Consider the following 66,451-nt stretch of genomic DNA (forward strand, 5'->3'; position numbering starts at 1 on the left):
CTGCTTGCATCATCCAACATTAATCCGTCCAGATGCTTTCGTATCGTGCGTCATACCGCCCTTCCAAATTGACTTTTCTTCTCCAAACCAGAGGACAGCGCCAACCTCGAAAAAAATATTCAACAAGAAGAAGAGGAAACAAAAACAAAGGATCAAACAACCTGGCCAATAATACAGCTCCCAGTGAGGGAGAGATCGCCCCGTCGTCGCTCTGGGGTCGGTCCACTCACTCCCTCCCTCCCTCCCTCGACCAAGCCAGATCCCTGTAGTGCGCCCAAGACAAACCAAGACGAAAGCTAGCAGGGCTCTTGAACAAAGGAAAAGAAACAGGAAATAAAAAGAACGAGGATGAAAAAAGAAAGAAAAAGAAAAAGAAAAAGAGGAAACAAGTCGACAGTAATGTACATGTCACAGGATAATAGTACATGGGGCTCGTAAGAAAGTGGCGTGACTGCTGCAACGGCATCCCGTTTACAGCTTGAGTCGACGCTGCTCCTTTCTCTTGCGACGCTCCCGGCGTTCGCGGTATTGTACGATGCGCTTGGCAGCTGTTCAAAAGTCGCCAGTTAGCATATGCCGTTCTCTCGTATCCATGTGCCAGTATGCAGCATCCACGGCCAGTGCAGACTTACCCCAGTCGCGGGATTTGCGCTTGACTTCCGGATCCACCCAACTGTAGTTGATGGCCCGCTCAGGGTACCGTTGAGCCAGACCCAGCGGCTCCATCGGTCGGTCCTGGCTGTCACGCTCCCGGCACTTGATACTGATGTGCTTGGGCTCCAAATCTTCATCATTCTCGAAAATCAGCCAGCCATCCTTGTCCCACAGCGGGATCCGCTGGTTCATTCGGTAATACCACGCCTGGAGGCCCTGCACCGTCCGCTCCGGTGTTCTTCCAAACATGGCCGCAAAGTCCTGCTTGATGCGCTGCCACTTGAGCTTCTTGTCGTGCCATGCGTAGATGATAAAGTCGCCCTCCTCCGTCGAGTACTTTTGGTTAATGTGTCTGTTTTCCCCGTCCGGAGGCGGGCTGGGGTAGCCCGAGTGCCCGTGCATGAAAGAGTCCGAGTGGCTGTACGGAGAGTACGCGTCTTGGGGCGAGTACGCCTGAGGAGAGTACACAGGCGACGAAGAGTAGGCGTGGATAGATGGTAGAACCGGAGGAGCGGCTGCCTGGCAGGCAGCCTTGGGGTGAGGTGAGGTAGCACGAGTCCATGAAGGGGCTTGACCACCGTGGGCTCTCGCGAGAGCCTCTACACCCTGGTCAAATTCATCGAGGCTAGGTAGGCGAATATTGGCAACGCAACGAGTCCCAGGAATGGAAAGTCTAGGAACAGGCGAACAATCCGTCTTGACAGAGAGCGATGATCCTGAGTACACGTTAGTAAACCACCACCATTTACAGTCGCAGTCCACCTCAGCCGACATACTCTCAAGCTTGATTATAGGACTTCCAGAGACAGACTCAGGCGGCGTGTTGGGCTGGACAACGGATCGATAGAGGGGAGAGGGAAGCGCCTCTTCATAGAACCTCCTTGGCGTCGAGTTGTCGATTTGAGTGTTGATGCGAAATTTGCCGATCGAGTAGAGCGGGCTGCACTCTGAGTGTTGCTTCATCAGAGTAGTCATTGTTGACGACGGCTGGAGACCTTCTCCGTGTTGACTGGGCAAAGGGCGTATGGAGATTTGTGCGGAGAATATTGGTTGTCGGCAAGATCCAGACGCAGCGATGCGTACGTAGTTGGGCCGTTGTGGCACTCGTCGAGGCAAGATGGGGCTAATGAGCGTGAGAGGGAGGAATAGTATATTGGCAGTTATGAACGAGGGATGTTGAGCCAGAGGGCTTAAAAGGAAATAAGACCAAAGGGCTTTTAAAGAAGGAGCGGATATGGTTGTGGAGGAAAGAATAGCACGGGAGAGAATGGGTCCAAGATGGAGAGGGAGGTCGACGTGTTTTGTACTCAGCAGTCCAGGATACGGGGGGTTCAGAGGTTGTCGAGGACCCCTGGTGATGCTCAACGTCTGGGTATAATTTTTCTTTCTTTCTTTTATTTCTTTATTTTTTTTGCTTATGCATGGTGGTTTCTTCTGCCGGCGCCGTCCAGACCAGACGAGCAGCGTACCTGAATCACTGTTGATGAAAAAGACCGGGACAAGGCAGGATAAATTGAATGTCTTGGATACGACGAGGGGTCTGTGTGTCACCCTTGCTCCAGTCTGAACAAGAGACCAAGCCAAAGCCAACCAAGCGGCGCAAGCCAACCCAGGCAACAGGCGGCCAGGCTTCCCAGGGCAAAGGAAAACCCGGCCCAGCCAGCCCAAAGCAGCCCCTCTGGGACGAGAGCCTGATGGTTGCCGAGGCGGAGTCGCGGCGGGCTGGGTGGGCGAGATGGTGGGCAAGATGGTGGGCCATTGTGCAGAATCGACATAGTGTATCCAGTACAGACAGAGTACGAATGAATTCGTACCTTGCGCGCCGTCCATCGGCGGGCCAGGGTGTGCCGCAGCAGCTGCAGTTGGCGCGGCACACCTTGCTCACCAGCCGGACTCGTCAGTCTCCTCTTGCTCTCCCTGGGCCAGGCTGTGTGTCTGCCGTTGTTGCTTTTTTGTTTCCGCGCAGAGATGCAGGTCCATGATGATGGACGCGAGGGTGTGTGATATGGCGCGCCGTGTGGCGCCCTTTTTCTCCTGCATCGCACGACGTGGTTAGCTTGGCTTGGTGACTGGCACACCATCGTCATCATCATCACAACAAGCCAAACCAGTCTTGCTGCCTTTGCAAACACCAGTTACAATCCATGAACCTCTGGGGCATTGTCTTGGGGGGGGGTTATTCAGTCATCCAAGACACGGGCCCTTTCGTCGCCTCTGCAGCACGCTTGGAGGCCGCGGGAGCTCTCCACCTAGCCGACTCTAGTAATTATCAGGTAGCTGGCCGGGTGGTGGAGACGACACTGCAGGGCGAACAATGGCTGACCTGCTGCATCAAAACCAAAGACACCAGTTTTGAGGCACTGTTCAAATCGCGTCTCCAAAGTCCGGTGCACGTCTTCACAATGCGATCCCGGTCCATTGCTCGAGGCGAATCGCGGATGCAAGACTGGTCAAGGTTCCCCTCCCGGGATGGTGGCCCGGCATAATCTACATGCCACCATGCTGCCGACGCTCACGGCTCTTGCAGTTCGTGATAAATATGATACCAAGCTATCGGTACTGTGGATTACCGACTGCGTTAGCTTGCCGGTCACTACCAGGGCGCTCACTCCGGTTGCCTAGATGCTCGCCTGTTGCCGTGTCCCAGCCCGATTCGTCTGCCAAGGACAACTGCCACAGTCCCGACGCAATAACACTGAGGATATAGTAATGAGGAGAAATCTTTGCATCCTAACATCGGTGCTCCGCTCTCGGGCGTGTATAATCTATCGTATTATGCGACCAGTTGCCGTCGAAACAATCTGCCGTCGACAGCATGACCTTGGCGCCCAGGTAGGTAGGTACCTGTGCAACGCACGTCACATCACAGCCAGGGCCAAAGCACTCGCACAACGCAATCATTCAATGTCGGCAGGCGAAAGTAGTGGACCGCGGAGTCAAGCCATTATCGTTGATGCCTTGCTGCTATTGTTGATCAAGAGCGATCGGCGCGAGGGATCCTATTGTGCGAGGGGGTGATCTATCACAACACCTAATAGATGCTATTCTAAGTCACGAGCGGCAAAGGGGAAAAGGGCAGTCTGACACGTAACAGCGCCAGGCGACTTGGTAGGCCGAACGGCTCCGCTGGGCGTAACTTGGCTCTGCCTGATTTTCTTTTTCTCCGGAGCTAGGTGTCACAGCTAGTGAGTGTCCTATTTGTCTGAAGTGCCACACAGTCGGGGGCGAAAGGATACACCAAACGATGACGAAGACTAGGGCGAGAGATGGACGAGACGAGAGAATTCGATCAAACACCATCGGTCATTGGCAGAAATCGAGTTCTATCAAGAGCCACTGAGTCAGCATAATCACGCCGTTTCGTTCGCGAGAAGCCTGTGACGAAAGCAAAACATGCCGCTGTCAACACAGGACAAAGGCGTTTTGAGTGCGACGTGGGAACAGCAGCACTACCACCGCCAATTTCTTTTCCATCTCTGTTGGCCATTTCTTTTTCCCGCTGGGGCTCTCATTGACGTTGCACCGCGTTCGTTGGGGGGAAGGGGGGGGGCTCATGGAGCCAAAAAACTGTGATTGCTTTTGCAGCAATTCCATGAGGGCATCAAGGCGGGGAAAAGTCGTACCTGAGGCGGCGTCTTCGCACGGCGAAAAAGGAAATATTTTAGTGGCGCTAGCCTGCATCAGGCCTAGTGCCTGACGGTTCGCTTACGCCAGTTGGAGCCCCCGTTTGCCGCGGGTCGAGGAGCTATGACCATGCCTGCCAGCTCCCCAACTCCCGCCCCCGCCGCCCCGAACTGGCCGGCTGGCAGCCCTGCCAGGGCGATTTTTAGACGGAACCTCGACGACAAGACAAACGGTTCCTCTGGTCCTCCACCACCACCACCATCGCAAACCAGCTGGTGCATCCCGCATTTTCTTTTGCAACACCATACCATTACTTCATCCCCTTTGCTCCTCCTCGATGCCAGTGGCGCCCCTTTCAATGGTTACATGTTTTCTTTTTCCCACTGCCTCCTGTCCGAGTGTTCGTGTTTCAGCTGCACAACAGCCCTTTCCTCCCCCGGCCGCTTCTTGCGTCGAACGTATATCAAACGCCTACTACGCCCCAAAATCATCATCATCCAGGCACCGTTAATCGTCACACGGCTACCGCCGCATCAGGACACGTTGTTGCTTTTTTTTGGCTCTCGTTGGGCAGACTTGCTTTTGCTGCTGTCGTCCCTGAGCTTGGCTAATTATAATCCCATCTTCACAGTCTGCGGGGCGTCTGTGTGTGTGCATAAAATCTCCGTGTAACTGATACGGCGCATGGAGCTACTGCGGCTGCTTATTACTGAGCGCCAGGCTAATGCCGTGGAAATTGTCCTCTTTTCTTTTCCTTTACGCTTCCTCGTCGTGGTGCTACTGCAAGGGCCGAGGCCGCACACACACAAAGTCTGTGTCTCCAGCTGAGAAACTTCGTCTACAAGGACAACGTTTTATGGTGGCGTATTCTTGATTTGCCCCATGCAGATGCGGTCATCTCGATTAATATCCTTCATGCACGCCAGTGGTGGTCTCTTTGTTGCAAACTGATGGCTTCATGCAGCCACGCAAATCACTATCCGTCGAGTGCTAATCAATCGGCTTCTACAGATTAAAGCCCTATATCTGCCTCGTTATATCTGCCACTATGCAAAGTTGTGGTGACGTGTGCGGCGATACCCTCGCCAGGTGCAGTCAAGTACTCGAGCGAATCAGTCTCAACAACCCCGCCTATACGACGCACGTGGGTACCCGGACCTAGAAGTCTTGTGAAAGTGCCAGTAGCATTATTTGATCGCTCGTTACTAGCCCAAGCTCACTGAGCTACGTCGACGTACCTCACCGCATCGCAAATCAAGTCACGAGTTACCTGTTTTGATTCAGTAGTGACGCTATCAAGGTACAGAGGTCCCCTCGTCCCCTCTTCGTTTCCCACATATTCACCCGATCTCTACAGATACCTGATTCCTACAGGAAGTATTCAAGAACCTGGGGTGGCCAATCTCGTTTGCGACGCAAGGGAGCCATTGTCCACCACATATCGCAAGTGGCACAGCCTAGCCCGCCCTCTCCACCGGACACACAAAGCAAGTCATGAAGTGGCTTTTGCCACCACAGGATTATCAGCGTTAGTCGATTATCCACCCGATTCCACAGCGTCCGGTGGCCAAATTTGGTGGTGTTGTCGTGGAACTATTTGCTCCAGCTTCCAATTGCGGCTGCGTGAGGCGTGTGCCACGGTAGCTCTTCTTGGCACATGGCTTCCTGCAGCAACAGATAGGCTCTCCTGCAGCTCTCGCGATGAACAAATATGGCTTTGTCAGCTACACAAATTCATCATTGCCTCAACCGCGACCTCAGTTGATGTTGACAGCTTAGCCGAGTCTCTGGCTTGGCATTGTCTTTGCCACCGAGAGACTATGAAGTGATTGTCGACTCGGCAAATGAGAGACATCTCTTGCGTGAATATTTGTCGAATGATAACACTTCGCATGGACACGAGTTTGTGGGAGCAGGCCTGATGGCAAGCCTGTTTCCGGAAGTGACTTGAACTGTTTTTTATCCCTTGCACAGGTCTCATCTCCGGATAGGACTCACTCCAAAAAAGGGCGGGAGCCTCTGCTGGTCCCGGATCACATGCCCTGGCAAGATCCCCCCTGGGGACTCGAGTCACAGTCCATTAGCTCCGCAAGCAACGGATTTGTTTTCCCTGAGATGCGGAGAGTTTCCGGTCTTGTCTATCAAGGTTTTGTCCGGTAGTTCTGCGTCTCGACAAGGTGTTTGTATTCCGCACTTTGTCATGTGAACGGGATTTGCCGCCAACCTCAGACATTGTCTAGACACTACCAGGCTCGCGTGAGCAATGGCCGAGGCGCCCGCAGCAGATGATCTGACAGTCTCGGAAGCTTCCTTGCATTGTGTGGCTCTCACGGTAGACCCCAGCGAATCGTTGGTTCATGCAAATATATTTTCCTACAGCTTGGAGTCGATGGTATCGTCCCGAGACATGGATCCCGTGTCCGGGAATGATTCATCACCGGAAAACTTCCTAGACAAATGCGACTACTGTCAGCGGTGTGCATCTCTGCATGATATCGGAAACAGGGTTCATCGACAGAGAGGCAAGAGGTGTGATCGCTTCGGGCGGGTAAAGTTATCTCGTCGCAACAAGACAACACCAACCGTGCCGGTCGGACAGAGTGGTTGCGCCCTGCACAAGGATATAAAACAAGGTGGATGAAGAAAGAGTAACATACCATCCGCGCTCTTCTCCCCCGGTCAAGAAGCTACAGTCGCTATTCTTTTCGCATGTCCAATTACCCACTACAACTCGGTGGTCAGCATTGCTCTCATCGCCCGCCACCTTTCCGCGTAGTCTCTGGGTGGGTTATATGTCTTGCGGGTATACTGCCGGGAAAACCGGAAGTAGGCAGTAAAAAGGGAAAAGTTGTGCTCCAAGACTCACCTGTATCCGACTCGCCATCAGACTGTCCCTTGGCTTCTCCCCGCGCATACACGCTCAATCCGCAGGTGAACGCCTTGAAGTCTTCTGTGTCCATCTCGTCGGGGTACTGGCCGGTGAGCACCCTCCCCAGGACAATAATCGTCGCGGCGTGCGAGCAAACGACCACGCTCCGGCGCCCCTCATCATCACACCTCTTGATGAGCGCGCGCATGGCCGCACGCACCCGCTCCACCAGCTGCCCGTACGTCTCCCCGCGCACCCGCGGCCGCACCGGGGACGTGAAGTCCACGTCATAGGCCGGAAACAGGCCGTGCAGCTCCTCGGCCTCGGCCGGCTGCGGGTGCGTAAACGGCGCGGCGCCAAACCACTCGCACACGCCGTGCTCGCCGCGGATGCGCACCGCCGTGTCCGCAGCGCGGGGCGACAGGGTGCCCGCCGCCGCCGCCGCTGCCTGCCGCCGCACAAACGGTTCAATGGTCTGCAGGCAGCGGTAGTACGGGCTCGAGTATACGACCTCGACGGCGGGCGTCAGCGTCGCCAGGTGCGCCGCCAGCTCCTCGGCCTGCGCGAGGCCGTGCGACGTCAGCGGCGGGTCGGCCGCGATGCCCGTCGGCGAGGGAATGTGGGAGTGGTAGTTGCCCTTGTTATCCACCGTCCACGACGTGCGGAACTGGGGCGGGAGTCGGGTCGTATGAGTAACTGTAATTCGATGTGTGGTAAGGGTCATAAACTCACCCCATGGCGAACGATGTAAATCTTTTCCAGCGACATTGTTGTTTCGGGTAGATGTAATACGCAATGCCGCAAATACCCAAGCCGTGTGTAGGTTCGATCTTCTGGCAAGCGCTCGGAGCTGAGCAGTGGTGGTTGGGCGGAATGATGAGATGAGTTGGGATTCCCGAGGCCAGACCGCCCAGCCGAGGGTCGTCGCGGATGGCCCCACTAAGCCGTCATCACCGAAAACGTGGGCGGGCGGGCATTCCAACAGCGCAGGCGGGCAGCTGACGCAGATTTCGGAGAAATTTTAGCATTCCGATGATACTGGAGGGGAAAGATGGGCTGGAATGGAGGTGCGGGCTTACAATACGAATTAATTACCCAAGAGCCGGGGCCCGTATTACAGTTGTGAGGGTACAAGCTCGCTCCGGTGAAAGTTCTCATGTCATGTATACACAGCATGTCCATACAACAGGTGGTAGAGTTGGTGACATTTTGATCAATTTTCCAGGCTCCAAAAGGGTTTCCCATTTAAAAGGATGACAAAATGTCCACATAAGTGTAAAGAGGGAACGTATTAAAAAACGCCGGGTCATCCCATCCAATTCTACCGAATTCCCAAAAAAAACAAGACTAACCTTCCCAAGAACAATCTTGCCCAGCGGCAGAGGAGGGGGTTGCAAGAATGACCCCAAGGATCAAATGTCAAAAACAGGAGCCCGTTCTGTGTCCTAGCGTCGTCGTGTACCGGTATGCCCATCCATGCGAGACAAAAAAAAGAGAGTGAGAGAAAAGACTCCAAAGGAAGGAATACCCAACAATGCAATGCCGTGTTGCTTATACTATTCCAGAAACAAGTAAAAACATGCTAATAAAGTGATGCTATGCGCATATGTGTAAAGGGGTAGGGGAGGAAGAACAAGTTAGAGGAAGAGAAGAGTGTTACATGACGCTGCAGGATCCCATAGTGCGGGCTCGTCGTCTCCCGATGACGCCATCCTCTTCATCGAGATGCAGCGCCTGCGTTTCGCGCGCCCGCCGTCTGCGCCGCCGGTGTCCAGCACCAGCAGCGCCGGCCTCCTCGGTAGCCTGCATGTAGTCTGCCCACTTGCGCTCCAGACGGGCGGCGGCGGCAAAGTCGCCGCTCAAGACGCGTTTTTGGTGCTCGTCGACGGTCATCTGGAAGCCGTAGAAGCACTTGAGGGATATCATCTCGCCCGGGTAGGTGACGCCGACCGACTTGGCCTTGACCTGGGCGTTGCGGAAGAGCACCTCGCGCACGCCGGCCCACGTCACGTGGTGGCAGTCGTAGACGACGAGGGACAGCGTGACAGCCGGTGCCACGGCCTGCGTGGAGCGCTTCGCGCGTTTGGCGACCGCGGCCGCCGCCTCGGCGAGGACGAGGTCGCTAATGCGGGTGTTGTCGAGGTCGCAGCTGCGGAGCTGGGCGCACGTCTGCATGACGGGCAGGACGCCCGTGTCACCAATATTTGCGCAGTAGCTGAGGGAGAGGTGCTGGAGAGAGCCTGCGCAGGGCGCCTTGACGAGGTGCTCGGAGAGGAGAGAGTTGGTGAGCTCACCGAGATCTTCGAGTTCGAGGTGTGTGAGACGAGGCGTAGAGGCGAGGATCGGTTCCAGGGCAGCGTCTGTTAGGGTCTTGCAGCCCGACAGTTGCAGGCCTTCTAGCTCAGGAGTGGCATAGCCAATGGCTTTGACGCCAGCGGGGGTGATCTGCGTGCATCGACTGAGATCTAAATGGCGCAGCTTTCGTGGCGGGACAATGGGACGATCGGTGAGTATATCGATTTCGGGGTCCGCACCGTGCATCATGATTTTCAGTGCTTCATCGGTGAGGTCCACGCAGCCACTCAAGACCAGTCGCTCGAGGGTATTGGTCGTGAATATGGATTCCGCCGTCTCCAAGCTGTCAAATCCCTTGACCTCACCGGCACGTAGGTCTCTTAGATGCTTGCATGAGTCTACCACTAGTTTAATGCCCCTAGCATCAACCTTTTGGCACCAAGAGACATTGAGGCTCTCGAGCTGGGGACAAGATTCCGCCACGATTCGACAGGCAGAATTGGACACGGCATAGAGGCCAGTCAGGTTGAGATGGACCAGCTTGTCATTGGATCGGAGTAGGCTGTGCAATGTCGTCTTTTGAAAGTTGCGGCAGCCTTCGAGTGTAGCGTTGATGAGATTCCTGCAGGCCTTGACGATGGCTTCGGTGCGACGGTAGTGCTCTACCTGAACACAGCCGCGAAGGTTGAGATCTTTGATAAATGGCCCGGCGGCAACAATAATTCGGGCCAGCGAATCGGCAGGGATATTCTGGTAGAACTCGGAAGCATTGAACGAGGTCCAGAGCTGGCCATCAAAGCAAACCTTGTAAAAGGTCTTACTAACGCGTGAGACACGGACCAGCTCCTTGGGCTCGAGGTGGGCGAAAATAGCAATCCGCAGTTCCTGGGGCATCTTGTCCCAGAATGGAAATGGCGGCTTTGAGACAACTTTGGATTGGGCGCGTAGGTCGGCGGGGAGGTGGGCGGTCGAGGGTGCGGACGGGGGGATAACTCGGACGGTCCTAACGCCGGGCTGCTCCTCGACGCAGTCGTGAAAGGGAAACTCGGAGTCTGGCGTGTCGGATCGAACGAGAGGCGAGGGCTGGGGCGTCCCGTAGCGAAGCGGCGACTGAGGGGGCACGCCGGCGAGGCTGACACAGGACAGCGAAGTACGGCTCCCGCCATGGTAAGGGCTGCTGGCGGAGCGGCCGCGTCGGAGGCTGGTGAGGGACGGCGATGAGGAGATGCGCTGGAGTCCTCGCAGGAGTCGCTGGCGGCCTTTGATCTTGGGGGAGGGTGCCTCGGGCGCGGCGGCGGCGACGTCGGCCAGAGGCGGAAACGGCTCGCCACCGGGCGTCTCTTGCATCTCCGCCATGGCTAGAGGGCGAGTAGGCTGTCGAGGCGCCAAAGAGAGTATGTGGTTGGATTCGCGAGAGGGGATCGATTCTTCTTGGACGTCTGTAGTGAGTTCGTTTTGTGACGCGTCGGGGGTCGGGAAGGTGTATCACAGGTCAACGGTCGGGAATAGAATTATAATATGCGCCTCTGTAAGTGGTGGTGTGGGTGCAGCTGGTGCAGTCGGTTGGAGGGGCAGGATGCTCAGCCGGGGACCGGAATGCCCGGTACAGGAGTCTGGCAGCGGAGAGTGATTGTTCAAATCATTTCTGGAAGGGGTGTTTGCTGGTGCGAGGCGGAGGGAGAGAAACGCCGGGTATTGAAAGGAGGAGAGTTGGGAAACAAAAATGTTGAGAGGGGAATGGGTGCGGTATGAGGGGAAATGGGTTGATGATTTAGTAGGTAGGCACATGGAATGGAATGGAGGGGAGCAAACAGAGGCCAGTGGCAGGCAGGTGGGGAAGTTGGGAGGAGGCCAAAGGCTCGGTTTACCTGTATGAGGTAGGTACTACACCCACTGTAAGTTACGCTAGGTCCCGTCTCACAGCAGAGGCCCCAGTAAAAAAGGACCCTGAATTGAGAGACTGGCCTGGATGGCTGCCAAAAATGTTTGGGGTGCCGCCACCTGTGGATCTGCTGCCCACCTAAAAGTGCGGGGCAGTCAAAGGCTTCCGTTAGTGCAGTTTGCTCCGGCTCACCTTATCTACAGCGCCTCGGCCGCCAACATGTATTAGTGCAGCACTGGGCACAGGGCACATCTCCGGTCAGCGGACTCGCTGCACCACACACTATCCCGCCATCTCCCAGGGCACATGTCCTTTTGGAATGTGACCCTACAACACATGCCCGTCCGGTGACAATCTGCGTGAATCGATATATCATTAGGCTGGTATTCCTGGTTTCGCAGCCCTTTTTATTCTATTCTTCTATTCTTCTATACTGATTTACTTGCTGCATCTCACTCCTCATGTTTGACAAAGATACCTCTCAGCGCCCCGCGATCACGGTACCACACACCAACAGCCCCCCCTCCACACCATCGATGCCTCGGGCGCCGGTGGTTAAACCGCCTCTGGTTCCTTCAATCCTCCAATACATCAAGAGGCTCCATTCTCGCCACCTTTTGTCTTTGCTTATTCGCTCCCAGCCCTCTACCACTTCGTCCCCCCAAAGCCTCGTCCCACTCGTCACTCCATTAATAGTACGTACGTATAGTCTGCTGCTTTGCTGACAACCCACCAACACCTGCATGTCACTGGCCACGCCACGTGGAAATGCCTCACATACTGATTCCCATTGTTTTATGTATCCTTGTCAGTGCTGCCGAGTCAGGGATCTATCGGGTACATCTCAGACACTCAACTCTCAAAAGAACAAACTGGTCTAAGTTGCCTTGCTCAGTCTTTGTATTCCTACCAAGTTTCTCGTCCGGCTTCTCGTCTCAGGCATTAGTACCTTTCTAGGGCCTCCAGCAACCTTGTCGGCCGTGAACCCCCGCGAGCCTTGTTCCCAACAGCCAAGAGACGCAGTCTGTATCCGTATTCAAACCAACAAAATCCGGGGCGCAAGTAAGCTCACTCCCCGCCGGCCTTCTAGCGGCAGAGAGGGGAACCCTGCGAAACTCGCCGTGTGCTCCCGTAGACCCTGGTCAGCTGCCAGGATATCAATCACAACACCTCCTTCAAGCCGCGGCTGTCCCGCAACGAGCACAAGACCAAGATGCACATTTGCGAGACGCATAGAGACAATAATAGCACACAGAAAGGTGCTCAGTCAACCACCAACACGTGCTTCAATCGTAACGAGTCCAGCCCACCCGACCGTTTGGTGGCGCACCTCCTCCTCGTAACACAGTTCGGTCCGGCCGCACAGCCCGCCTGACTCGTCTCTAGTCTCTAGACTCTAGCCCAGCCTTCCAACCATGTACGAGTCTCCAATGTGCTCATTATTATCACGGGCATGACACCTGTCTCATAAAACGGGATGTAAACATGGCTTGCATGCTAGCGCCAACTGTGGCCTACAAGGATGCGGCCTCACCAGGACGGGACGATTTGCCAACTTCGCCAGTTCAACCAAATTGTTGGTTTGAAAAAATCCCTCACAACAGCGTAGAAAACTCCAAGTCTAGGTTTATCTTGAAACATCCTCTGTTCATGTTTTGTTCTTCTGAAGACCTACCATCCTGGTGTCAGTCTTGCCTTTTCTTCTCCGCACTAGTGGTTAACCTCCAGTCATGAGCCACGTCGTCGCAGTGGTAGCAACACCTGCCTTCTTGTTGATGAGCCCTACACGTGTGCATCCATCTCGACCATCTTACAATCCCTCGCAAGATCAATGCTACGTCGGTGCAGATCGAGCCGCACCTCCTTCGGGAAGTAGTTGAAACTAAAAAGACAGTGCAGGGTAGGGCGTATGTTTGGCTGCGATCCCTCGCCGCTTGGCAACTGCCGAAGACTATGCCACAATAGGCGGAACATCAATCTGCAGCCCTGTATTTACTCGCATGTCAACTAAGAAGAGGAACGACACATTGCATAACAGAACAGAAAACACGCGACAGTGTGAGCTATGAGCATCGCATCTGCCTAGTAAACGATGCTAGCTCGTAACACGCAACAAGAGCAAAATAAACCATGACAAATGGCTCCATCGACGATTCCGTAGTCGTATCCTCTACCATTAATCATGGTGCCTAGAGTCTAGTGTCCGGCATTGTCAGTCCAAATGAGGATAGAGCCGGCCGATTCAATTCTGTTGCCTGGATTATTCTGCTTTCTATATCAACGGCGTAGTTGAGCCTCATCTTTGATAGAAATGGATTTTCTTCTATAAAAAAGATTGAGTATATAAAAATGTCCGAATTTATTTTCAACCCTCAGACCACCAACTCCGTGGAGCTCACGCTACTGCTCGCCCAAGGCCAAATCACCAGCGTCCAAATTGTACAGACATATCTCACCCACATTGAGCAGCACAACCCCAGCCTCAACGCGCTCATCTCGCAGCCGCCACGCGAAAATGTCCTTCGAGAGGCTGCCAAGCTAGACCAGGAGCGCCAAAATGGGAAACTTCGAGGTCCCTTGCACGGCATCCCCATTATTCTCAAGGTGACTCTACCGGCCTGCACCAGTGGGTAGGCGCAGACTAACGCCTAGAATAGGACTGCTTCACGACGGCTTCAAGCCTGGGCATGAGCACGACATGCGGGTCCCTGGCTCTTGTCGGGGCCAGGGCGCCGAAGAACTCGGCGATTGTGCAAAAGATAATTGATGGCGGCTTGATCATCCTGGCCAAGGCCAACATGACTGAGTTTTGCGGCATGAAGATGACTTACATGATGCCGGGTTGGTCCGCGCACGGTGGCCAGACTCTCTCACCTTATGTCCCAGCTAATCGATTGTCCCTTCGCAGGCCCCCGGCGGCTCGTCCACCGGCTCCGCCGTCTCCCTCGCATCGGGCTTCGCGCCGCTGGCCATGGGCACCGAGACCATTGGCTCCATCATCACGCCGACGAGCCGCAACGCCCTGTACGGGTTGAAGCCGACGGTCAGCGCGCAGGACACGACGGGCATGTTCACCATGACAGAGTTTTACGACAGCCCTGGGCCCATGGCCAAGTCGGCGGCCGACATCCGGGCGCTGGCCGGGCTTTTGCTAGACAGGGACTTTGATGCGCCCGATATGGGATCATGGAAGGGCTTGTCGGTCGGTATTGTCGACCCGCGCCTTTGGACTCTGGACGAGTCCATGTGCCGGCAACATGATGGTACCGCGGAGAATATGGTAATAAGCCATGTGTGAGTTGTACTGTGCAATTGAAAGGAAGCGCTAACGGCAGGTTCAAGGTCGAGGAGTATGAGAACATGGTAGAAACGTTGCGCAGAAGCGGATGTTCTCTGCAGTATCCTCTTGCGTTACCGGATCTTACTGGGTTCCCAGATACCATCTCCCTTGCCCGGAAGTGCCATGGGCGACACATGAATATGTTGAGCACCTGCAGCTTGCTGATGCCAGAGGGACAGACTGGGAATTCAACAACATTTGCCTTCCGAAATTTCTCACGACGTTTGACGATTTTCCAATCCGCAGCGTCAAAGACATTGTCCAGTTCAACCTGGCCAACAAGGAACGAGCCATGCCGGAGCGTGAGTGACCAGTCCTCGCCGATTCCATGTCACGGGTCTTTGTTTTTGGGCAGCACACTGACACTTGCCAGCATACACGGAGCAAAACGACCTTATAAAGGCCATGAACAGCAATGAGCCGGCCGCGGCCGTAGACGCGCTCAAGGCGACGCTCCGCGCCAAGGCCCGGGGCGTCCTCGACACGGCGTTTGACGAGGCCGGGGTGAAGGTCCTGGTGGGCACGTGCGACTCGGCGTTTTGCGTGCACGCGGCAGCGGCAGGCTACCCGGTGTGCGCGGTGCCGCTGGCGACGCTGCGGTACAATGGGCGGCCGTTTGGGCTGTGCGCGGTTGGGCGGGCGGATGGGGAGGAGGCGCTGTTGCGGTTCATGGCGGCGTACGAGGCGGCGATGCCGGCGAGGGCGGTGCCGGAGCTGTGATGGGTGGATGTCCTGTGGGTAGGTAGTTATGCATACATATCAATTGGGGGGCTCTCATGAGTTTAAAAACCTGGAGAATATGCTGACAAAAAAGACCAGGCATGACGTACAGGCCGAGATGAAGGGCTGCTGATGACTATTCGGTGCCAAGCAACGTATACCCGGTTGAAACATGGCTGTAACGTCAGGCTGGCAGAACAAATGCAAGGAGAGTTACCATGTCGGCTCAGAACATGCCGTTGTCACATAGATTTTCAGACTTGGACAGATTGAAATCGCAAACCGTCTCATGGTGATGGAAAGATGCTCCAATCAGCCGGTGCCATGGTCGCATGCGCTCCCCACAGTGAAGCGTTGCGGACCAAGCAATTGGCAGCGGTGCCGGACCGACCTCGCGCAGGTCTAAGTTAGGTACCTAGGTAGTTTAGCAGTGTTGGGCGCTGTTGTTGGGGGAGCTCCAGGCTGCTGGGGCGCCAACAGTCCACTAAGAGGCTGCTAAAAGATGTTGCTGTCAGCAAGCGTGTACCTAGAGGCAGGTAATTTGTTAGTACTGCTGCAGCTGTAGCCTTCCCCGCCTCACTTTGCCCTGATGGCTTGCTTGGCTGCCCCTCCCTTGTACTGACTCTCTTGATGGACTGACAACTCCCTTCATCAACCACGCAGCGTCACCAACACTCTCTGTCCCGCATCGCCGCCACAGCCGCCCTCGCGACACTTCCAATTCAATCCCATCACCAGCATCATCTTCGGCACCATCCTCACCGCGTCTAGTGCTCGCTCGCCCAACAGCTCATCCCCCGCTCCAAACCAGTGGCACCAGGGCGGCCCTGGCGGGCGACTCTCTCTCTCTCTTCGTCTCCCTCTCTCCGCGCGCCGCAGCCTCGACCTCGTCCAAACCCAGCCTCGTCCGCCAGACATATACACCATCTCTCTTACACCCCCCCCCCTCCGTCGTGTCCATGACCGTTGGCTCGCGTTCGTGAAAACCGTCTCGTCGTTGCAACTCGCCATCTCGCTTCCCCAATCCCCCGGGACAAGCCACCATGCATGGTAACCGTACGCGCGCCAGAGGAAAAACAGCATCACAGCCAAAAAAATCGTAGCCCACACACATACAAACCCACCCTCTTTGCTGCACAAGCTCCCCTCCCTGCCCTGCCTTCGTCATAGCTTCAACCACTCACGCGCTCGCCTCCCCGGGCCCAGACAATGATTGCTGACTCTTCCCTTGCAGGCGCCAACAGCAGCAACAATGACGATGGCGAGAGAGGCCGTGGCAAGCTTTTGACGCCCCTCTCGCTGCCCAAGAACCGCAGCACCAGCAACCTCGCCCTCTCAGCTGACCCCGACCGCGCCCGCTTTCGCATGTCTTTTGAGGGCTCGTCATCTGCCGCCGCCGCCGACCATGACTTGATGACCAGGTCAGTTAGCTTTCTTTTTTTTTATTGCCTTGCTATGTCTGATCGTGTCCCCATCCCGTCTTGGCTCCCTTCTTCTCCCTCTCCTTCTCCCTCTTCTTTCGCTTTCCCACCGTGCTTGCTTGAATTCAATACCGGCCTCACAGCCGCAGCAACCGCCGCCGCAAGACGCGTGGAACACGACCATCATGTCGTGTCACCCAGCATCATGCCTCTGCTAACATTCTTCTTAAATTGGTGCAGACCGTCACCCGTTACCGACCACGAACATGGCCTCGGTCTCTCGGGCCTGCGCCGTATACGGCAGCATCCGCCCTCGCGCAATCCCACCATGCCAAACTCCAACGCTTCCTCTCGTAGCCCGTCCGTCGTAACTCTCTCCCGCTCGACCTCGATGAGTGCCACTCTTGTCGCCCCCGCGCCGCTCTCCTCCTTCTCCCCCGCGCCTGCCTCTCCCAGCTTCTCCGAAGATCTCTCTCGCTTCCCGACCGAGTCGCTGCATTCCTTCTCCTTTGCCCACCAGTCCGAAGACTTTCTCCATAACCGTCAAAATGTCGTCAAACGCTCTCTCGAGTTTATCAAAGACCGCCTCGGCATGCCTCTCAGCGCCAACCAGGCTGGTTTGGCCAGCGCCCACGCCAGGCTCTCCGGTGATTTGGAGGCCCAGACTATGCTGGAAATGCTCGCCAAGGCCCAGATCATCGGAGCCAGCAACCTGCCCAACCCAGATGCCTCGTCTGCCATCCCTCCGCTTACCGGGCCCCCGGATCTGTCTGGTGAGAACATCTTTGAAAAGCAGTTCAGCCCCCACATGCTCAGCGAAGAGCCTGCCACCATCCACGAAGAACCCGAGGACCTCACCGCATCACCCACCTCTACACGTCGCCCGCCTCCAAACAAGGACGGCCAGGATGATTCCGCAAAGTCGAGTAGAACGCCCACGGACGAGAGCAAGACGACGGCTACCACGTCACCGCCCGCCTCGCGACCAACGAGTTTGAAACGCACCATGACAGATACCCTCTCCGTAGCCCTCAAGGACAAGCTCATGGATACTATGGCCCAACCTTTCATGGCCCAGCCATTCATGGCCGGCCCGACATTGCATCAAGAGGCAACTCTTTCTCCCATCCTCCCACAACCAACCTTGCCCTCCCAAAAAATTTCAGGGGCTCTAAACCCCGCCGTCCATGGACATACCAACAGATGGGTTCCCGCTGCCCAAGCTATTTTCACCACCGAAGCCAAACCTCCTTGGACCATCCTCGCCGCAAACGACCTCGCTTGCCTAGTATTTGGTGTCACCAAAGCTGAAGTTCGCAAGATGGGTATTTTAGAGGTTGTGCAGGAAGAGAGACGTGCGTGGCTTGAACGAAAGCTGCTTAGCAAAGACGATGACGATGATATGCAAGATGCCGCCGCCGACATGACACCTGCCAACTCAGCCGCAACAGTCCTTCTCGGTGGACGCTCTGGAATTACGGCCCAATTATTGAACAAGCCTAATTCGAGGTCGCAAACTCCCCAGCCTCCGCGGAGAGCTCAAACCGTCCATAGCGGCGACATTGAACCACCCAAGGCCCGTGGCACCGATGCGCATCGCACTACAGGTTCTCGAGGTGTTTTGCTTTGCGGCGATGTTGTTCCTATCCAGAAGCGCAATGGACTGACCGGCTCTGCCAGTTTGTGGGTTAAGGAAAAACGCATTGGCTTGATCTGGGTCCTTGAGGAGATCCATGAGGACGTTGCCAATATCGAACTTGACGAAGATGGCGTCGTCAAAACTGTGGTTGGCGCTACCGAGACTATCTGGGGCTTTAAGGTTGTCAAGCAAGGCATCGACATTGCTAACCTTGTCCCGCGAATTCCGCGCCAAGGGTTCGACCCGTCCCAGGGCGAGATTGACTTTGCGCAGACGCGAAAGACACGCTATTTTACGTGTCCCAACTATCGAAGCGTCAATATTCCCTGCGCTGTCGAACAAGTACAGGGCAAACTCGAGCTAAGAGTTTCCACTTTCCCACACATGGCGGGTATCATTGTTGTTGACCCCGCGACTTTTACTATTCGCAGCTCCAACTCCGCGTTTAGTGGTGCGCTCTTTGGTTTCGAAAAACCTGCAGGCACATCTATAAATGCCTTGATTCCTGGCTTTGACAAGATTGTCGAGACCTTGACCGAAGAGGACGGCCTACAGTTGCTTGATGGAATGGTAATACCAGAACATCGCTTCCGAAGAGCCGCTGCCTTTACCGCCATCAAAGAACACAGGCCCAACGCTGCTGCATCCTTTTTGCAACCCAACGGACTTGCTGCAAAGCATCGCGACGGCTCCAATCTCAACATTGACGTTCAAATGCGCGTTGTGGAGAGTGAGAAACAAATCGACATTTCGCAACTGAGCACAGAAGAGGCTGTTGACGACGATCAAACCGACGTTTCCTCGACACACCCACAGACTGAAATCGTTTTCGCTCTCTGGATCACTTATTCTAGACACCTTCACGCAGTCCCCAACGTATTAGACCCAACCAAGCGTATACCTTCTGGGCCACCCACGCCTCTGCATCAGCCCTCGCCTGGCCAGACACCTGTCCACTCGCCTTTGGTTTTATCTGACACTGAAGCTGATGAACCGACACGACCTTCCGCCTCGCCCTCCACCATGAACCTCTCCGGCATGTCGAAGATTAAGGATGTTGCACTCAATGCCGCAGCAAGGCTCACAGGCAAGACTCTATCATCTCCCAAGGCAGCCCCCGCGCAGCCAATCTTGACGGCAGCAGAAGAGGAGCCTAGTAAGCTGACCATAAACGACTATACCATCTTGGAAGAGATGGGCCAAGGAGCCTACGGTCAAGTAAAGCTCGCGAGGAACAAGAAAACTGGTAAAAAGATGGTGCTCAAGTATGTTACAAAGCGACGCATTCTCGTCGACACCTGGACGCGCGATCGAAAGCTCGGCACTGTTCCACTCGAGATTCACGTCCTCGACTACCTGCGGAAACCCGAATTTCAGCACCCCAACATTGTCGAGATGGAAAATTTCTTTGAGGACGACGTCAACTACTACATTGCAATGAAGCCTCACGGACTGCCAGGTATGGATCTATTTGACTACATCGAGTTGCGTTCCAATATGGACGAAGCCGAGTGCCGCCGCATCTTTGTACAAGTAGCCCAAGCTATTCACTTCCTGCATACCAAGGCCCTGGTTGTGCACCGCGATATCAAGGACGAGAATATCATTCTTGACGGCGAATGCAACATCAAGCTCATCGATTTTGGCAGCGCCGCCTACATTAAGAGCGGACCCTTTGATGTCTTTGTAGGCACTATTGGTATGTTTTGCGACTATTTCCATCCTCGCGCCACGCTTCTAGTTGCTGACAAGCTTAGATTATGCTGCCCCCGAGGTCTTGGCCGGAAAGCCCTATGGCGGTAAACCGCAAGACGTATGGGCGCTGGGCATTCTCCTGTACACCATCATCTACAAGGAGAATCCCTTTTACAGCATTGACGAGATTATGGACCACGACCTGCGCGTGCCGTTCACCATGAGCCCCGAGAGCATCGACCTCATCCGCTGCATGCTCAACCGCGACGTGTCCCAGCGCAGCGATATTACGCAGGTGGTGGAGCATCCCTGGTGCAAGAGTGCTGCATCGAATTGATCATGACGAATTTAGAAAAGTTTCAAATATGCATGGGGCGCTTTTTAGACGAGCAAAGAGACTCGAACAAGATACAAGACAACCGAATTATCCTACTACACGATACCCTCCATCCATCCATCATTATACCACATTAGCCATCAGTCAAATTCACATTTTTTATGCTTGCATGATGCTCTTAACGTGTTTTCTTACCACTGCTAAATGACAAATTGGCGTTGCAGTGCAGTGATGACTGAGATTTTGCCATGTATAGTATTACTTTAGGGGTATATAGTGATCTACATGTTGCCATCTCGCTACTCCCACCAAACTCCGCCAGTCTAATGCAAAACACACACAAAGACATGCGCTCCCTCTAATGGTAGTTGAGCTCCGGATTCGCCCGAAAGTTGCACTTGCAGCGGCACTCGGGCACGGGACACTCGACATGCCGCGCAAACCACTGCCGCGCGTGGTCCAAGTGCAGGACATGCTCGCAGCGCATGCAAAACGTCGGGAACCGGCCGGCCATGCGGGTCTCGTCGCGCTCCTCGGGACGGTCCGAGCGCGGCACGCCAACCACCTCGAGACAGACGACGCACCGCGGGAGGTGCCGCCCGCAGTTGGGACAGCTGACGCCGGCGCTGATGCTCGTGGCGAGCAGCGGGTTGCGCGACTCCATACTGCTGGAGGGCGGAGGCGGCGGCGGTGGTGGTGGCGGTGCGGCGGCGGTGGTGCTGCCGCTGCTGGTGCGTTGGTGATGGTGGTGGTGGTGGTGGTTGGCGAGGGACGTTTCGGCGTCGCAGTAGATGCAGCGGAGGGCGACCTGCCGCGACGGCGGTTTGAGGAGGGGATTGGCGCCGTCGCGCTTGGATCGCTTGGTGGACTCGACCTCGAACTTGGTGCGCTGGAAGAAGAAGCGGTGGCGCTGGAGCAGCGCGCGGTACGCGTTGCGCCAGGCGCGGCAGCGAAAGTCATCAATGTACCGGGGGTAGCAGAGCGAGAGCACGAGCGTGGCCGTCTGGTAGTCGTGGAACTTTTCGACGTACGTGGCCAGGACGTCGACGAGGCGGTCCGAGATGCCGGTGAGGACGACGGCTTCGACGTCGCCTTCGGTGACGGCGCGGAGCACCTGCGCGTCGAGCCAGCGCGTGAGCGCGTCGTCGTGGAAGTTGCGCACGGCGACGTAGGCGCGGTCGGCGAGGGGCAGGGAGCGCTGGTCGGCCACGAGCGACCAGTCGCCGGTGGCGATGAGGGTGGAAATGGCGCGCAGGTAGGGGTCTGTTTTGGAGGCGACGGCGTCGTCAAAGTCGAGCTTCTCGGCGGCGAGCGGCTGCTTGGTGTTGTTGTTGCCGCCGCGGTCCATGAGTTGCAGCGCGAGGGAGACGAAGAGGAGCTCGGGGTGCGCGGCGGACGCGCGCTTGAGCACGGCGACGGCGTGCCGCACGTCCCCGTGGAAGAGCGACCGGCACGCCGTCATGGTATGAACAGCGGCGGGGTAGTCGGGCGACGGGTCCTCATCGTCGTCGTTGCCGTGCTCGGGGTCTTGGTGGTGGTTGTTCGACTCGGGGTCGCCCCAGCCGCAAATCTCAAGGCACAGCTGTCGCGTGTGTGGTCGCTTGGTGAAGACGGTGTCGAAGCGCGGGAACCGACGCTTCTTGCAGTACGGCCCGATGAAGCGCTCCCACTGTAGAGCGTCGGGCAGCGTCGTGGTCCCGGGGCTGACTCGCGTGGTCGGGTTGCGTCCTGATTTCTGTGTTGGTTGGGGGTTGGTGGTTGGGTGGTGTGGTGGGCATGCTTACCTAGGTCATTGGTCCAGATGGCGTGGACGCCGAGATAGCTGAGATCAGTGCCGGACAGCACCAGACTGCTGTCGTATGCTGCCAGTTCGGCGTCTATCGGGTTTGTTAGCAGGGTGCTGTGAGTGCTGGCATGAACTGGAGCTTACCGGCGATCCAGTCCCAGACGTAGCGCTTCCAGGGATCGTCGGACACGATTTGTCGATTGACCGTGGGATCAAAGAGGTACTTTTCCTTGGCGCGGAACAGCATGGCGTGATCGACGGCGCTCTGCGCCTGGGTGGGCAGGCCGCTTGTCTTGACCGTTGCCGCGAGCAGCGCCTCGTGAAACTCTCTGCACGATTCGACGCTGTTGGTGGCCAGGGACAGCTCATTCGGCACGCGGGACCGACCCGCTGTTGATGGGTTTTTGGCCTCCAGGTCTTTGATAAGGTGGCGCACGGAGCGCAGCTTGCCGGCAATCGTCTTGGCCGCGTAGAAGGATTCGGGCAGCGGCGTCGTAATCTCATTGACGCGCTCCACCACCGCGCAGCTGGTCTCCTGCTTCTTGAGCGCTGCTTCGATGCCCTCCTTGACGGCAATCTTATCGGGACCAAAAATGGGAACATGGTGCAGCGCCTGGTCTACGAGCGTGGCGGCGAGAACTTCCATGCCTTGCTTGGGGTCGAATTGCATGATGTCTTGGTAGGCGTGGCCGGATTCTAGACCGCGATGTGGTGATTTCCATGGAATGAGCTTGTATGCGTGGTCTGTCGACGCGGACGGCTTCTCCAAAATGTCAAACTTGCCGCTTGTTCGTAGAACTAATAGTCTAGGATTGAGATCTGGCGAGCTTAGTGTGACCCAGTCGAAAGACACAATACGGTCATTTTTTCTCGAGTTGTATCGATACGACAGATCAAGCTCGTGTGATTTCTCCACGTGGAGTAGTTCTGGCCCCTGCTCTGCCGTGATGCTAGATGATGGCGAGTCCTTCCTCGTATCGAGAACGCGAAGTTCGCCTGTGCGTGAGAGGATGGCTAATAGACCTCGTTGATTGCGACAATACCGGAGTGATCGAATCATAGAATGTCGCTCGTCCACAATTGATGGATCATGATCAGTCTCAATTGCTGAGTCGAGACGCAAAGCAGCTCCCCACGGCATATCATCTTCTTCCACAGTCTGCACATATGATGTTGACGCCACAGCGCGATTGCTTGCTCGCCGATCCCATATCATGACGCCAGGATGATCCAAGCTGGAAGACGCAAAGTAGTTTTGATCGGCGTAGTCGATGGCAATATTATTGTTGCATCTCGTGTGAAAGGTAACAGCCGGGTTCGGGTCACGCAGGTCGTGTATTCTGACACCATGCGACTTGATACCCGCGACAAGCGTATGCGGGCTGTCTTCAAAGAACTTGAGACTGGAAACGGAAACGCTGGGTTCCAAGTGCGCAACGCTGTCGACATGGTCGTGGGCGTCAGTCGGGAAACCGCGCATGGGAGGGTCTATCGATGACAGGCGCGAGATATCCCAGACGTGCAAGCTCTGGTCCATGCGCACACGGTCTAGGCCTACGGCTAACAGACCGGTAGTGTTGAAAGCGACGGCGTGGCAGTTTCGTGCCATCTTCAAGCCCAGCTCCACAAAGGCGTTGGAGCCATCGTCGACTCGCAAAAGATTCACAACGCCTCCACCGGTACCAATCGCAATCAGTCCAGGGTCGCAAGGCGACCAGTCATACGTCGTTAGCGGGGGAAAGTCGTCGTGCCGAACGCGCCTGACGTAGTCGAATTTGCCGTTGCGCGCAAAGCCATTCGCCTCGTAAATCTGGATATAGCGGTGTTGGAGGTTGACCTGTACAAAGCTGTCGAGCTGCGGATTAGCAGTCCACTTTATGAGACCCGGCTCTGGACGGTCCATTTTGGAATCGATTTATGCCCGTCGCGGAGTCGCAAGTGAGGTTGTTTGCATTGGACAAAGGGCAGTCGATATTTGTCGTGAAAGGGGTAGAGAATCGTGTCGAATATTGTCCGTATGACCGAGGATAGGGTCTCTATGTCAATGGCCAAAAACCAAGGCCATTGATGCTGCGTGGCGGCTGTCGCATTGTCCAGTGGCAGAGGTGTGAGGTGCAAGTTGATGCGACAAGGGTGCCATGCACCAGCTCGCCCGACAGCTGGGGAGCTTCAGGCGCTTCAAGCCAACTTCCCCACACCACGGGCCTAAGCTCGGTGCTCCACGTGATGGGACCCATCCGGATCTTTATCAGCTTATCACCCAAGAAATATTTCCAGCCTGCCGAAAAGTTCCAAATTACTTCTAGACGCCGTTTGCGAGGAAGACTGACTAGACGAAATATTGAATCAAATTCTCAACCGAGTCTCGACGGCGCCACATATTGGGCTCAATTCTCTATAGCCGCCATATCAAAGGAGCAACACTCACGAACCATGGACGAGAACCGTCGGAACCGGGGCACAGCTGGCAATGCTCACCAAAAGTACAGCGCGGGCAGGCACAAGGCCAAGCAAGGTTCGGCAGAATGGGCAAAGAAGAGGACGAGAAGCATTCAGCGCATGATTTCCCGCAACAACGATATCCCCGCCAATCTGCGCAATGACATGCAGCGCGAGCTAGTCGCCCACGAGAACACCATTGCCGATAAGAGCTTTCAACGGCGAAGAAGCGCCATGATCTCAAAATACCACATGGTCAGGTTCTTTGGTACGTCGCGAGTGAACTGTGTGCGTGGTCATCAGCTCCCTCTAACAATGACACCCAGAGCGCAAAAAAGCTGCTCGTCTAGTCAAACAGTTGAAGCGCAAACTTGAAGCGGCGACAGACGACGAAGAGCGCAACCAACTCCAGGCCGACCTGCACATTGCCGAAGTCGACGAGGCATATACAATGCACCACCCCCACGCCGAAATTTACATTAGCTTGTACGGCAATGCCAAGAAGGAGGGCGGCGACGACGACGACGGCGCGGAAACGGAGAAGACCCCAGCCGCAAAGGCGGCTCTGGCCGCGGAGCGCCCACCAATGTGGAAGGTGGTTGAGCAGACCATGGAAGAAGGTGCGGACGCGTTGAGACAGCTTCGAGAACGACGATCAGCGACCGGCAACGAGGATGCGGGCGCAAGCTATCCTCGATCGCGTGACGCCAAGCCCGCGCCTCGAAAGGAAAGAATGGCCACTGTCATTGCCAAGCAGAAGCACGCGAAAAATACAGACAAGGCGACGAGCGATGGCAAGACGGCTTCTGCAGCAGTCAGTGAGCAACAGAACAGCGTCAAGACGAGCGGGCTGAATCGTCGGGAGCGTCGCCGTCTCCAGCGCGAGGCCATGGCCTCTACTGACCAGGAGGAGGAGGGTGGTTTCTTTGAGATTTAACTGTTTCATTTCGGGTCACTTGCATATTTTTTTTTGTCATTAGCGAATGCATTATGTAGTGCCTAATGGAGGCGGTGCATGGAAGTAACCTCAACAAGGAGACGAGGAAAATATTTTGATCAATTCAATATTGACCATTAACGAGTAAACAGAACGCTTGATATATCAGCGACGTGCGATCTTTTGTCTGTGTAGACAGTGTGTCTCTGTGTACATGAATGCGCCAAACGCCACCGGATGCAGAATTGATTCTTGTAGAGCAGCTGCTCTGGGATCTATTTTTTCTATTCTTTGAGAGAGAAAAGCATAGGATGAATCAATGAAATTAAGCACTCTTCAAGGTCACAGATTCGTTCCTGTGCTCAACAATGTTTAGGAACGGGTCAAGAATGTTGGGATCCCGTAGACCAATGGTTATATCGTCAGGTAGGCGGCCAGAACGATAAAGGGCCTGCTCATGTTAGCGCCAGCCTACTCACCAACGCCGGATGGACCCCATTTCGCACTGTACTTACCCCTTTAACTTGATCGAAGCTCGCTTCCTTGGCTGTGTATTCTCGGATGACTTGCTCGGTATCAAAATCGACGTAAACGCGCGTGTCGCGGATGCGCACAATGACGTTGTCCAAGCGCATGAATAGACGGCACAGAAGCAGCATGCGTTTCTCATGGACCCTCAGCTTGGCGCTGTAGACAGAGATGCCATTGTCGTCTAACTCGCTCTCGTACAGCACGACCTCGTCAAAGAACAGGATCGGATCACGCCGCTTCAGCAGCTCGATGGGAATCACATCCGTGCTCTCCTTGAGCTGCACCCCCCCGGGCGTCGTCTCCGTGCCCGCATACTCGGTCGAGTAGCTCCAGTCGTACGGCTTGACGACCTCTTTGATCTTTTGCGTGGTGCCCTCGCGGGTGCTCTCCCAGTCGCGCGCGTACGCGACCTTGAGCATGTGCCGGTCCGTCTTGTCCACGGCGTCGAGCGCGTCGGGCGTCGCGAAGCAGATGGACCAGCCCGACGGCGCGTGCGTGATACTCACGAGGTTGTCGCCGAAGATCATCTCGGGCATGGGGATGCCGATCCGCTCCGTCATGGCGTCAATGGCGCCCGACTTGGAAATGGGCAGCTTCCGTGTGGCGATGTGGAAATTTTGCTGCACATGCGTTGTCGTCGCCGAGGACAGCGACGCCGTCGTCGGAAAAGGCTCGTTGGGCGAGGTGATGTGATTCATGGGGAAAGGCATGGCTGCGGACGTGCTTTTCTGCTCAAGCTTGTTCCCGAGCGGGAAAGGATTCGTATTTCCGGCGGCGAGGGGTGTGTATCGGATTCGATTCTATGTCTGGTCGTGTTGTAGTGCGGACGGGCAATTGGAAAGAAATGTGGTTGGAATTAGGTTGCCAGCTGGCGGGGCAGACAGACACCATCATCATCCATCATCGCGGCTGGAGGGACGACCGACCCCACAACGACATCCGCGAACTCTACGATTTGTTCGGCCGACAGAGAGCCTCTCCTATGTATTTTATGTTTTTGCCTTGGCATCAAAAACAATTGATCTAGCTTCGTGAGCAAACCTTTGGTGAAAGGTGATTTTGTACTGGGCTTGTCCATTTGTTCAGTGTTAGATGTTGTTGTTCTCCCCGTGGCAACACGGCAGGCATGATAGACACCGTACCAGCCACCATAGTAGCTTTCCTTCGTATCAATATCTTCCCTAAACTTCCCTAAACTTCCCTAGACTACTTTAGTGCACCAATTCTTTTGAAAAATGTAAAGCTTAGCCTTTACAAAATCGCAGTTAGCGGCAGGCCTTACACGCCTTGCAACGAAAACTCTCTACACACGTCACCATGGAAATTTGATCTTCTCGGCCAAGACCCAACTGGTTTCTTGCAGTTGACACGCAGAATCAGAATTTAAACGTTACTGCATTCTGCAGACCATTGGATTCATACACCCCTTCAGGGCCAATTGGAATATTTTGCGTTCCCACGCATGAGAGGAATTGGAAATTAGCCTTTATTACCCTCTATAAGCCATTGACTTTACCGGGAGAATTCGCTTTTACACATTCCCTCAAATTCAATTAGTCTCTTCAACACTGTAAGTGGGCGTACGACCGCCTTGATAGAGTTTGCAATTGCGCGAACACTGTTCGTTTCGCACTTTCTGTATGCAGTCGTAGACCAATATAAAGACTCCTCGAGTCCTTGCCATGAGTCCAGCACTTTTTAACAACATCCCTTGCCATCAGTCCAGTATCCAACGTTGTTAATTCTTGGTTGACTCTCACATCCAGGCTCACATTTATACCAACAAGTCTGCCAGCACAACCACCAACACAAGTTCAACCTCACCTGAGCTTCGACACTCAGTCAAGATGCCTTTCGACAATAATGTTCCTAAGCATAGACCCCTGTATTGCTGGTACGCCCCGAAAAGGCTGGCGCAGTCGTTTGCCGACATCAACGCGCCGCGGTGGTTCATCGAAGCCGCTGCCAATGGCGGACCTTGGTACCAGTGGTCACCTGAGATTCAAGTGTATTTCCACAATACTTTTGACAGATGCCTTGATATCATGAAATCTACTGCAGCTAGCAGCACATACCAGGCACGCAGAGATTGTCGTGCTTGGTACACCGCCACGACACCCAACAACAGATACCTCTTCGGCCGCGAGCTGAGAAACAAAGTTTTACAGTGCGAAAGGTGTGGGCTGTTCTACGACCACAAACTTCGCATGATCACACGCGCTCCCTGGCTTCCTATTGTTCAAATGTCTTTCGCTTTCTGTCCCGCCAACGGAAATAACAGATGCAACCAAGACCAACGCCCCGATTGGATCCGAGGATTGGACAACATCGATAAACACTACGAAAACGTTATTCTCGAGACAATGCGCGCCTTGAGTAGGCTAAATCCCGACAGTTTGATCCGCTCTGTCCTTCCGAACGAGGCAACACCTGCCTTACTACCTGAAGGCGGCCTATCTGAACTGAGGCGTGGTTACAAAGCGCTTCGCGTGCTCTGGATCCGTGCATTCACCGGCCCGAAGCCAGTGACGCCTAAGAAGGCTTGGAAGTACGCCCCTGATGTGCCCACACCGGTGGAAGCGCCAGTGGGGAGGCAGGTTCCCGCGCACATTGCCGAGAAATATCGCTCCCTTGGCAGTCCATCACACTGGGGAGACATTGACTACGATCTCCAACTACTGGACGAGAGCCTGATTAATGAAGAGGATCTGACCTACTTGTACGGAATGCACGTGGATGCGCTTCGTTGGATCACGGCTCACGATTGGGAACTGGAGAGAGAGCTGCTCAACGCATATGCCGGAATGCGTCAGCGTGTCGACGAGGACCACTACCGGTTAATGCGGATTGCTTGCCAGCGTGCGAACACGGCAATGGAGCGGGTTTTGGCAACCAAGAATGCGGGACTCAAAATCACTGATGGGTTTGAACATCTATACGCCTTCAACGGTGTGCGTTTCCGCGAGCTTCTCAGCGCCCTGTGTGCAGACTTGGAAACCCACCGGTCCGGCAACCGCGCCCTCGACAAGCCAGTGTGGGCGGATGCCTGGAAAAACGCGACGGTCTCTCACAAAGGACAGCGCGTGTATGCGCCTCAGGTCACAGGACTTCGGGGTTTCAGGGCTTCAAAATAGATTTCTTTTGGGACGGCGGGGGAGAGGGTTCAGGGCTTCAAGGCGGATCTCAATGTTTTGTGCTTTCTTTTGGCCTTTGTTCGGGTTCTTTTGGCTTTTGATCGGGTTCTGGAGTTGGATCTTGATGTTTTGTGTTTTCTTTGGATTTGCCTTCAGGCTCTCAAATTGGATCTCAACGCTTTGTGTTTTCGTATAACTAGGGGCGACGACACAACTATTACCGCCAAGTTCTAGACTCGAAAAAATATAGAAAGAATATAGAAAAAAAGAAAAAGAAAAAGAAAAAGAAAAAGAAAAAGAATATAAGTGTTACTACAAAAATTGTATCCTTTGCCTGCTCCACCTGCTCCTGATTTCTCGAGCGAACATTGTAAATCTTTTTATCTTCTCATGGCTGGCTGTTGGGTATGTGGTATGAGTCCGTACTGGTATTGCGTTGTCGGTTGCTGCGCCAACGACATCGCAACCAAATGTTTGGTTCGAGCCGCAACCCGATCCGCCGCACAGTCCACCAGTGCACTCCATTAAACGCAACCTAGTTTCCATTCGAAATCGACAGCTTCTTCCAGTACAATTAATACGGCCTACAAACGAATTCTTGCGGTGGTTTGGCAATCTTTTGTTGCCTGGCATTCATTCGTCCTCGGCTCTCCTACCCTACGCCCTGCTCGACTCGCTTCTCTACTCTCACACTATTCGTTCTTTATCATTCAAGACCGTTCGAGCAAAGATGGCGGCGACCCGGACGCTAGAGGCTCGTTTCGAGCGCATGTCGGTGATGGACGACCATGACTCCGGGTACACTAAGACAAAGGTACGCATGGGATGCTGGCTTAAGGCCCGTGGCAAGAAACTGGAGCGAACAAGGGCACAGCATGTATTGATTGAATGGAACTCGCTTTCCACTCTGTCATTTCTCTCCATTTACGACGGCGCAGTAGCTACGCTTTGCAGTTGCCAAGATACTAATGCAAGAGGCTGCGAATATAGGTCACGGCGACTACGGCACAGCTGCCAAACGGAAACACCCGGGCGAACCTTTTCAAGGTTGCTATACAATCACACGTGGCCAGCAACCCTGTTACAGCCTCGGTGACCTTGCCATCACAAGCCATCAACCGCAAGCTCGCCCAGCATCAGCAGCAACAGCAGCATCCAGCCCCGTCGGCCGTTCCGACCCGAAAGGCGCTTCCGTCCTCGTCCTCGTCCGCTCGCAACTCGGACGAGCCATCGGCGGGCACAGCCGAGGACAAGGTGGCCGCGATGCTCATCGCCCACCAGCCCATGCTGCCCAAGGAGTTTCACCTCGGCATGTTTGAGATTGGCCGGCCGTTGGGCAAGGGCAAGTTTGGGCGGGTGTACCTGGCGCGCGAGCGGACGAGCGGCTTCATCTGCGCCCTCAAGGTGCTGCACAAGAATGAGCTGCGGCACGGGGGGGTAGAGCGGCAGGTGCGCCGCGAGATTGAGATCCAGGGTAACCTGCGCCACCCCAACGTGTTGCAAATGTACGGCCACTTTCACGACAGTAAGCGCGTGTTCCTGATTCTCGAGTTCGCTGGCAAGGGGGAGCTGTACAAGCACCTGCGCAAGGAGAACCGCTTCCCCGAGTGGAAGGCGGCGCAGTACATTGCACAGATGACGTCGGCGCTGCGCTACCTGCACCGCAAGCACGTTATCCACAGAGACATTAAGCCTGAGAACATTCTCGTCGGCATCCACGGCGAGCTCAAGATTTCAGATTTTGGCTGGAGCGTACACGCGCCAAACAACCGTCGCAAGACCATGTGCGGTACCCTCGACTACCTGCCGCCCGAGATGCTGCGGCCCGGTCAGGGGGAGAACTTTTACAATGAAAAGGTCGATCTCTGGAGTCTGGGCGTCTTGACATACGAGTTCCTCGTCGGCGAGGCGCCGTTTGAAGATACGGCAATCATGACACAGAGGAGAATTGCGAGGGCAGACATGTCGGTACCGTCGTTCGTGAGCGCAGAGGCAGCAGATTTGATCAAAAAGGTATGCACGATTTTGCTTCCTCTTCCCTACTCTACATGAAGCCTCTTTCCGCCCTCGTCCCATTTCAATTCGTCTCCTCTTTTTGGCTGCTCCCTGAAACTTTGGAAACTACCGACAGTTGCAACATGCAGGGTGCGGATCAACAAAGCCACAAAATTCTCCAGTTCTTTACAGCCGGATACTAACCGTGATGTTCTGCAGCTCCTCGTTCTAGACCCCGAGAAGCGTATTCCGCTGGACCAGATTCCGCTGCACCCCTGGATAGTGAAACATTGTGTCAAGGGCGAGCGGGTTGCGAATAGGGAAAAGTCGTATAAGTGAGCTTCGGCGCGACACTTATGACGTAGTTACTTGAAGGGGGGTGATCATCATTCGTGCTAAGACCGCCCAACAGTAGCGCGATGCGGCCTTTTTCTCTCTTCTAATCCAATAGTTTTTCAAGGGGGGTCAGACAAACGTCTTGGGGTTTTTAATAGGTGGATGGCACCAGGAAATACTGGGGTGCCCATTTTGGCAGCATGTGAAGGAGTCATTCGGTCTTTTCAGGTTGTGGTGTTGCTTTTGGTTACATAAATTTACGTGCATGCTACTACACAGCCTTGTATACGGAACATTTCCAGTTTCTTAGAATGATTTATTCTTTAACCAACTTGATTTCCGATGGCTTGTTATCGGGGCTATGCTTTCGGGAAGGGGTATCGTCAACGTCGTATTGAGCGTTTAATGTACACAGTAAAAGAAGAGGCTGGCGGGCTGGCTGAGCCGGGCCAACGGACCAGGTGAAAAGATGCTAGCCCATCAATCAAATCAGCTCAGCCCCAAACCGACATGTAACATAATGGTACAATATACAAGTGAGCTAAACACAAACCTGCATGAATAGTGTTGTGTGAGTAAAAGGGATTCGGGAGTGCGGAGAAGGATAGGCTATATAGCCTTGTGTTGTTGGATGTTGGATGCTTAGCCCCCCACACCTATCGGTATACTTCGTCAAATGGTCTGGTGTCCGAGAAGCACGAGTCCCAGACCTGGTTGACGACTTGCGTGGCTTGGACATCATCCTTGCACCGGGGACGGGCCATGACGGATTGGATGGCACGCTTGCGGACGCAGTTTTGGAACTGCTGTGTGAGAGTCCAGTTGCCGCGGGTAAAGGCTTCGCGAGTCCAGCGACATTCACCGCTGAGCATAGATGCGCGAATCTATTGTGCAAGAAGCGGAAAGGGACCGGCATGGTTAGCTTGGACGTGTCGCGTGGAGGCTGTGGTGTGAAGCGGCTGCATGGAGGAGGGGTAGGTGGCATAGGGAACCGATGCGTGCGAGTGGAAATATGCGAGGTTGGAAGGGGAAATGATGTACGGGCATGGTATGACGGGGACAGGTAGTGAGGCTCGGCAGTGCGCGTGCATGTTTTGCGAGGGAGGGCAAGGATGAGAGGGTGAGGATGAGAGAGGCTTGTGAGTGAGAGTTGCTGAGCGTCTCATGTCTTGTTTGGGGCTACATACCTCGGTACACGCGGCGTGCTTGAGGTCCTTGTCGCCCATCCAGTCAACGTTCCAGCGCAGATGATCCCAGGCGTGGACCATCTCGTGGGCGAGGGTGTCCTCGAGGTGCTTGCGGTCGCGGATCTCGTTGGCGCAGAGCAGGATGCCGTGGCCGGGGCTGAAGCCGCCCGACTGGCGGTGGACCTGGCCGTCGTCCTCGAGGCGGGCGGGACAGCGCCGGCAGACGACGTTGGACGCGTCGAGGCGGCCGCCGAGGTCGGCAATCTTGCCCTGGAGGAAGCGGACGACGGGGGAGTAGGCAAAGAGCCAGTTGCGGTGGTCCTCGCAGCGCTTGCAGTCGCGCTCCTCGTGCACCTTGTAGCGCCATTCACGGTAGTGGAACTGGCCCTCGGGCGTCATCTGGTTGGAGAGGATGCGGAAGTAGTTCATCCACCACTTGGTCTGGGGGTCGAAGCCGGTGCGCGTAGGATCATTGACGACCTGCTTGGGGACTGCTGCGGCGGCGGCGGGAGCAGCTGATGCTGCTGGTGCCCCTATCCCGGCATCTGGAGGAGGCATCTGGTGAGTCGCGTTTGTCGTGTTTTCCCCCTTGCGGGAATTGCGAAAAAAAAAAAGCTGACGGCGCTGCTGCGAGGCGCAAAACTAGCGGATAAGTTAAAACAAAATTAAAGCAGAAAAACGACACTAAATTAAATGAATCAGGCAATGGAAGCACCGAATGAAAATTTCAATCCATGCAGTCGCAACGTCACTGCGGCCGAGTCGACCACGGTAACTCGTCGATTCTGGGGAATATGCGGGTTTGGAGGGTTTGGGTGGCAGCAGTACAAAAAGTACAAGACACGGATGTACCTTTTTTCGAAGGGACGGATGGGAATTCTGCCAGGCTGCGCTGCAGGTTATAGGCCACTCTATGTGCTACAAGTGGCAGCTCTGCTCGAATTACAGGCGCATTCCAGCTACACGAATTTTAAGGTGGAATTGGCCTTTTTAGTGCGGCGACCAGCGCCTCGGCGTGCGTCAACGTAGGGCGGTGAGGCGGATCCAGCTGGCTGAAGTACGGCTCATTATTGATCCCTATTGGGGCATCCGAGGCCAAGGGGGGCCACTAGGCAGTTTAGCTGTGCCACTGGCGAGTCAATGTAGCTCGTAGTACTTGGGATCTGGCCGTAGTTTTGGTGGTGAGTTCATGTACCCGGCAATGTCACTCGATGAGAGTTCTGCTATTTTTACAGCCCGTTCGCAGTAAAAAATCAGAAAATCTAAAAACTGCCTGCCACACCCAACACGAGCTACGTACCGCCAGCCTGCTTACATGAGCCCCTTCGAGCCCCTCCCCCCACTCGCACCGACCACTTAAATCCTCACTTCCACCAAACAGACGCCGCACCAGAGAAAAGAGCCCCTCCTCACCGCCCGCTTTCTGCCCTCATGCCGCCCGCCCTATGTGCATGCAGTGCCGCAAAAATACTTCGCATGCATTTTCATTCGAGGGCGTCTACACTGCTTTGGGCAACCCAAAACGCTAATCCTCATAATCCTCAACCCATCCCCAACCAAAGGCGCGCCCTGATTGACGGAGAGCTCTTCCGGTGGAACCCGAATTGGGGCCCTGGGCAAAGACGACGACGTATGTTCAAATGTATAGTTTCCTGTCCAGCTACCTCGTTGTCTGACTGGCTTCCAGCATTGCGGATGTTGGCTGTTGACGCACGCTACTTGAACGCTTGCGACCTTGTGTGGCCGTGCCGCCCCGTTCTCTTCCAACGACATAATAGCCTCGTACGTAGTAGCGCAGGGATTGTGTCATCGATCGACCCAACGGGCTTGTGAAAATGCTCAAAGCTACAAGCGAGCAAGGTACGTACTCATGTACCTTTTTGACAGCTGCCCATTTGCCTTCTTGTTGTTGTTTGACAGAGTTTTGCATGGCTTCGCAGAGGTCCGCGGCTGGTCCCTTTAAATACCAAGGGGGCCGCCGGGTTGGCCTGTGAACGAGTCTGCGGAGAGTCATTTCTTTTCGAGTGAAAAAAGCAGTCCTTGTTGCAAACAATTTCCGTTGGAGTAATGGCCATTAGTGTCTTCTGGTCCTCTTCTTATCAAATTACACGCTTCATCATCACTTGATACAACACACCCCGCTGACAATCATGACTGCCAAAGCTTCTTGCATCCGCAGGGCCCAGCCTCTTACTGTCGTTATCAAACTAGGTACGTATTGCCTCCCTTATCTGCGAGATTCTCCTATCTCGCCGTCTCGTTGCCTCTTATTCGCCGTCTGCCTTGCTCACACACCAATCACAGGCACCAGTTCCATTGTGGACGAAAAGACTCATGAACCTCTTTTGCCTATCCTCACCTTGATTGTCGATACCGCTGTCAAGCTGCGCAAGGAGGGCCACCGAGTCGTCATTGTCTCTTCCGGCGCCATTGGTGTTGGCTTGAGACGCATGGACGTTGCTCGCCGTCCCAAGCATCTTGCTCAACTTCAGGTACGAGGACCACCCAGCAGAATAGAAAATACCCGTGACCAATCTGAAATTAACTCTGTCTTCCCTTCAACAGGCCTTGGCTGCTATTGGACAGTGCCGTCTTATTTCTCTTTGGGACAGTCTGTTCAGTCACTTGGATCAGCCTGTTGCTCAGATCCTCCTTACCCGAAATGACATTGCCGATGTAAGCACACCATACCACACCACGATCCGATCGCCTGGCACCCCTCCATCGTGACTTTAGATCCACGCTAATCACTACCCCTCCGTCTTGCAGCGCACCCGCTACCTCAACGCCCAAAACACATTCAACGAGTTGCTCGACATTGGTGTCATTCCCATCGTCAACGAAAATGACACCCTTGCAGTATCTGAAATCAAGTTTGGTGACAATGACACTCTGTCCGCCATCACCGCGGCCATGATCCACGCCGATTTGCTTTTCCTCATGACCGATGTCGACTGTCTCTATGACAAGAACCCGCGCACCAACCCCGACGCCCGCGCGATCGAGGTTGTCGACGACATTGGCGCCCTCGAGGCCGATGGTAAGCCAACTTCCCCTTCTGCGGCATACAATCGCAAAAATAGCGCAACCTGTACTAATAAGACAACAGTTTCGAGTGCTGGCTCCTCCCTCGGCACTGGCGGCATGATGACCAAGATCATTGCTGCCAAGCTGGGTACTTCAGCTGGCGTTACGACCATCATCACCCGGTCGTCAAATCCTGGCAATATCCTGGGCATTGTCAACTATCTCTACAGTTCCCCCAGATCATCGATGATCGAAGATCCTGAGCACGCGACCCCTCCCCTCTCACGCACCGCCTCCCTCAGCCTCCTTTCCACGGGCGCCGACCTCAGCGGCCCTCCTCTTCACACCCGTTTCCTGCCTTCTAGCGATCCTATCCGTGATCGCCACTTCTGGCTCCTCCACACCCCCAGCCCCCACGGCACCGTCTACATTGATGCTGGCGCCCACAAGGCGCTGCTCGGCAAGGCTGGTCTCTTGCCTGTCGGTGTCGTCGACGTCGAGGGCAACTTTGCCTCGCACGAGCCTGTCCGCATCGTGGTCGTGAACCGTCGCAAGACGCCCGGGCCCGACGGCAAGATGTGGGATGGCGTCCCCGAGGAGATTGGCCGCGCTCTTGTCAATTACGCCTCGACGGAAATCTTCCGCATCATGGGACACCAGAGTGTCGAGATCGGCGAGCTGCTTGGCTATGCCGACAGCGAGTACGTTGCGCATAGATCGCATATTGCCTTTGTCCGCAATAATAGTCGACCAGTGTCCCCCACCCTGAGCATGGCCCAGATTTCATGATCAACATAATTTTCTACTATAAATGGCATACATGCATACCAGAGATGCTTTGGAGTTTTGATTTTGATTTTGGATATCACGGCACATCAATGGGTGCCTCTCTTTACTGTCTTGTTACTTTTGAAAATGATACTTTGACTCTGGCCTTTCTCTCTTGACCTTTTCTCCCTACCGTTGTGATTGTAATACAACAAATCTATAAGTCGCAATGTAGTGTGTGCGTACTCTCGCCTCTCTTTTGCACAAATAGTCAAGTTGTAATTGGAAACTAAACCTAGCAAACGCCTGTATATGAAAATGTGGTAAAGTAAATGTCCATACATCATGTTGGTCCATGTAACCGAATTTTGGTAGCCCCCAACGCCGAAACTCCATTTATACTGGTATAAACTTTTGCAAAAGAAAACTCTAGCGGCCTCTCCATTCGTATTAGATACGTAACCCGGCCCAGAGTGTAACCCTTTATTTTTGCATCGCATCGCATCGTCCATTGTCGTGGCCTCGCCCATCTCACCCGGTCGCAAAGAGATTGTCCTCGTCGCGCAGGAACTCGCCGCAGTCGGCCTGGCGAAAGACGACTATGCCGGTCGGGTCAAGGCGGCGGGCCTCGGCGGTGCTGCGGGCGGTGACGCCGAACCCGAGCGGCGTGTCGTTCATGTTGTAGACGACGACGCCCTGGTGCTCCGGGCAGTCGTCGGACCAGCGGCCAATGTGGGCCTTGACGACGTGGCCGCCGTACAAAAAGGGCATCTCGCCGTTGCTCTTGACCCAGACCTTCCAGCGGGCGTGCTGGCCGAGGATGGGGAGGGCGGTGATGTGCAGGCGAAACTTGCCCGTCTTGGTAAACTTGCCTGTATTTTGTATAGAGTGTTGGCAAAATGGTCGTTGTGGGAGAGGGGACTGGCATTGGGAAGGAGGGGGAGGGGTAGAAGGGGGAAAAAACGTACCGAGACAGATGCCTAGAGATAACAGATTCTCGCGCGCCATGGATGTGGCCAGGTTGGCGACGGAGAGCAACACATAGTAGACGCGGTTGCCCTGCAGGCGAAAGACGTAGCGGTCGGCGTTGGGGGAGTCGTCGAGCGGCGCGATGAGGTTCTTGAGGGAGCTGCCGGTGTAGTTGGCGAGCTTCTCGAACAGGCTCTTTGTTTCTGGCTCGGTGAGAGGACGCATTGTGGGCGTGGGCGGGCGGGCGCGTGTGTCTGTGGCAATGGGAAGGTCTTTTGGTGATGGGACGCCGTCGTCGTCAATTTACTATTTACTATGGCCAAGAAAAAAAGTCGACTGGCAGAAAAGTTTATGTGGGGAATCTTGAGAAGGCCAGCCAGTGGGGTTTGGAGATGGTCTGCTGCCTCACAAGCCAGGTAGAGGTGCCTGGACTTGTGGCCTGTCAGTCCACTAATTCGATGGGATTGATGGCTTTTGGTTCCTTCTTGGAGATGCTCCGGCGTCAATTCCGGCCCCTTTCCAACCCATTACCGCAACACGCGCCAACAACCACCCGCAGAACGCCCCTGTACAATCATTGTCGCTAACACGCTCGCTCAGATCTGCCTTACTACGTTACAGCGCATCCCATCTCTTTCCAATTCGTTCCGCGACCTGCCTCGCAGCAGACAGCACGCGCGCTCGACCCGCTCGCTATTTTTTTGCCGTGCTGCTCCGTACCTTATTTTATCCCCAGTGGAGAAGCCAAACAGTTTCATTAGGGCAACTGGAAAAACAACCACAGCGCGCCCTCTTCACTCTTTGCTGGCAGGCTTGTAGCAGCTTCAGTGCCCTGAGTCACCCAACTGGCTGGCACACGACCCCTCCGTTTGGGACAGCTCCGACGTGCGGCATTCCAAGAGTTTCTTTCTCTCGTGACTCACGCTGGACAATTCAATTGTCTCTTCTTCCCTTCCTTTTTCTCTACAGAAAAAAAAACCGTTCTCCAACAATATTTGTGAATGAATTCCATCCGTCACTTGTTTTTCCTCCCACCAGCTCCACTCAGATCCAGCACCTGCAGCCACAGCTTGTTGACAGCAGCTCGCTGCAGAAACCACCACCACCCCGCCTTGACCTGGCACCACCATCATCGTCAACCCCTCCCGCGACAACAACCACAGCCGCGGTGCTTTTCCACCGCGCCAGCTCGACGATACGCCCTCCAGGGAGCCCGCAGCCAGAAGAAGCAACCACAATCGCACGCCGCCATGACGTCGCAAGCCACGACCCTCAAGGGCCAGCCCCTCGACAAGCCCGTCCTCGACGCCATGCTGCGCCGCCGCATGTTTTACACGCCCTCGTTTGAGATTTACGGCGGCGTCGGCGGCCTCTACGACTACGGCCCGCCTGGCTGCGCCCTCCAGGCCAACATTGTCGACCTCTGGCGCAAGCACTTTGTGCTCGAGGAGGACATGCTTGAGGTCGACTGCACCGCCCTCACCCCGCACGAGGTGCTCAAGACGAGCGGCCACGTCGACAAGTTTTCCGATTTCATGTGCAAGGACCCCAAGAATGGCGAGATTATGCGCGCCGACCACTTTGTCGAGGCCGTCCTCGAGGCCCGCCTCAAGGGCGACAAGGAGGCCCGCGGCGAAAAAGTTGTGGAAAAAGACGAGGACCCCAACAAGAAGAAGAAGAAAAAAGCCAAGACCGACGCCGTCAAGCTCGACGACGCCGTCGTGCAGGAGTACGAAGAGGTGCTCGCCCGCATTGACAACTACGGCGGCCCCGAGCTCGGCGAGCTCATCAAAAAGTACGACCTCAAGAATCCCGCTACCGGCCTGCTGCCCTCGGAGCCCGTCGCCTTCAACCTCATGTTCCAGACCTCCATCGGCCCCAGCAGCAACCTGCCTGGCTACCTGCGCCCCGAGACGGCCCAGGGCCAGTTCCTCAACTTTGCCAAGCTGCTCGAGTTCAACCAGTCGCAGATGCCCTTTGCCTCGGCCTCGATCGGCAAGTCGTACCGCAACGAGATCTCGCCCCGCGCCGGCCTGCTACGCGTCCGCGAGTTCCTCATGGCCGAGATTGAGCACTACGTCGACCCCGAAGGCGGCAAGAAGCACAGCCGCTTCCACGAGGTCGAAAGCCTCGAGCTCGTCCTGCTCGACAAGAACACGCAGCTGGCGGGCAAGACGACGACCCGGACCATGACCATTGGCCAGGCCGTCAAGGACGGCGTCGTCGACAACGAGACGCTCGGCTACTTTCTCGCGCGCATCCACCTCTTCCTCAAGAAGATTGGCGTCGACATGAGCAAGATGCGCTTCCGCCAGCACATGGCCAACGAAATGGCCCACTACGCCTGCGACTGCTGGGATGCCGAGCTGTACACGACGACGGGCTGGGTCGAGTGCGTCGGCTGCGCCGACCGCAGCGCCTACGACCTGACGGTGCACGCCAAGAAGACGGGCGCGGCCCTGCTCGTCCGCGAGCGCCTGGAGCAGCCCCGCGTGATTGAGGAGTGGCAGGTGGAGATTGACAAGAAGAAGTTTGGCCCCTTGTTCAAAAAGGACGCCAAGGCTGTCGAGACGGCCCTCGAGGCCACGACGCAGGAGCAGCGCGAGGTCCTTTCCAAGCAGCTGGCTGATGGCGGCAAGATTTCGCTTGATGTCCCCGGCGTCGGCGACGGCAAGGCCGAAGTGACGAGCGACTCCATCAAGATTGAGTTCCGCAAGCGTGTCGAGAACACGCGCGAGTTTACACCCAATGTCATTGAGCCTTCTTTTGGTATCGGCCGTATCCTGTACTCTCTGATTGAGCACAACTTTTGGACCCGCGGCAGCGATGGTTCCGACGAGGCCCGCGGTGTAAGTGACTACTACCAAGATACCTGCTATTCACCAGTCGCCGAAAATGCCATTTTTACTAACACGCAATTGCAGGTTCTGTCTTTCCCTCCCCCCGTAGCGCCGACTAAAGTCCTTCTCGTGCCCCTGTCCTCCAACACGCAGTTCAAGCCCGAAGTGCGCAAGCTGTCTCAGCGTCTGCGCGCCATGGGCATCTCAAGCCGCGTGGACGACTCGTCAGCGAGCATTGGCAAGCGGTACAGCCGCAACGACGAGCTTGGCACGCCGCTGGGCATCACCGTGGATTTCCAGACGCTGCAGGACCAGACGATCACGCTGCGCGACCGTGACTCGACGACGCAGGTGCGCGCCGACGAGGCCAAAATTCTCGAGGCCGTCAAGAGCCTTGTGGACGGCAGCAAGGACTGGGCCAAGATTCAGTCGGAGCTGCCCAAGTTTGAGGGCCAAGAGGTGGAGGTTGTGCAGCGATAGATGTGCATAGGCGGAAGAGTGTGGGGAAGACGATGATAAAAAAAGTTTAGTTTCAATATATGATGAATGATGTCATCCAGCTGCAACAGACGCGCCACTGCCTCTGTGTGTGAGGACTTGACTACGAGGCGGCTGCCCATGTGATGGTCTGTTGAACAATGACTCGAAATATGGTTTGAGTTGATTGAAGAGTCATTGGATGTGTCACTGAGGCCTCTGAAGTGGTCACTTGTCTTTCTTTGTAATGTTGACGCTCGCACGTAAGAATCAGTCCCCAAACGAAGCGAGTGTCGTCGTTTGTTTCGCGAGCGTGTTCCGGCGCCGGAGGCGTTATCAAGCGGGCAAATGATATAAATGGTGAAACGGCAGTTTCTTCACGTGGAGACTGCTGGTCCCCCCGGCTATCATGACTTACCACACAGGCTATATAAGGTGTTTATCTATTTATTTCTCGTTTCTTGGTCGCCAGACTCGGATCCGTTCAATGTGGGCTCGGAGAAGAGATGTGGTGTTTGTGGTGCCGGTTTTCTTCCATGACGCCGTGTGGTATGCGTAAATGGTGAAGGTGATGGTGGCTGTGGCGAAGGAGACGAGGCCGCCGGTGGGCGTTTCAGTTGCTGCACAATGGACGCCCGGATTTTCTGCAGCGGGTAGCTTGCATTTCATGCTAGCTCGGCCCCGTATTCTGCATTCTTTTCCCTTTTTTCCTTTTCTTTGTTGGTCGTCTTGTCTGTTTATTGGTGGGGGTTGCTGGTAACGCAGGCGTGTGTGTGTTCCATCTGTAAAAAGGGTTGTGTTGGTTGTACTTTGTAGGCGCCGAATTTCACAATTTTTTTGTTTGTTTGTGTTTTGCCCGATGGGTACATATAACGAATGTGAGTTGTCGATACTAGGTTTTGTTTTCAGGCCAGATGTGTGGAGGGCGACGTAGTGGGTTCTGGGGCGGTGGCGCCATCGACGGGTTCGTGATTTCGAGAAGAAGGAATGTAGTTGCTTAGCGAGAGGCCACCAGAGACTACCTACGTATGTCATCTATCAGTTTGATTAACGGGTAAGACAGGCAATTGGCTTCTTTCTCCCTACCTAGGTTAGTAGGTAGTTACCGATATTTGATGCGCCCAAAGGTTCTAGTTAGGGGTGCTGGGCTCGGTAGGAGACTAGCCCGTTGGCGGGCCGGTGATGGGCCGGCGATGGACTAAGGAAAGTGGTCTTTTTTCTATGTTTGATACAGAAAGTGACATAATGACCATCCCGGCCGTTAATACTGGCAAGGTTATGCGCCGTTGTTGGCTTTGGGCAAAATTAGCAAAAGGTCCAATGTTTGTAGATGGAAGGGGGGGGGACAAGACAACGGGCGGGGTGCTAACTAGTTAGTAGGGAACTTTGTCGAGCCGGCGGCTCCATGCAGAAGTGGGAGTCACAGCGTTTGCAGACTTGGAAGGTGGCAGCCAACAGAGGCGCAGCTTGGATAATATTTTTTATTTTTTTCCCCTCCATGATGGACTGCGAATATGTCAACACGGATGCAGTATACGTGATCAAAAGGTGTCTGTCTGTCTGTACTCTGTAAAACTCGTCGGCACCTCGCAGCAAGTCCGGTAGAGTCCGCTAGACGCAGCCCACACAGTCAAGCGAGCCCACTGTCTCAACGCTGCCCGTCTGCCACTGAAAGGCTAGGCTGGGCTGCCTTGGCTGGGCTGCAGACGTTGTGGTGCCAGTGGTGCGGTGCCGGTGGACAGAGATGGCCCCCTTCCCCTTCCAATGTGATCATCCATAATAACGTTACGGTACGGAGTAGTTACTCCATACATACATGTGCCAGGAGCCAGGACCCTCTCTCGCTCACTCTCCTCTCCTCCTCCTCTCCTACGCTGGGCCAACCAACCTCGTCCCGCCATCATACAAGAACAGCGCCCCTACACCCGTCCGATTCGTTGGACTCTTTCCTGTGACCTTTCTCCTTTTTTTTTTTTGCGCCGGTGCCATCGTCGCGCAGCACTCTGCCATAATTGTTACTGCACGGCGCTTCTCGAGATATACCCAGTCGCGAGGCTTTCCCGCCGCCCAACCGCCGCAGCAATCCTCCCCCGCTCTCCTCTCTCCTCGTGCTCCTCCTCATTTCCGCCACCGTTGGCTGGAGAGACACAGACACAGAGACCACCACTACCACCACCACTACCACCAACCAGACCGCCTCCCCTCCCTCTCTACCGCATGTGTCCACTCCAGCTGCGCTGCTAAACTCGGCTTCGGAACCCTTACCCCTTCTTCCTTGCCCGGTTATACTTTGCACCACATAGCCAAAGTCGGTCTTTTTTCTTTTTGTCTTTTTTGTATTCCTGAGCGCTTGGTTTCGTTGTCTCGCTCGTTAGTCGCTCCGCGTTGCCGCCGCCTCATCTCGCCCGTTTCAGCCCGACCCTCTCTGGCGCCAATCGTTGCGGCATCTCCAATCCCGCCCCGTTTGCCTCGTGCGCAGCCCTTCGCCCCCCCTCAAGGAGCTTCCTCGAGTCTCGCAAGCCGATATCTTGCTCTACGCGCCATTGGACAGCACTGCACATGATACATCCTCGCTTCCATAATACTAAATCTAATCCAACATGTCGCAAAACAGGTACGCTCGTCCTCGCTAACCCCTCTTCCCCTTCGTTCCCTTCGTTCCTTTCTTCCACATTGTCTCTCGAGCCGCCGTTGTTTGCCGCCCCAACTCTCATATCTTGATACCATGTCCCCATCCCGCTCTCCAACAATGCCGTGGCTGACCTTGTCCTGCTTCTCCTTGCAGCGTATACTCGTCGGGCCAGTTCATGAACCCAGGCCCTGCGCCGCGGCCCCCCACCGACAGACCCAGGCTCAACATCATGCCAAACACGAATAGCATGCCCGGCAGCATGTCCAGCAGCAGCAGCATATCCAGCAGCATGGCCAGCAGCATGTCAAGTATGGCTATCTCGCCAATTCCCGGTACCGCCACCTCGACATATTCCGGTTCCACCATCTCCCTACCCATTGCTCGCCAGCAGACCAACCCCGCCGACGGCATGGGTGGCGTCGCTATCAAGAAGGAGGGCTGGGCCCAGGTCAGAGAAAACCGGAACTTTATTCAACCTTGGAAGAACAAGTACCTCATTCTTCGCAAAGAGTCTCTCGACTTCTACAAGACAGAGGGTGGCAAGGGCGGCAAGGTCATCTACACAATCTACCTCAAGGACGTCCTCAACGTTGGCCGAGTCGAGACCACCGGCATCATCTTTGAAATCAAGCGCCGCCTCGATTGCGCCTCCAGCAACCCCGGCGATGACGACGGTCAGACAAGAACCCTTCGCATCAAAGTCGGCACCGACGATGAGCTGTACGAGTGGATTGATTTGATTTACGGCGCCTCCCCCAATATGGGCGGTGTCAGCAATCCCACCAACTTCTCTCACGCCATCCACGTAGGCTTCGATTCCCAAACAGGCCAATTCACCGGCCTGCCTCCCGAGTGGTCCAAGCTGCTCAACTCCTCTGCCATCACCAAAGAAGACTACTACCGTAATCCTCAGGCGGTTTTCGAAGTTCTCGATTTTTACACTGACCTAGCAAAGCGTGCCGAGAACCCTAACCAATACCCCTCTCTTACACCCACCCCCCCTGCCGCCGCACAAGCTCAGAAACAGCTCGGCTACAGTGGTGCTGGCATCGCACCTCCGCGCCCAGCCCCTCCAACCCCTCAGGTCTCTCCCTACGGCGCGACCTCCGCGCCATCCAATGCCAATGGCATTCGTCAAGCCGAACAGCAGCAGCAACTCCAGCAGCAGCAGCAGCAGCGCCAGCAACTGGAAAATGCCAGAAAGGAAGAGCTACGTCAGAAGCAGCTCGAGCAGGAACGACGTGAGCTAGCAGAGTATAACGCTTCTCTGCCTCAACACAAGACCCCCCTGGCTCGACAAGAAGTTGGCGGTGGCTCTTCCACCGATTCGCCCTCCCGCGACCAATCCGATCGATTCAACCCCACCAGAGCCGCTCCGCTTGCTCCCAAAGGCCCTCAAAACCCTCAGCAACTACGCGCGCAGCGCCCTGCACCTGCTCCTCCCTCCAACGGCGGCTCCTCGCGACCTCCTGTCAACCCACAGTCCAGCGTCAGTCCCAATGGTCAACGTCCTCGTGAAAATGGCCCCTCCATCCAGAGTCCCCGCTATCCGCCTGGCAGCCAGCAGGGCCAGCAGCGACCTCCCCAAGGCCCAGGCGCATCCCGCTTGCCTGCGCCTGTCAAGCCTCTAAACGTGGCTCCCAAGCCTTCTCAGAATGCTCCTAGCGACTCGGTCAAGGCCGCCGAAGCTGCACTGTCCAAGCCTGCCGAGAAGAAGCAGGATGTACGCATGTCAACCATGTCTGAGAACGAAGTCATGGCCAAGCTGAAAGAGGCCGTCTCCAAGGATGACCCCAACCTATCATACTCGAAGCAGAAAAAGATTGGCCAGGGCGCTTCCGGCTCCGTTTACGTGGCCAAGATCAAGGACACTGCTGTAGGCATCGCCCGCGACGTCCTGCGTCAACAGGGTCCCAGAGCCCAGGTTGCCATCAAGCAAATGGATCTCGCCCACCAACCTCGCAAGGAGTTGATTGTCAACGAAATCATGGTCATGAAGGACAGCCGACACAAGAACATTGTCAACTTTCTCGACGCATTTTTGCGCAACAACAATACCGAGCTATGGGTTGTCATGGAGTTCATGGAGGGTGGTGCGCTAACCGATGTCATTGACAATAACCCCTCTATTTCCGAGGAGCAAATCGCTACCATCTGCCACGAGGTAAAACTAGGTGCTTCCCTATTTTGTTCGAATTGGATGCTAACTTTTGCAGACGTGCCGTGGTCTCCAGCATCTCCATAGACAGCATATTATCCACCGTGATATCAAGAGTGACAATGTCCTCTTGGATGCCCGCGGCAACGTCAAGATCAGTATGTCTATACCTCTTTTCCCTGACTGTATTTTTGCTAACAAATAGCAGCCGATTTCGGCTTCTGCGCAAAATTGACGGATGCCAGAGCGAAGCGCGCCACGATGGTTGGCACACCCTACTGGATGGCGCCCGAGGTGGTGAAGCAAAAGGAATACGGACCCAAGGTGGATATTTGGTCTCTCGGTATTATGGCGATTGAGATGATCGAATCTGAGCCACCCTACCTGAACGAGGAGCCCCTCAAGGCCCTGTACCTTATTGCGACCAATGGTACACCACGCCTCAAGAAGCCGGAGAAGCTGAGCAAGGAGCTCAAGGCTTTCCTGTCTGTCTGTCTGTGCGTGGACGTCAAGAGCCGCGCGTCTGCGGACGAGTTGCTGGCTCACGATTTTCTGAGGCACGGCTGCCCCCTCGGTACACTGGCGGATTTATTGGCATTCAAGAAGCAAGGCAAATAAGCGCCAGACTGCCAGGATGCTATCGGGTCAAGGGCGAGTACATGACGAAAACGGACATCAGAGGAGCGCAACAACCAACATCTAATGCAACAAGTATGGCGTTTACAGGATCGGGGACCATGGGAACATTGATTTATTTTCGAGTTGTGTCATTTCGGCCACAATGTAACGTCAGGGCTGAGCGCGTGGAAAAGTGAAGACGGCATCTTGACATTGTTTTTTTCTGGTGCAGGTGGCACTCGTAGGATGAAATGGACTACTTTTTATATTACTATGCTACGATATCCCCTTTGATTTGTCGATTGGGCAAGAAGAGGTTGGGTGGATGGAGCGTGGTGGCTCTAATTCATGTTTTCTTCTATTTTCTTTATTTTTCTTTTACCTTCATATTTAGGCTCTATAGTTGAGCGTTGCCGCTTTGTTTAACCCCATTTCTTGTTTTTTTTTCCTTGGCTCGCTTTATATAGCCTGAATCGTGCTGCATTATTTCAGGTATCGATCCAGACAAGGCATTACTTATGACGAATCCTTGATGTATATCCAAGTATAACGAACGATTCATCAACATTAGTGGCCTCCGCAATGGCGCCAGAGTGCAGAGTCCTCCGTCCGGTACTATGGAAGGCTGGTCCAGCAAGCCACAATGCCTTTTCATGGTCCAATTGGCTTCCCCTGTGGTTGGGAGAGGGGGGGGCGTTTCATATTGTCTTGGAAAGGGCGCAAATAAGAAGGGAGAGGGCAGGGGCGTCGATGTGTTTCAGAGTTGAGGGCTCATGACATGCATAGTGATTATGGCAGGGGTACAGACTATGAGATATGTGAAATGCGAAATAAGAAACTCAGAGGGACGTTCCTGTATTGAGGCGACGTGAGTTTGGATAGGAGAAGAGGCCGATTGGTATGTGATGGCGCGTGCTGAAACGTGGGTGGTGGGAACAGAGCTACACCTAGTAGGGGTGAATGCAGGTACTGGACGGGAAGGAGTGATGGGCGGATAATAATGCCCGAGAAATTACAGGATGGAGGTGTAGTTAGAGATGCAGAGTTTGGATGAAGATGTGGTCGTGGATGGCAGACCGGGTGGTAGTTTGAGTATAGTTGGTACACGGTACGGCACGCTGCATTCGAGTAGCCAGTCGATCTACAGATTGGTTTTGAGTTGTCGAGGTAAGTTACCAAGTATATGAATAAGAATTGCTAGTTAATTGCATCCCGCATTCTTGCAATTTATTCATGGAGCTGAGCAAATAGCCAGCGTCGTATGGGGAGGCGGTTGGACGGACAGTGGCTGTGGTTTTCGATGTCGCGCGGGGAAGATGCATGATGTAGATCAGATTAGAGGGAAATTTATGAGGAAAAGGGTCATTGGCCAGGGAGCGAGCCGGCGATGGGTGTGAGTGACGACTGTCAAAAGTCTGTGTCTTCTTGGATGGGGGCAGTGCTTTTGGTATAAAGAGTCGGTTCTTTGTTAGAGGGTGTGACGGAGCGATGGGGAAACAGGACCAAAGGCAATAGTTGGCTTTCTGAGGTACGCAACGACAGAGGCTGGCCTGTTTTTAGTTTTTCAGATTTTCAGCCCATGTACATTACTCCGTATTATATGAGTTCGAGGAAGCACCAGGGGCGCACAATTGTGCGACGGCCGAAGAGGGGTGGTGGTACTGACGAGTGTTGACCAAGTTTACTTTTCTTTTTTTGGCATTTTCACGGAAGAGCACTGCTTGGGAATGTCATCACACGACAAAGCTCGCAGTGCCGTGTAGGTAGTCGTTTAACTTAATTAGTCTGTCTAGCTGTAGTTAGAGGTGGTTGGATGTTTGATCCAAACCCCACACCAAGCCAAAAGACCTCGTGGCCCCCAGCTGATGAGTGGGTGAGGTGGGTGAGGGTCGAATTCCACGACCACAATATGCCAGTACTAGAACTATCTTACTCTGTAATAATTCGTACATGAAGCTTGGATTGTCTTCTTAGTTAGTCAACCTGTCGAGAAAATGCATGAGCCCGAGTCAAGGAGGGCTCGGCTCAAGGACAAGGGGTTTGTGGTGGCTCGTCTTGAGTAAAGTCGCCCCCCCCCCCCCGGGCCGGTTATGCGGGATGCTAGGGAAGCGGAAGGGACCATGTACTAGCTGGGTACCTACCTTAGTACCGGGTATGTACCTATGTAGGTAGGTACATAGGTAGGTAGGTAGGTAGAGCCCTTAAATAACAATGCAGACAACACAGTTGTTCATGTTGTTCCTGCTGTTCATTCTCCCCACAGGCTGCAGTGGAGGGAGGGGAGGGGGCCTGGCCGCATGTACCTGGGCAGAAAGCCCGCCTGCACGAAATGCGGCGCCACGACATCATGCCCCTGCGACAGGTACATTTCTCTGCCTGACGGTCTGGTGCTGTCAGTAATTTGTAGACGTTCCTTATTTTGCCTTGTGCTGCTAACTAGTGGTGTGTAAGTAGCATCCATTCCGCTGCAGCAGAAACAATTCCGTGGGTGTAATACTTAATACTTGTAACTACCTTGGGTAGGTACTAGGTACCTACCTTAGTACCTAGTTACAGTCCGTCCCATCTTGTGGCCTGCAGGTCCCCTGAAATAGGCCCGTGGTGGTGTGTCCGTTTGTGTGTGTGTGTGTGCGCTGGCAGCCAGCGACAAGCCTCGGGTCAAAATGCCTCGTCATGCTGTCCCAAGCCATTTTTGTTGTCTTGCCCAACTTTTTGCTTGATTGCTAACCAACTATTTTTGTTTTTTTGTTTATTTTTTGCTTGAATTTTTGCTGTCATGCACAGCGAGGTACGAGGCATGGCCCGCTGCGGGCTGCGCGCGTGGGAGAGTTTGGGGCCAGTGTGGGCTTTGCACCAGAAGCCAGGTGGTGGTTTTTAATAGTACTAGTTACCTCCAGGTAGAACATCTGGCTTCTAGTTAGGTACCCTGATATTGTTATAAATCGCTACTACCAGTAGCTCCTGGCCCGGCCCTGCTTGGCTCAGCCTAGTAAGACGACAAACTGTACCACACACAGTACTGTTGCTGTAATTTGTACTTTATACGGAGTACCTACTAACAGGTAATTGCTAAGGTAGGCTGAAGCTGCAGCCAGTGAGCAGCCACTCCTTGTCCTCTCCTCTTCGTGCTTGTTCCCCATCACCACCAACCTCGCTCGTAAACCTCGTCCTCATCCTTCCTCCTTCTTCCCCTTCTCCTCTGTTCCGCCCCCCCAAAATCACAGCTCCCGCCATCGTGGCGTCAAAAGTCCTTCTTCTCGCAGCATCACTTTTCTTGTAATTTACTTTTGCTGCTGCCGCCCTTTTATGACCAACACTTTTATACTTTTTTATTTTTTTTTATCTTCTTCTAAAGATCACCTACCTATTCCTCCCCCTCCCCCCTAACAGCTCCCCTCCACAAACCGCACACCCCCTGGTGCGCCCCCCGGTGTCTCGCTTCCTTTTCAACGCACCACGATACAATTTACGACGGTGGCAGAAAGCAAAGAACCACCTACCTACGCCTTGGTCGTCATCGAAAAAGCTCATCTGTTGCTTCGGGTCTGGCTATCGGAAATTGGAAGCTTCCCCCACCTGTCGTCTTCTCTACCATTACGCAGCCGACGCGAGTAGTAATTTCATCTCGACAATCCCTTTTTTTTTTCCTTCTACGTCTCTTTGCAGCGCCTACGCTCGACCGCGACGACGTCTCGCCAATCTCCGTCTTCCGAATGAGGATCGATTGATCAAGTAGTAATTCAATAATGTCGGCTCCCAGACCAGACCACCTGGGCCTGGGCTACTCGTCTCATCCTGGAGCCACCCAGGGCCGCTCTGGCTCGCCCTCCTCCAACAGCAACTCCCCCATCGACTCCTCCTCATCAGCCCGCCATTTTGGCCTCTCCCCCGGCTTGAACTCTAACACCATCATGGCCGCCAACTCGCGCTCCGGCGCCGGCTCCCCCTCCCACGAATTGGGCGCCGCCAGCAGACTCTTTTCCAAACGGTATGATCTCGACCCTCGTCCTAGTTCCTCGCTTCTCTGTCGTCTGCGTGCCCTAAGACTAGACTCCCCAAACGCGTCATGTCCATTTCGTGGCGACCAATTCCACCTTTCGCTTCCTCTATGCCCTCATCACCTAATCACCCGCTAACTAACCCACCCTTACTTCAGGGCTCGCGAAATTCAGGCACAAGAAGGCATTTCGAGCATGCCACCACTTTATCCTTGGGGCGGTCCTCCAACCAGCGGCAACTCGACACCCCTACGAGAAAATATCCCCGAATCCCCCACCGACGGTTTCCCAGACTTTGGTCAACTGCCTACCCCTGACAGCATGCCTCAGACTCGACGTGGTCGCGCCGGCACTCTACCCTCTAGACTCAACGCGCCAGGTGCCCTCGGCGCTCCTGGCCTCCTCGGTGTTCCCAGCCTGCTCTCTGCCAAGTCTGCTCGTGTCACCCCGTCCCAGAGCCCGTTTAACAAGTCGCCTTCCCCAAGCCTTGATCACCCCGAAAATGGCACCGGCGCCTCTACCCTGCTCTCCCGCCTCCGAGCCGGGTCGCTTCCTCAGCGTGGCAACTTCTCCGCCGCTCCCGGCACCGCCCCCTCTCCCTTTGGGCCCTCCATCTTCAGCAGCTGGAATCCCGCCAGTGGAGGCCGCGAGCGTGCTTCTACCCTCGCCAGTATTGCCAGCGTCGGTTCCAACGGCCCCAGCTCTCCCTCGCAGTCGCACTTCTCTCGTGACGACGGAGATTCATCCGACACCCATATGCGGACACTGGACTATCTGGGTCTCGCCGAGACTCCTCAACCCCAAATCGCTACCCCCTACTACGATTATAACGCCAAGCAGAATAATCGCTTTCGCTCCTACTCCATGAACAACAAGGAGCAGTATGACCGCCCTCAAGAGGAATACGAGGTCGACGGTGTTCGTATCGACAGCCGCTACGTCGCCGTCCTCCAGGATCAGATTGCCGCTACTAATCTCGCGATCCGTAAACACAACCGGGTTGTTCAAGCGTACGCCAGCCAAAGTTCCACTCGACCTCGAGCCCAGACAGCCAGTGTCCTCGAGATTACGCCCAATAAGAAAGTTTTGCAGATGAACGGTGGCGTCCCCGCCCCCATCAACTCCAATTCCGCCGAACGACGCCTCCAAGAGGACAGCCCCTACGATGACCTTCCCCATGCTGTTGCAGGCCTGAATCTCGGCCGATCCAATAGTCGCAATGCCGGAATGCTTAGCCCTGAGGAGCAGGGTCTTGACGGTCCCACCAGTGCTCTCTGGCTTGGGGGTGTACCTACATCCACCACCATCTCGACCCTCAACGAAATGTTCAAGTCCCACGGTCCCATCCTTTCTGCCCGTGTTCTCACCCACAAGAACTGCGGCTTTGTCAACTTTGAGCGCGTCGAAAGCGCCATCTCTGCCAAGGCTAGCATGAATGGGAAGGAAATCTTCCCCGGCTCCGGCCCTATTCGCATCAACTTCGCCAAGCCTCCCTCCGCCTCCAACACTCCCGGACACGACGGCGCTTTCCCCTCGCCCAGCCCCGATCCTTTTACCAGGGGCGAGGCTGCGCAAACTGGCGCCATTGGTGACGCACCCGTTTCTTCTGCCACTCCCACGGTCCCTCCTCTGCCTGATATGACGAATGACATGCTCGAAATCATTGCTCAATTTGGTGCCTCGGATGCAGATACTACTCAAATCTCCGCCAGCATCCAGGCAGCCATTCAGTTTACCGCCTTTGCCGATGAAATTCCTCCTGTTCGCGAGCCCACTCACACCCGCGTCCACGATGCGCCAAAACTGCGCGACATTCGCAAGCGTGTGGACAACCAGCTCCTATCCCAGGCCGAAATTGAAAACATTGCCGTCGACATGCTTCCTGAGATTGCCGAGCTGTCGTCCGACTATCTGGGTAACACTGTCGTTCAGAAGCTCTTTGACAACTGCTCGGACGAGCTGCGCGATGCCATGCTTACTGAGATTGCGCCTCACATGGCTGAAATTGGCGTTCACAAGAATGGTACCTGGGCTGCTCAAAAGATTATCGACGTCTGCAAGACTCCGGTTCAGATGAACACTATTGTCGATTACATTCGCCCGTATACCGTACAGCTCTTCCTCGACCAGTACGGCAACTATGTCCTGCAGGGCTGTCTCAAATATGGTGCTCCGTTCAACAACTTCATCTTTGAGACCATGCTTAGCCGCATGTGGGAGATTTCTCAGGGTCGCTATGGTGCTCGAGCCATGCGCGCCTGTTTGGAGAGCCACCACTCAACCAAGGAGCAGCAGCGGATGCTCGCCGCTGCAATTGCCCTCCATAGTGTCCAGCTTGCCACCAATGCCAACGGTGCCCTTCTCCTCACTTGGTTCCTCGACACGTGCACATTCCCTCTGCGCCGCACAGTGCTGGCACCCCGTCTCGTGCCTCACCTCGTTCACCTGTGCACCCACAAGGTCGCATACCTGACCGTCCTTAAGGTGATCAACCAAAAGGCTGAGCCGGAAGCACGCGACACGATCCTACAGGCTCTCTTCTTCACTCCCAACGACCGCATTCTCGAGGCCATCCTCAACGATCAGTCTTGCGGGGCTACTCTCATTTTCAAGGTGCTAACGACGCCCTTCTTCGATGAGACGATCCGCTCGCAGGTGGTTGAGACGGTCAAGAATGTTCTGCTCAACATCGGTGCTCAGCCGAACCAAGGATACAAGAGGTTGATGGATGAAGTTGGTCTCTCGACCCGTACCAGCGGCACCCCGAGTCGCGAAACTTCTGCTCCTGCCGAACAGCGCCGACCAACTTCCAGACATGCCAACGGAGGCGGAAGCCAGCAGCAGCCGCAGCAGCAGCAGCAGCAGCAGAACGCTAACAAGCCATTCTATAATGGTAACGCTGTAGCCCAGAATCCTGGCTTCGACAATGGGTATAATGGCCAGAGGATCGATGGTGGAGATCCCAACATGGTACCTTTCCAACAGTACAATCAGAATATGATGTATAGCCCCTCCAACGGACACATGGCTCCGGGTATGGCTATGCCTCCTATGCAATACCAACAGCCTATGATGAACAGAGGTCCCCAGGGCAACTACAACTACCCCCCGATGCAGACTCCATACAGCGGTTTCGTTCCGGGCCAGCATGGCGCTGACCAGTTCCGCCAGCAAAACATGGTCCAACCCAACCCCATGCCTCTGCATGGCGGTCAGGGCCAGTATGGCCCTCCTGGCTTCAACATGGCCATGGGCGGCTACGGATATGGAGGCATGCCGGGTGCCCAGGGCATGGGCTATGTACAGCAAGACCAGTCAAACGGTAGACGCGGAAGAGTAAGTGAGCTCAATACAATTATGGGCTGCAGTACTAACAATCCACAGCGCTAGTAGACGCGCTTTGTCGAATACGACCCGTTGGGCGAAGGGTTATCAACCCTCGGCCTGCCTTTTGCCCCATGATGATCAACGCATGCCATAGCCGAGCGCAGCCGGCCATGATGGAGTTTTGGGAGTTTGTATATTGAATTCTTTTCCTCTTTTTTCAACCCGGCAACGACTAGTCGTCATGTCTTGGCAGCGCAAATACTGGATGTGCAAAGGGCGGGCTCTCGGCACAATCTACCAGCCACACGCAGGGTTGGAGCTCAAGCACAGCGAGGCTCTGCCCTACTTGTTCTGCCTCGACATTTGGTGCCTCTTTCTTCCTCTTCTCTACATTCGTCGATTATTTCCATCTATACGATTGAAACGCCCGCCACCTACACACACCTGCACATTCTTTGTACTTGCCGTGTTGAGATGCAGCAAAAAGTGCCCCCAAGAGTACGGGGGACCAAAATTCATTCCATCGCGCACTTCCAGCAGATAAAACGAGCGAAAGAAGGACGCGGCAGCATGTTTGATGAAAGTGCAGGCTACAGAAAAAAGGTTGTTTGATTTATCTTTTCATGATTCATTTACCAAGCCTGGTGCATCATGTCAGCCTGTTTGTGGCGCATACTTGCTTCACCTAGTGTTTTTCCAAGTATAACCCCGCTGGTAGACCTTGAGGTTTTCTTTTCAAGGAATCACTCTTTATTTCTCTTTTTTTTTTTCCGTTGCTTGATTGCTCTTCTTTCTACAACGTGTTCTTTGTACGGTTGCTTTCTTTTTTTTTCTTATATTGGTATTGTCTAAACACAAATGGGAAAAATAAAAACAAAGCAAAACTCCCTCGTGCATTTGCTGTCAGGGACACGCACTCTTTGTGTTTTTGTTTTCTGGGGAGGAATGAGAAGACAGACTTGATGGTTGGCTGGACAGGAACAAAGGGCAATATGTATGGAAAGGCAAGGGCAAAAAAAAGGTCGTTGTATAGTACAGTTTGTTGGCACCAACGGGGCGAATTCACGCAAAAAATCCATGAAGTTTTTGTCATTTCTCAGACACGACCCGGACCAAGTAGGTGCATGCAAGAGATCAAGACACGTCGTCGTTTTTACATTGCAATGCATGAGCAGACTGGCTAGTGAGTGAGATTCTGTGTTGTGGTATGCAAATAATGCGTACATGTATCAGGAATTCAAACAAGAAGAAACACCAGTGGTTGCAATTAAAGCCTTGTTGGTTCTCTCCTTGCTGTATAAAAGAAAAGCATACACATATTTAAACAAAAAAACGCCGCTGTTTTGCGTACAAGACGGATGATGGATGATTTCAGCGTCCCTTCTTGATTCTCCCATGACAAAAAGAAAATAACCGGGGATATGGAACAAGTCAAAAGAAGGAAGAAAAAAAACAAGAAAAAAAACAAATACGGTACGGTAAGAGACTTCTCCCTAAAGTTCAATCCCTTAATGAACCCGCTGCTAGCGCTCGGAAAAAAGAAGAGAAAGCAAAAACGATTCGAATGGCTCGGTAATACAAACAGAACAGGTTGAATAGGTCAAGTAGAAACAAGACGATCAGCCGGTCATTAAGGAGGGGAAAATGGCCCGGCTAGTTCATATCCATGGGGCCGTCATCGCCATTTTCATTAGTGAGCGGCGGCGTAGGCTCCGACAGCGTTGCCATGGCAGTCAATGCCGAGTCCTCCTCCGTTTTCGGCACAATCGGGCTGCTGAGGGCGGCAGCGGTGTAGTCGTCTGCGGGCGGCGGCGTCGAGGTGGCGGCCGTGGGATCTGGCGTGGGGATGCTCGACACATCATGCTGCTGTTGCTGCCTCTGTTGCTCCCGTTTGACGTCGCCGTCGCCGTCGAGGACCTGGCGAATGCGAGCGCTCATGGCGTCCATCTGGGCAAGCGTGGCACGGAGGCTGAGGCGGTCGCTGTCATTCAGATTGCCAAGGGCCATGTTGTCGGCGTTCCCTTCTGCCATGAGGCTGATCATGTTGTCGTCGACGTTCGCAAGTAGCGCCTGCGTCAGCTCGTAGATCTTGTCCGTCGGTTGCTGCCGCAGCCCGACGAGGTTTAGCGACGCCTGTAAGTCGTTGAGGTTGCGGGCCAGCGACGATCCCCGCAGCGGGCTGGGGCTGCGGCCGTCGTCGGCTGGCGGCTGCGGCGTGGGGGATGGGTAGGGCACACATCGCTGCTCTTGCTGGCGCGTGCCGTAGCCTGCGCCTGCTTTTTGGCGCCTGACATTCCCAATGTTAGCTTGTCTGGCCAACGGGGATCATAGTCGGGGGTTACTTACTGCTCGACAAAGTCGAGAATGATACCGTTTACAGGCACCTTGTAGGTGCGGCCGAAAGAGAGGGCGTCCGGCCAGCCGGCATCCTTGGGCGGCTCCGGCTCATCGGTCCAGTCAATCTCAATGTGGCCATTATTCTTGATGCCACGGGAAAAGATGGGTGTGATGGGCTGGGCGTTTTTGATCTTGCGGAACTTGTGGGCGGGCGCGAGGCGAGGCACGTCGGCTAGGATATGGTCCACGTGAGCCGGGCACCGCCATGATTTGAGGACCGGCGGCACGGCCAAGGGGGGGTCCAGGCAATCGAGATGCCAGTAGTACGAGCAGAGGCTGCAGGGAAGAATGGCCCTGGTATCATTGGACGACTTTTGGCATGCGTGGCACAGCACCGGCTGGTTCTCGTCTCGCTGCTTGAACAGATCGGGCGTCTCATCAAAGCCCGTTCTCCTCCTACAAGTAGTGGCATTAGTCATCGATCCACGTTGCCCCTACACATTATGTCACAGGGGTTGGGCGCGCGGGGGCGAGCACAAGAAAGAAAGAAAAAAAGTACGTACTTGACAGTTTTGCCCACAATCTCTTCATAGTCACCGCCGGGGCCGGCCTTGACACCCTCAAAGCGGTTCTGGATGTGCTTGGGCAGGCTAAAAGCACGGGGGATGCTCTTTTCCAGGGCGTTGAGGGCCGGCGCAAAGGCACCCTTGTGAATCGGGACGCGCGAGGGAAACCGGCGCATAATACACTCGCTGCAGTACCAGTCGTCGGGCAGATCCTCAGACTGGGTGAGGTTGACGCACTCAAAGTGGAACGACCTGGGGCAGCCGTCGCAGCAGAGCACGTCGCCGGCGTTGCCACACGCGGAGCAGAATTCATCGTTATCCGTCGCCTAGGTTGGGAAAAAGTCAGTCTGGGTTCCTTTTTTTGTGATTCTCTGTACGGCGACGCATTTGACAGCCGACGCCCATGTTGCTTGGGATGCGCCGAGGCGCCCCGGACATGCCGTCTCTCGGGCACCTGCGACCAATGTGACGCGTAGAAGCCGCTAGTAGCAACCGTGAGTGCCGTAATCCTAGCAAGATCCTGGCCAGCACACATCCGCCACAAAATCAGTGCGCGATATCTGAGCAATCACGCGTGTCCTCTCAAGCAGACGGGTTGGGCCGTCCTCCTTTGTTATCTGCTTGCCGTTCGCGCGCCGACAATCTGCGGTCTGCTCGTCTGGGCCCGAAAAAAAAAACACGGTGTGCATCATACGTACCGGGTCCTTAGGTGTGCCGGCTCTGAACAGAGACCGACTTTCGCTCGCCAGTCTTGGAAGTCCTCCCGCGGGCCCGCCGCTCTTTTTGACTGGACTGTATAGAACGATTAGCAATAGGGTTCATGAGACGAGTTTGATTAGTGACATGAGCGCATCACCGCGTAGGACCGGCATGCGGGGCAAGGGCGAAATTTTCGCCTCCTCGGTGGTTGAAGCAGCACGCCGTCCGACTGGCACATAGTTCAACAAGGCGATTCGGACTGTGGCGCAGTCATGGAGCGATGAAGTGAAAGCCGGGGCAGTCATGCATGTGCCTGTGGGAAACTTACGAAGACTTGACGCGCAACCCTTTGGGTCGCTTGGACTGGCGCGGGCCCGTCGGCGTGACGGCGCGCGATCCTCCTACCGTCGAGCTATCATCGCCGGTGAGTGACAAGGGAATCGGCGAGACCGTCTCATCAATATGATCGTTGGGGCGCTTCGTGGCCGAGCGCGTAGCCCTCGTCGTGGGCGGTGGGTTGTTGGCAACGGACCGGCGCGTGGTCCGCCTCGTCGTGCTGACGGGCGTTGTGGCGCGCTGCTCGCTTGAGCCGCGTACCGCGCTCTCGGTGGCCGTGTAGCCATTTGTGACGTTGTGAGCGTCGTGACGTCGTGCCCAGATAGCGGCGAGGTCCTCCGCCGCCGCCTCCCCACGCTTGACGTCGTTCTGCTGCATGGGTGCATCAGAACCCTCGGGAGCTGCTGCTGCTGCTGCTGCTGCTGCTGCTGCCGCCCTCGACTTGGCACTCTTGGCCTTGGGTGGCGGCTGAGATGGCGGATGCGACAGGGCGGCCAGTCTGCCGGGCATGCCAGCCTGCCGTGACTGGGACGAGTGGTTGTGGGTGGTAGGTGAGGCAGGAGGTGAGTGCAGCTCTGACGGGGCGGCGACGATGGTGTTGGAGGGCCGGAGAGTAAAGTCGGCAGGCGTCCTTGCTGGGGCGGTAATGACGGGTCGCGATGAGACTCGACCGGTCGAGGTGTTGTTGCTGATGGTGAGCTTGGTTTGGATGTGTCTGGGGTTGGTGAGCTTTTGGGTTCGGGGCTTGTTGCTGGTGCTGGTGCTGGTGCTGGCGCTGGTCGCGGTTCCAGTTTCCGTTCCAGAAGTGGCCCCCCTACTGCCAGAACCACCACCACCACCACCGCCATCGCCAGCACCTGCACCAATAGTGGCTGCGCCAACCTTGTTGCGCATTTCGGGCGACGGTAGTGTCACGGCCGACGAGAGCGATGAATCGCTCGATGTCGAGTTGCGCCGTCGGCGTTTGCGCGATGGTGTGTCTGTGTCTGCCCTGGTCGTGGCCGTGGTCGTGGCCGTGGCAGTCGCAGTAGTGGTCACATCCGCTGCCGCTACCTCGTTTTCCTCATCATGACTGTGCTGCCCTGCGCCGCTCAGGTTTCTGCTTTTGCTCGTGCCCGATGATGAGTGTGACGTTTTGGCCTTCTTGGCAGCTCGTCTGTCGCTCTCCCCCGCCGTCGTCTCACGCCCACCAGCCGATGCCGAGGCTGCCGGTGAATGCAGCTCCTCGGGCTCCTCGATTTCCTCCTCATCCTCGCTGTCGCCCACGAGCTCGCCGTACTGCGCATCCGTCGGCTTTTGCGCTTTTTGCGCTTCCAGCCCGCGATTTGTCGACGGCGGCGCAAAGTAGTAGCAGTCGCCGCTGTCTGTCCCTCCCTCGCGCTTCTGCTCCCCGATGTGCTTGGAGAACTCGTCAAGCGTGTCATCATCTGCCGTTTGCTGTAATACATCCGTCACCATCGAGTCAAACTCGGCGTCTTGCGACTTTTCATCGTACAAGGTCCTCAGGGCCCACGCCGTAGGATAGTGTTTCAAGCCTGCTCCGTCTGTCGCGTTAATAAATGCGGCTCATGAAAAAATAAGAGCGGCATGAAATTTCCCATTCACGTCTCGTGAGACATGCTCTCATTGGAGGGTGGGTGTCATGCTTTGCTTACCTGGCGAGAGCGCTGGGGCCGCCTGCTCCCCCTCCGCTTCCTGGTTCTCCTGAGTCTTGGACAGGGCCGCCGGTTGGGACCGTCGGGCAGGCTTCTTACGCTTTCCGCCTCCGGGATTATAATCGTCGTCGTCGTCATTTTTCTTGAGAGCACCCTTGGCAGGCAGCGACCGGCGCGACGAGGCGGCCGTCGGGCGGGCTTCCGGCGATGCCGCGCGTTTTCTGCCCGCAACCGCGTTGCCCAACGACGGCGGCGTGATGCCCTTTTCGCCGTTGCTTTCTGTGCCGCTACTGGCGCTATTTCTATCCTTGTTCGCGCCTCCCGTCCTGAGAATCACCCTGCGGACGCCGTGCGCGCTGCCGCCGCCGCTGCCGCCGTCGGCATTCTCCGGCTTCTTTGGCTTGGGCAGTACGCCGAGCGGCATCATGCCCTCGAGCACGCCGCCGCGCATCAAACCAGCCTCCTCGTAGCTGGGCTTGGCCTGGACCGAAGGCTCCATCCATCGCTCCATAAAGGCCCGCGACATGGCGTTGCCGGAGCTCCTCTTGACCTCGAGGGGCGAGCCGACGCCCTGCGCGGCGACGCCTTGCTGCGCGGGACTGGAAAAGCGCGAGCGCGTGGCCCTCGTGCTCGACGACATTTTTTCTGCGTCTCCCGGGCTCTCCGGCCAATCTCCCTCAGTGACTGGGTGGTCAACACTGGCGCGCCTGGACCCGGTCGCGACCGGCTCCTATCGGCCTGCGTGATGCGTCAGGCAATGGGAGCGACAGCGTGGCAAGCTTCTCTTCACTTGATACCAGCTAAGAGGTGAGGGATGCTACATGAGCAAAGTTAGCAAGAGAGCTCGAGCGTAGAAATGCAACCGAGGCATACCAGTGTGAGAGACTACAGCATGAGGGTGTCAAGGTCAGATCGCGCTTTGAAAGCTGTTTGACGCGGTTGAAGTTGGAAAGCTTGAAATGAAGGGAAAGGAAAGGTCAAGGTTGTCAAGTCGGAAGGGGTGCGACCAGGCCCGGTGGCTCGAGTTAAGAGACCTACTAATAATACTTACAGTGGTGCCCAGGCTGCCTGGGCCGCTAGACAGCCCCCAAGTCACACCAAACAGGCGCCTGTTGCTCCATGACGGAGGCTCTGACAGCGCAAAAAGATCCTCCTTTGTAGCGCCTCCAGCGGGCTGCTGCATCCACTAATGAGAACTCTACAGTGGGTGTATAGCGCCGAACCCGAAACCGAACCACTGATAAACAGCCTGTACGGATGGATGGCTGGTACCTGTAGTACCAGGAGGTAGGTACTAACCTTTGATGCTTGCTCTTGCCCAGGCCCGCACCGCCTCACTTGGCAGCGTTCCTCTGCCAAAACATGAATTATTATCAATATTATACCATCTCAATGTGTCTCCTTCTGTCACTGTCCATTCAGCTCTTTATATTAATCCTGATCATCAAGTCCAGACCGTGATCCCACCACACCCCTGCCAAAACTCACAGTTGCACACGGCTATGAATATCTGCAGTCAAAGCCACCACAATGCAAAATCCACATCTACGCGCAAGGGGGGGGTGTCATGTTCAACATTCCCTCTCCCCAGGCTATCACATTGCCGTCCTTTACTCTGTACATTAATGCCCTTTCTTGCCCTTCTGCTCCTTCATGCCCATCCCCTTGCATAAGTACCCATGATTCTCACGTCGCGCGCGGCCTGAGTTGGTCTTCCGGATCCTACGAAGCGTAGGTGTGCAGGACCATCCATCCATCACCATCACAAAGCAGAAGAAAAGGCGCAATTATGGGTTGCCCGGATGGTTCGCCAGTGGCTTCAACTGGTCATCGCCTCGTCGCCTGCTGCCTAGCCCTGGCCTCGACAAAACGTCTGCCTGGGTAACCGCCCGGAATATCGCGCAGCATATTTGCCACTCACGCCCGTCGACTTAACACGTCACAGCCCTCAGGGGTTGGCACACCATGGATAAATCATTCACCACTGGCACCCGTCTTGCACTGCCTTGACCCATCCAACGAAAATGTATTCTCATTTCTATGTATACGCAAGACAAGGACGAGTTGGACGCACGTCAGTCTTTTCATCGCGACACAACGAAGCCTTCCACCTCTCCTCAGTCGATGCTATGATATGCGTAACATCGCGCGCAGCAATACCGTGCACTTCTGCACCGCTCCTCCTGCCTGCCGCGTGGTGTGACTGCTGACAGAATAGGCCAGACGTTTGCTCTGGGCAGGTATCCGACAGCACAATACACACATGCAGAGAAATATCAACAGCCAGATGAGACTATGCAGTCCTCGACATATCATCAGCCTTACTCGCTGTCAGACTCCTCATCATCAGACTCTGCCTTCTTAGCAGGCTGCTTCTTCTTGCTCTTGCTCTTCTTCTTGCCCGTGTTGCGGGCCAGCGGCTGCTCGAGGATCTTGAGAATCTCAGTGTCGCTAATCTTCTTGTCAGACTGCACCTTGGTGAGGTCCAGCGCAGGAGGGCCGCCAAGCTTGGTGAGGCCGTTCTTGGTAATGGCTACACAGTGTGTTAGTTCCTTCATCTGATAGCATACTGATATAGCAACGGCTGCATACCGACGGTGGTCAACAGTCTGGCCACGGGGGAGCCATCCTTGTCACCGACAATCTCGTACTGGCGGAAGACGTTGCCGCGAACGCACTCGACGACACCAGACTTGGCATCACGCTCGTCATCGAGCTGCCTCAGGCTGAACGGGAAGGTGCCAAATTTCTTCTGCACCTCGGAAAGGATCTTGCGCGAGGTGGGACGCTTCAGGCCGTAGGTGTTGGTGGTACGGCGGTGGAGGGTGGTGCGGCCCTCGAGAGTCTTGCACTTGCCCGAGCCCAGACTGACACCCATCTCGACACCCCAGACCTCACCAACCGCGGGAACGCCCTCGCCCTTGGCGCCCTCGGTGGGAGCCAGGACGATCTTCTTGGTACCCTCAATCTCATTACGGTCAAACAGCCACGAGGTGGTGCTCTCGACAAGGTGGCACTCATAAGTCTCGCAGACCTTCTCGAGCAGAGAGGTGATCTGGCTTTGGGAAGGAGCCTTCTTGGCGCTAGCCTTGGCCTTTTCCTCGTCGGTACCCTGTGCTAGGAGACCAGAAGGGACCATCAAGCGGAGGAGAAGCTCGTTAGCATAGTAGTTGGCGAGGAGCAGGTCGGCGGAACGTCCGGTGATGGTTTCCTTATCCTTGCTGGCGATGACGGTGTCGCAGACAATGGTACCGAAGCCATCAATCTGAGCACCGAGCTGGATCTTGATGGGCTCGCCAGGCTTGATCTCGGTAGCAGCCTCGGTCTCGTCCGAAGTTAGGGGAGTGTAGGGGGTGACATAGGAAGCGGGAGAGATGGTGGTGGGGTTAGAGAAGCCTGCATATATATTGTCAGTCATGGGGCAGGCTTGCTTGCGCGGCCGTCAGCCACGTACCCTTGGTGATCTTCTTTCCGCGGTACACCTTGGCCACCTCGTCTTCGAGGAGCTTGTCGCCCTTTTGGCAAATTTCGACAATCTTTGCGCCCGGGACACAGAGCTCGGCAACCTGGGCAAGGACCTTTTCGGAGATCTGACCAGCCGTCTTGTACTTGGTCAGAGTATCGGGGTTGTTCAGGGTGTAATCTGGAGGCCATGTCAGCGATTGTACAAGACGTGGGAGATAATTGTAGCCGGTCGTGTGCGCGCTTTTGGTCCTGTCGCGGGCAGCACCGCAACAAGCTTCCAGCGGCGACACGCTTTGGCGGGGTAATCTCAGGCCACCACAGAAACGAAGGAGGGGCAGCGCAAGCTGGTATTCTCAGCGGCTACGTGGTTTAGGCCAGGGGAAGGGAAGACTTGTGTGTAAATGCAATGACATACCGGTCTCTTCAGACATGATGGGCAGCTTGTTGGATGGCAGATTGTTTTGGATTTTTTGTGTAGCAGAGGGAAGAAGCAAGCTTGGTGAAAAAACAATGACTGGCTGGCTGTGAGTAAAATGGAGACTGGGATGAGAACGACCTCTTGCACCAATTTTTTGGTGTAAATGGGTGGCCTTCTGCTCTTGGTGCGTGGAAAGAGGGGCCTAACGCTGCAGGACAGGCCTAACAGAAGCCAACCAGGCGTGCAATGGCTGCTGCAGCCAATGCGGGTTTGAGGGGCTACTGCCCCTTTGAAGTGTCAGCCAGGCATGTCTGTGTACAAGTTTGCATAAGTATTTACACAATTTCTTCACAAGTGTAAAATATCGTAGCACAATTTATGAAAGCAGCATAGCTACCTCCCGGGTGCCTAGGCAAAGCTTCTGATTTGCTACCCAACTACCTACCTCCTACCGACCTTACCTATTGATGTCTCTTGTAGGTAGATCTGGTTTTACGCGTCGTCTTCTGCAAGCACATACATGTGGCTGGCCCGTTGCTGGTAGCTAACTAAATCTACCCACCTACCCTACAACCTCGTTTCAATCTCCATTACACGACATCTGTACGCGACATTCTATAAATTTTGGTTGCCAATTTTAGACAGCACCTTTTTGCAATATAATACTGTGCTGTGTTCTTTGTTCCGACCTGGAAGTGTCGCGTTTGCCGGTTTCTGTCTTGGGATTGATTGTAATCATACAAGTTCCCAGACGCCATTCTAGTCACTTGGTGCTTCACTCTTGTACAATCACTCAAGCAATAACCATAGGTACCAATATACTCTCCGTTTCCGCCAAACCTAACTAGATGAGCCATACTAATTTGTGTATACAGCACCCACCAATGAATTGGCTGCTGCCAGTCGCTATTAATCGGCAGCTTCTCAAGGTGCATTTATGTTCGAAGCTCCCGGCATATCTTCGGCAAACCAGCACGTCCACGTTATTAAACTAGTACCTATACCCAGATGACCACGCGCACCACCAGCCACTGCATGTACATCTACAAGCGAATTCGCGCACTTCAGCCGCAACAAACCACTACAGCCACGTACGCCACACCACACCAGCCATAGAAGCCTCCTGTTCGTTTGTTCGCGGCAAAGATGCAAGGCGCCCCGGAGCCCTTTGCAAACCACGCCCATTTACGACCACCCGGTGTCGCGCCCATCGCCCACGAACCGCGCCTCGCCTTCCCGCTCCCTAAATCTACATTTCCATCAATCGCCATCCTTTTCTTGCGCGTTTTTGTCGTCGTTGTGCCCCCCTCGCGCCGTCGCACTTGGTGCCTCGTCCGTTTCGCCCTGCCCTGCGTGCGCGCGCCGGTGTGCTTCGTGTGACAATGGCGGCCACCCAGCCTTCCACGTCGGCCGCGGGCTCTGGCCACGCGACGCCCACCGCCGGCGCCGGCGCCAGCTCCGCCTCCGATAGCCACAGCAATCCCAAGGCCTCGGCCGAGAACTCGCCCGCGCCGCCTCTCGAACCCATTGACCGCACAAAGGACTCCTTCACCAAGCTTATGGTGGAGCGGTACACGTCCCGCGACGCCATCGCCGCCGCCGCCCTCTCGGACCAACTCAACCACACGCGCATATCCACAAGCTACCAACGGCAAAAGATCAACGAGTACCGCCATATCAGAACTGACTACCAGCCCGTATTTACTCCCGGCCGATTATACGGCGATGGCTACCGGGGCTATGCCAATGGCTTTACCGAGAATCATGCCCCAGCCCGCATCGTCTACCCCAGTCAAAAGATCCGCCCCGGTCGCCGGACGACGCCTGCCCTCAAATACCCGCGCAAGGACATGATCAAGCAGGCAGAGCTCCACGAAGAGCTGGTCCCTGTCCGCATCGAAGTCGAATGGGACAAGTACAAGCTGCGCGATACTTTTACCTGGAACCTCCACGACCGCCTCCTCCCCGTCGAGCTCTTCGCCGCCCAGCTTGTCGAAGACATTGGCGTGAAACCGCCTGCCGCCCAGCCTGTCTTTGAGCAGATTGTAAGCCAGATGCGCGAACAGCTCACCGACTTTTATCCCTTTGTCTTTTCCGAAGAAGACGCTCTCGATCCCGAGCTGCCCTACTCGGCATATAAAAATGACGAAATGAGAATACTAGTCAAACTCAACATCACCATCGGCCCGCACACCCTGGTCGACCAATTCGAATGGGAAATCAACAACCCCTCCAACTCGCCCGAAGAGTTCGCCGCCAACATGGCCCGCGACCTCTCTCTCTCAGGCGAGTTCACTACAGCCATTGCACACTGCATCCGCGAGCAGTCGCAACTATTCACAAAGAGCCTGTACAGCGTCGGCCACTCCTTTGACGGCCGGCCGATCGAAGACTCGGACCTTGTGTCGGCCTTCCTGCAGACGCCCGTGCCGGCCGTCTTCCGACCCCAGCAGCAGGCCAAGGAGTACGCCCCATACATGTACGAGATGAGCGATGCCGACCTCGACCGCAACGAGACCATCTTCTCGCGCGAGCAGCGACGGCAGAAGCGCTCCATCAACCGGCGCGGCGGGCCGCAGCTTCCCGACCTGCGCGAGCGGCAGCGCACGATCCGCACCCTCATGGTCTCGTCGGTGCTGCCGGGTGCCGCCGAAACCATTGAGGAGACAGGCCTTTTCAAGCGCGCGGCGGGCATCCGCAAGCGGCCGACGCGCGAGGGCGACATTTCCGAGTCGGACGAGAGCGACGACTCGGCGCCCGACTCGCCCGCACCCTCGCAGTTTGCCGGCACCGCCCGCACGCGCGGCATGCGCGGCGCCGCGTCGGCCGCCCAGCACCGCATGTCCAACCTCGGGCGCTCCGAGACACCAGATGCCCTACACCACGAGGCGAGCGCCGGCGGTGTCGGCGGGCGCTCCTCGCGCCGCTTCCGCGAGGAGACCGAGGACGTGCCGCGCCTCGTCGTCACGCTCAAGGTCAACAAGGATAAGTTTCGGCGGCTGCTGCGCGGCGAGTATCGCTTCTCCCATACGACGCCTTCGCAGCCGCCGACGCCTTCGCAAGGTGGCGCCACGCCCAAGGTGCTCGCCAAGGCGATGCCACCTACCTCGACGCCATCGCGCGGCATCAGCACCACGCCCGTGCCGATTCCCCACGTGGTGGGCAAGTTTCCGCCTGGCCAGATTGGTCGCCTGCCAGCGCCTCCTCCCGTACCAGGCCAACAGCACACTCCGGTAAGGCCCACCCCTCGCGTGCAATCTGCCGCTCCGTAGAAAAGATTTTGTCTGCTAAACAAAAGTCTCCCATGTCCACAGCCCAACCCGCCCGAGTGGCTCGTCCA

The 66,451-nt window shown here is 55.3% G+C and overlaps 19 protein-coding genes across 19 annotated transcripts in view; 10 read left to right on the forward strand and 9 right to left on the reverse strand.

Annotated features, from left to right (window-relative positions):
- Positions 1-471: 471 nt before the first annotated feature.
- On the reverse strand, positions 472-2,413 carry CCM_02615 (uncharacterized protein; the record flags this gene model as incomplete). The annotated part of the gene is made up of 4 exons (XM_006667767.1): positions 472-548; positions 633-1,370; positions 1,431-1,601; positions 2,149-2,413. The coding sequence occupies 4 exons, from the start codon at positions 2,411-2,413 to the stop codon at positions 472-474; spliced, it is 1,251 nt and encodes a 416-aa protein (XP_006667830.1).
- Positions 2,414-6,651: 4,238 nt separating this feature from the next.
- Positions 6,652-7,915, reverse strand: CCM_02616 (phosphoglycerate mutase family protein; the record flags this gene model as incomplete). Its single annotated transcript, XM_006667768.1, has 4 exons — positions 6,652-6,727; positions 6,936-7,002; positions 7,145-7,814; positions 7,880-7,915. The coding sequence occupies 4 exons, from the start codon at positions 7,913-7,915 to the stop codon at positions 6,652-6,654; spliced, it is 849 nt and encodes a 282-aa protein (XP_006667831.1).
- An 888-nt stretch (positions 7,916-8,803) lies between these two features.
- CCM_02617 (F-box domain protein) lies at positions 8,804-10,798 on the reverse strand (the record flags this gene model as incomplete). The annotated part of the gene is made up of 1 exon (XM_006667769.1): positions 8,804-10,798. One exon carries the CDS (start codon positions 10,796-10,798, stop codon positions 8,804-8,806), a length of 1,995 nt encoding a protein of 664 aa, XP_006667832.1.
- Positions 10,799-13,673: 2,875 nt separating this feature from the next.
- On the forward strand, positions 13,674-15,384 carry CCM_02618 (amidase, putative; the record flags this gene model as incomplete). Its single annotated transcript, XM_006667770.1, has 6 exons — positions 13,674-13,928; positions 13,982-14,203; positions 14,233-14,604; positions 14,667-14,674; positions 14,761-14,966; positions 15,038-15,384. 6 exons carry the CDS (start codon positions 13,674-13,676, stop codon positions 15,382-15,384), a joined length of 1,410 nt encoding a protein of 469 aa, XP_006667833.1.
- Positions 15,385-15,708: 324 nt separating this feature from the next.
- CCM_02619 (serine/threonine protein kinase) lies at positions 15,709-20,476 on the forward strand (the record flags this gene model as incomplete). Its single annotated transcript, XM_006667771.1, has 4 exons — positions 15,709-15,762; positions 16,085-16,429; positions 16,555-20,143; positions 20,202-20,476. 4 exons carry the CDS (start codon positions 15,709-15,711, stop codon positions 20,474-20,476), a joined length of 4,263 nt encoding a protein of 1,420 aa, XP_006667834.1.
- A 358-nt stretch (positions 20,477-20,834) lies between these two features.
- On the reverse strand, positions 20,835-24,165 carry CCM_02620 (WD repeat protein, putative; the record flags this gene model as incomplete). Its single annotated transcript, XM_006667772.1, has 3 exons — positions 20,835-22,204; positions 22,261-22,353; positions 22,407-24,165. The coding sequence occupies 3 exons, from the start codon at positions 24,163-24,165 to the stop codon at positions 20,835-20,837; spliced, it is 3,222 nt and encodes a 1,073-aa protein (XP_006667835.1).
- Positions 24,166-24,695: 530 nt separating this feature from the next.
- On the forward strand, positions 24,696-25,638 carry CCM_02621 (uncharacterized protein; the record flags this gene model as incomplete). The annotated part of the gene is made up of 2 exons (XM_006667773.1): positions 24,696-24,969; positions 25,028-25,638. The coding sequence occupies 2 exons, from the start codon at positions 24,696-24,698 to the stop codon at positions 25,636-25,638; spliced, it is 885 nt and encodes a 294-aa protein (XP_006667836.1).
- Positions 25,639-25,963: 325 nt separating this feature from the next.
- On the reverse strand, positions 25,964-26,879 carry CCM_02622 (TipA protein; the record flags this gene model as incomplete). Its single annotated transcript, XM_006667774.1, has 2 exons — positions 25,964-26,089; positions 26,154-26,879. The coding sequence occupies 2 exons, from the start codon at positions 26,877-26,879 to the stop codon at positions 25,964-25,966; spliced, it is 852 nt and encodes a 283-aa protein (XP_006667837.1).
- Positions 26,880-28,016: 1,137 nt separating this feature from the next.
- CCM_02623 (uncharacterized protein) lies at positions 28,017-29,303 on the forward strand (the record flags this gene model as incomplete). Its single annotated transcript, XM_006667775.1, has 1 exon — positions 28,017-29,303. One exon carries the CDS (start codon positions 28,017-28,019, stop codon positions 29,301-29,303), a length of 1,287 nt encoding a protein of 428 aa, XP_006667838.1.
- A 730-nt stretch (positions 29,304-30,033) lies between these two features.
- Positions 30,034-31,637, forward strand: CCM_02624 (serine/threonine-protein kinase Eg2; the record flags this gene model as incomplete). The annotated part of the gene is made up of 3 exons (XM_006667776.1): positions 30,034-30,240; positions 30,294-31,316; positions 31,491-31,637. 3 exons carry the CDS (start codon positions 30,034-30,036, stop codon positions 31,635-31,637), a joined length of 1,377 nt encoding a protein of 458 aa, XP_006667839.1.
- Positions 31,638-32,290: 653 nt separating this feature from the next.
- On the reverse strand, positions 32,291-33,379 carry CCM_02625 (Ku70-binding protein, putative; the record flags this gene model as incomplete). Its single annotated transcript, XM_006667777.1, has 2 exons — positions 32,291-32,518; positions 32,822-33,379. 2 exons carry the CDS (start codon positions 33,377-33,379, stop codon positions 32,291-32,293), a joined length of 786 nt encoding a protein of 261 aa, XP_006667840.1.
- Positions 33,380-34,971: 1,592 nt separating this feature from the next.
- On the forward strand, positions 34,972-36,637 carry CCM_02626 (glutamate 5-kinase; the record flags this gene model as incomplete). Its single annotated transcript, XM_006667778.1, has 5 exons — positions 34,972-35,032; positions 35,126-35,313; positions 35,387-35,497; positions 35,558-35,861; positions 35,931-36,637. The coding sequence occupies 5 exons, from the start codon at positions 34,972-34,974 to the stop codon at positions 36,635-36,637; spliced, it is 1,371 nt and encodes a 456-aa protein (XP_006667841.1).
- A 510-nt stretch (positions 36,638-37,147) lies between these two features.
- CCM_02627 (60S ribosome subunit biogenesis protein NIP7) lies at positions 37,148-37,810 on the reverse strand (the record flags this gene model as incomplete). The annotated part of the gene is made up of 2 exons (XM_006667779.1): positions 37,148-37,488; positions 37,585-37,810. The coding sequence occupies 2 exons, from the start codon at positions 37,808-37,810 to the stop codon at positions 37,148-37,150; spliced, it is 567 nt and encodes a 188-aa protein (XP_006667842.1).
- A 1,025-nt stretch (positions 37,811-38,835) lies between these two features.
- On the forward strand, positions 38,836-40,905 carry CCM_02628 (glycyl-tRNA synthetase 1; the record flags this gene model as incomplete). The annotated part of the gene is made up of 1 exon (XM_006667780.1): positions 38,836-40,905. One exon carries the CDS (start codon positions 38,836-38,838, stop codon positions 40,903-40,905), a length of 2,070 nt encoding a protein of 689 aa, XP_006667843.1.
- Positions 40,906-43,502: 2,597 nt separating this feature from the next.
- Positions 43,503-46,310, forward strand: CCM_02629 (protein kinase Chm1, putative; the record flags this gene model as incomplete). The annotated part of the gene is made up of 4 exons (XM_006667781.1): positions 43,503-43,516; positions 43,688-45,698; positions 45,751-45,850; positions 45,901-46,310. The coding sequence occupies 4 exons, from the start codon at positions 43,503-43,505 to the stop codon at positions 46,308-46,310; spliced, it is 2,535 nt and encodes an 844-aa protein (XP_006667844.1).
- Positions 46,311-50,056: 3,746 nt separating this feature from the next.
- On the forward strand, positions 50,057-54,247 carry CCM_02630 (RNA binding protein Jsn1, putative; the record flags this gene model as incomplete). Its single annotated transcript, XM_006667782.1, has 4 exons — positions 50,057-50,298; positions 50,467-53,648; positions 53,693-53,826; positions 54,176-54,247. 4 exons carry the CDS (start codon positions 50,057-50,059, stop codon positions 54,245-54,247), a joined length of 3,630 nt encoding a protein of 1,209 aa, XP_006667845.1.
- A 1,041-nt stretch (positions 54,248-55,288) lies between these two features.
- Positions 55,289-60,411, reverse strand: CCM_02631 (Zinc finger domain-containing protein, PHD-finger; the record flags this gene model as incomplete). The annotated part of the gene is made up of 7 exons (XM_006667783.1): positions 55,289-55,946; positions 55,982-56,428; positions 56,536-56,864; positions 57,072-57,330; positions 57,566-59,117; positions 59,229-59,958; positions 60,280-60,411. 7 exons carry the CDS (start codon positions 60,409-60,411, stop codon positions 55,289-55,291), a joined length of 4,107 nt encoding a protein of 1,368 aa, XP_006667846.1.
- Positions 60,412-61,549: 1,138 nt separating this feature from the next.
- CCM_02632 (Peptidase M24, structural domain) lies at positions 61,550-63,124 on the reverse strand (the record flags this gene model as incomplete). Its single annotated transcript, XM_006667784.1, has 4 exons — positions 61,550-61,761; positions 61,821-62,624; positions 62,683-63,045; positions 63,109-63,124. The coding sequence occupies 4 exons, from the start codon at positions 63,122-63,124 to the stop codon at positions 61,550-61,552; spliced, it is 1,395 nt and encodes a 464-aa protein (XP_006667847.1).
- A 1,133-nt stretch (positions 63,125-64,257) lies between these two features.
- CCM_02633 (SWI-SNF complex subunit Snf5, putative) overlaps positions 64,258-66,451 on the forward strand; it is a gene marked incomplete at both ends in the record, with an annotated part of 2,513 nt that continues 319 nt past the window's right edge. The window contains 3 exons of the mRNA XM_006667785.1: positions 64,258-64,476; positions 64,509-66,344; positions 66,426-66,451. The exon at positions 66,426-66,451 is cut by the window's right edge and continues 319 nt beyond it. Coding sequence (XP_006667848.1) covers positions 64,258-64,476; positions 64,509-66,344; positions 66,426-66,451 — 2,081 coding nt within the window. The remainder of the gene's footprint in view (positions 64,477-64,508; positions 66,345-66,425) is intronic.

Source organism: Cordyceps militaris (genome assembly GCF_000225605.1).
Source record: "Cordyceps militaris CM01 unplaced genomic scaffold CCM_S00002, whole genome shotgun sequence".
NCBI lineage: Eukaryota > Fungi > Ascomycota > Sordariomycetes > Hypocreales > Cordycipitaceae > Cordyceps > Cordyceps militaris.